Here is a 70,451-nt window from a genome sequence, read left to right on the forward strand (position 1 = left end):
CATAGGCCTTGTGTTGATGTTGCCTCGTTAAAAACTTTGAATGAGAAACCCAAATAGGTGAAAACTCATGCAAAGAAAAGAGTGCAACATGATGTACATACAAGTTCTTCCGATCAAAAAGGGAAACTCCCCCTGATCTTTACAAAACACTAAGTCATCCCATACATACTCTCAAACACATTTAAAATGTGGAGTAAGGTAGAGACTTAGTTCGTAACTTGTTTTTATCTAAACAACACAAAGTAATATTATCTTCATAGATAATAAGGTCACTGATATAAAATCATGACCACCACATACCCTCTGTATGTAGTATATCATTCTGTACAATCCCATGAAGTGTACTGTAGAATGATTAGTGTAAGTGACCATTAATCTCTGTTGATCAACATTTATCAAACAGTGGGTCCAACTTACCAGAAGTATGTCATTGATCTTGTACCTGGGGATCTTCTATAGATATCCAAGATCAGTATATCCAAACATAAGGAGAGCATGAGTACATCTAGAGATCATAACTCGATCTCATGTGCTGTTAGCTAGCAAATCTTTGCAAAGCAATATCCGGCCGGATGCTCTTGCAAGATACAATAGCACATCTCATGATCGGAAAGAATCAAATAACAATGATTCTCTCATATTGAATTTCTTCAATATATGTTGGATATAGACAACTTTGTATCTAAGATACTCAAGATAGTTTACTTTGAATTGAAAACTCTTTCAATTCATATCATCTATCTCGAACTCCGTCGATAAGTAATGTATGTTTATAAATATGCTGCACATATTTATACTAAACATATCATTCTTCGTGTATCCCTTCAGAAGGAAGGATTCACTAGGTCAAATGTACCATATTTGACCTGGATGCTCTAAGTCACAAAGACTTTCGAAGCATCGCAAATTTGTGATTAATGATTATGTATTTGGAATCCTTCAAGACTCCACAGATACCATAATCTAGTGACCACATATGCATATGTTGTCACTACATCTATCAACTGCACAGATAGATGATTTACTGCCCATATTATTGTATCGGAATTTAACTACTCACAGTAGAGGAGAATTTATAGCATTAAAATAATGCTTGAGTTTGCGTATAAACCCAGTTGCTACTAGCCATGCTTTCTCACCACCTCATTGTTTCCAAGTCCATGAAAACAAACTTGTATCCACAGTAAGATACCTTGAAGTGAAAATAAGTTAACACTTCTTTCCGGTGAGCAAGGCTATCTCTGCAACATTGTATCACTCAACAATATCCAATTTGAGCATACTCGTGCTCTGCTATGGCCATAGTCTTTTGGATCACTTGGAGTGCATATACAATTGCTGAGATGTATGTGTCGACACTTGTAGCTTTTAAATAACACAATTCTCCAGTTGACATAAAGTCATTTTTATGTACCCTTATGATTCCTCGTGAAATCCCAAAACGAGAATCAAGGGCTTCCGATAACCTAGCCTCATCAGTGCGCACTGAGCTAGGTTGTGAATGCCTTCCATTCACAGGATAATCCATATCCTCTAGGTGTCTACCAACACTAGGTTGGTTACCAACGAATAGTTGGTCTGCATTTACTATCTCAGAAGGCCTAGCCTTCAGTTGCTTGCAAGCATCTTAATCCCAATTTGTGACCATACTTCTCCCCCTCTTATTTACAACAACGTTGCAATAGGGAGTTTAGTGATGTTCTATTTAACCACTCTTTCTGGCACTTCCACATAGGATTAATTTGAGTGACACCTCATAGTAAATGCATATGGCAGTTAATTTGCAACTTCTTGCAAATCATTCGAACCCAAAGGTTCAGTTTTAGTACGTGATCCTGAGCCTGAATGCTTACTGCATTCATTATAATTCCTGGCATTCATATTTGGTACTTGAAATCTCCCCCTAATGCCTGGAAAAGCTCATGATTCAAGCAAGCGTACGGGCCATAAATAGATTCTCATGAAGAGATTCTAAAACTTAATGATCGACGAAGAATAAATTCTCACATAGATCCCCAGCTTTCTGTGTGCCCATACATGTACGCTGCGGTGGTGAGATTGGGAACATACCCAATGTACGCATGGGAAATCTTTCATGGATTCCCACGTACTAAAACCATAGGGGAACTTGTACATGCAGTACATGCAGTTAATCACAAGTCAGGAGCGTGCAAAACTTCCTGACTCCAACCATAACCAGTTGGAAATGACAATTCATTACTGATGGTCATTAATGATCTGAAATTTTCGAATCTATCATAGATTCATCATATCCTTTATGGATATCATTCTGAATACCAAGACAAACAATCGTGTCGGTGTTTTGGGTCCGACCGCACACCCGGGGTTGCCCCTCAAGGTGCTTTTAGGAGTAGGACGGTGTCGACGACTGTAGCAAAATGGTTCGTGCCGATCGCACGAGGGACAATGGACAAGATTTGCAGGTTCGGGCCGCTTAGAAGTGCGTAACACCCTACGTCCTGGTGAGTATATGAGCGTGGTTACAAGAGGATTCTCTGGATAGAGGGCGCAGAGAGTTTTTGTGAGTGGCTCCGTAGAATAGGGTCGATCGATCTGAAGGGGTGCCCCCTAGGCCTTATATACTCGGCCGTGGAGCAGTACATGTGATACGATAACAACAAGTAGCTAAAAGATAGTGAACCTCCTGAGTTTATCCCTACGTAACCTTCGCCGACTTATCCTCGCATGGCTCTGTTGCATGAGGGCTTCAGCGCGGGAAAGTCGGGTCTCTGTTGTGATCCATTCGTTCGACGTTGTGGGCCGCCTTTGTTTGCACTAATCAGTCTCACGTCTCCTTTGTTGGCTGTCTCTCCCTAGGCCCACGAAAGAATGACCTTACGAATTATTGGGCCCTTGGGCCGTTCGTGAGGCCTTTTACTTCTTTAGTGGACCCAGGGGATATCTATCCCCCACAAGCCCCCGATCTTTGGGTTGATTTAGAGGTAATCAACTCAAAGATCCAAGGTCCAAAAAATGATTCCTTGATGTCTTCTCTGGTTTTGATCACTCGTCCGACCAAAGTTTGGCTTTGTGCTTGTGCCTTAGAGGTCGGCATTTTGGATTGTAAGACTCCGGAATTCATTGGGTGCACCGGAGGTGCACCCAATGGGTGTAGCCCCCGACCTTTGAGTAGATTTTAGAAGATAATCTACTCGAAGGTCTTCTTCCAAAGGTTATCTCCATTCGCGCTCCTGCATCTCGATTGAGGATTAGTCTTTTCAATCTTGCTCTACGCCTTAGAAGTCGGCGCTGTACCGGTTTAGAATAATATTCCATGGGGTGCACCTCCGGTGCACCCAATGGGTGTAGCCCCCGACCTTCAAATGGATTTTTTAAGGATAATCCATTCGAAGGTTTTCCTTTCTCTTGTGGAAACTGGCATGAGGCTATTTATGCTTTGGAGGTCAGCATTATGTCATCAATATTTTGCTACCCAGGTCAGCGTATATTTTGTCTTTAGCAGCCGAGTTTGCAATCCATCCATATCTTGCTAGGTAGTGCAATTTATTTGCTTCTGCGATTGATTGGACGTTTGACGGACGTTCTCTGTCTAGTCTTCACGTCGCTTCTGTCGGCCATATCTTGTACTTTGCTGGTTATATTTGGCTTTCCTCTGATCCTTACTGATATCTCATTTTTGTCTTGAGGTTTTCACTGCATGCTCTGCACAGATGTGACCGTTTGAAAAATATACCGATAATTCCTGGGCGTCCCCCCCCAATGGGTGTGGGCAAGGGACGGCTTGGTACGCTGAGTGTTTTAGCCAGTTGCCTCTGAGTAGTAATGCGATGGGACGGCTAGTGTAATCATATCCTTCGCGCTGTTGACTGGAGTCCCAATGGGTGTAGTGTTGCATGAAACGGCGTCCGCCGTCTGACGTGTCTTCGGGTGGGTGGAAGTGCTTATTGAATGTCTTGCGACTGTTCAGTGACCACGGTTAGAAGTGAGCGGTTGCCTTTCCCTTCTATAAATAACCCCTTTGCTTCTCTGGTTTCTTCACATCTCTTCGCTGCTCCTTACTGCCTCTTCCCTTTCTTCTCTCCCAAAGCTTTAACCATGGGCAAGAACAACAAGCGCAAGCGTGAGCCGACTCCTCCATCGGAGGAGTTTGGTGATTCAGAGTACTCGGAGGAGGAGTTCTCTTCCGAGCCCGAGGGGTCTCCGGCTCCCGTCTCTCCCCCGGCGTCGTCCGATGACTCGGACGACTCCCAGGGGATAGCCGCGGAGGTCTGGACATACATCCGGGCCGTCGAGCGCGCCGGGCTCGAAGGCTCGGATGAGTCGGAGTACTCCTCGGATGAGGAGGACTCGGACGGCGGCGACGAGGGTGAAGACGACGACGACGACGACGACGATGATGATGACGACGGCGACGGCAGCGGCATAGGCGGCGGCGACGGCAGGGACAGCACCAAGGGCAGCAGCAGGGGCAGCACCAAGGGCAGCAGCGGCGGCAGCGGGGACAGCCCCAGGGGCAGCATCAGGGGCAGCACCAAGGGCGGCGGCGGCGGCAGGGGCAGGGCCAGTGGCTAGGTGCCACTGGTCTTCTTAGATATTAGTATAGTTTAGTATAGCTAGAATAATGTAGTAGTAATTAGTATAATTTAGTAGTAGTAGTAGTGTAGAGTAGTATAATGTAGCTTAGTAGTAGTAGTAATGTAGAGTAGAATTAGGGAAGTACCAACTCATAAAGAGTTGGTTTGTAAGCTCGTCAACTTCCCTTTAATGAAGATTGTCGTTTATCCCCTCTTTTTGATGACTTGTCACTGCTTTTGCTGAATGTTGAAACGATTCTTTTGATATAGTAGAAACAGCGCCGAGCGATAGTGAAGATTGACATCAGCGTTTTAGAAGTAACACTGAGCAATCGAACACAAGACCAGCGTTTTAGAGGCAATGCCGAATGATAGAAGGTCGGCATCGGCATTTTAGAAGTAATGCCAAGTGACAAAATACGGGGCTGGTATTTTAGAAATAACGCCGAGTGATTGAAGGTTGGCGTCGGCATTTTAGAAGTAATGCCGAGCGATTGAACACGTGGTCGGCGTTTTAGAGGCAGCGCCGAGTGATTGAAGGTCGGCGTCGGCATTTTAGAAGTAATGCCGAGCGATTGAACGTGTGGTCGGCGCTTTAGATGTAGCGCCGAGTGATTGAAGGTCGGCGTCGGCATTTTAGAAGTAATGCCGAGCAATCGAACACGTGGTCGGCGCTTTAGAGGCAGCGCCGAGTGATTGAAGGTCGGCGTCGGCATTTTAGAAGTAATGCCGAGCGATTGAACACGTGGTCGGCGCTTTAGATGCAGCGCCGAGTGATTGAAGGTCGGCGTCGGCATTTTAGAAGTAATGCCGAGCGATCGAACACGTGGTCGGCGTTTTAGAGGCAGCGCCGAGTGATTGAAGGTCGGCGTCGGCATTTTAGAAGTAATGCCGAGCGATTGAACACGTGGTCGGCGCTTTAGATGCAGCGCCGAGTGATTGAAGGTCGGCGTCGGCATTTTAGAAGTAATGCCGAGCGATCGAACACGTGGTCGGCGTTTTAGAGGCAGCGCCGAGTGATAGCCAGCTTCTCGAGTTAATTTGAGGAAAACGGCCGAGTGATGAGGTGGCACATCGGCTTTCTTGGAAATAACTGTTAGATATCCACGTGGCATGCTGGGATTTCGGAGATGACCGCCGGGTGATGACTGGGCACTTTTGAAAAGGTATCTGGCTCAAGAATATCCCTTAAGAGTCGCGCTTTTAGCCGCCTTTGCTTTCCGTGCCCTAGTTCTTGCATTTCCGCATCTGAGTCTTCTCTGCCGCTCGCCTCCTGCTCTGTTTCGCCAGCGAGAAACAAGATGGCGCCCAAGAGGAAGACCGCGAACTCGTCTGCTGCAGTGATCCCCGCCATCGACCCCAACAGTCAGTTACCCTTCGCAGGTAACCATATGTCTGTGATTTCTGAAGTTGAGCTTCTCCGCCTTGTTTCCATCGGGGTTCTCCCTCCACGGGAACTCTGTTCTTGGCGTTCTTGCCACGGGACCACTGTCCCAACCGAAGATACCCACGAGTCAGTGGTTTACACTCCTTTTCTTCTTCGCGGCCTCGGCCTTCCCATATCTCCTTTTTTCCGTGGTATCCTTGATTTTTATCACATCAACCTGACTCACTTGAACCCTAACTCCATTCTCCAAATCTCTATTTTCGTTCACCTTTGTGAAGCTTATCTTGGCGTGCTGCCGCATTTTGGCTTGTGGAAGTATCTGTATCACTGCCGTCCTGGAATGGCCGGGGGGCAGCATCAATTGGTCGGAGGTGCCAGTTTAGAGATGCGCCGGGGGCGGAAGACCGAGTATCTCGAGATACCCCTCAAGGACAGCATTAAAGGTTGGCGTCTGGAGTGGTTTATAATGGATAATTATGGAAATTCTCTCCCTCCTCGCTCGGGGAGACAGGCAGATGTTCGTACTCCGAGTTGGACTGAGTCTCCCACGGACCAAGAAGTAGCCGAGGCGGGCGTGTTGCTTACTGAGGTTGGATTACTGAAAGAGAGAGGTCTGACTGCCGAAGCCGTGGTCACAGATTTTGTTTTCAAAAACATTCAGCCGCTGAAGGACAGGGCCTATCCGGCATATCTTTACCGAGGGCTGGCCGACTCAACTCGAGTTACTAATAGGAGAATTCCTTCTGTTGATTTGGTGAGCCGACTCGAGATGATCCTCAGGGGTAAGGTTTCAAACGTTGGAGCTCCAGTGGCATACTCGGCTTGGAACCTGCCTTCTCCCAAAGATTTCACTCTTTTTGTGTCCAATCCGCCCGTGACAGATAGCAATTTGGGTCTTAGAGTTCGACCTTCTGCTGAAGAGGTCCGCTCCTTAGTTGCTTCGCTCGGGGAGATACCTGATGATGAACGGCAGATTTATTTTGAAGTGCCCCTGAACCCTAGTGACGCAGACATAAATGACATGCTCGATCTGCTAGCTGAGGATTCATCTGATACTGCTCCTGATGGTACATTGGTAGTGGTGCCGCTTCTAGAGGTTGATGCGACCTTGGATGTCTCGAAACCTGCCAATACTCGCCCGAGGCGTCCCAGCCGAACCAGTCAGCCCGAGCCTTCTGCTGATGAGCAGAAAAGGAAAAGAAGACGCCTCCGGCGAGTGTCTAGCTTTGATGAGGATGCCAGCACCTTAGCTCCTACTGCCGAAGAAATGACTGCAACTGGTCTTGCTGACATTGATCCCAATGGGTGCGCTCCGCCTGCTGCTGACCCCAATGAGGATGCTGTTTGTGCTGTTGCCGTGGAAGATGAGGAGGAAGAGAATGAAACTCCATTAACTCGGAAGAACAGTCGGCAGTTCGTCGCTAGCGGTGGTAGTAGTGGGGTTCCTTCTCCTGCCTTGTCTGCTCTTATTGGTCTGCAAGAACTGTCCATGGCCAATTTTGATCAAGCTCTAGAGGATATGGTCCCTGAGAACTTGTTGTTGGAACCTGCAGACGTTGATGCAACAGAAGCTTGTGCCGCCGTGCCAGATGCTGGGTTGAGGTCGTCCCGTGCCTCGTCGACCTTAGAGCACGATCTCGAGGGTCGGGATAATGACTTGGACCGTCCTGATCCTGTGGAAACAGCTGAAGGCCCGTCGACCTTAGAGGTGGTCACGGCAGAGAGCTTGGATCCTTTGAATAGTGCTGACATGTGCCCAGCCCCCGAGGGTGTCGCCGGGGAGGACTCAACTCAGGCGAGGAGTGTAGGCCACTACCCAACCCCCGAGGGTGTTGCCGGGGGTGACCCGGCTCAAGTGGGCAGTGCCAACCTTGACCCAGCCCCCGAGGGTGTCCGAGCGGGGTCTCCCTCCTGCACTTCCATGGATGTTCATGTGGGTTCACCTCCACACTCTGGCGGCATGATGGTGGCTCGGACTCCGGATCAGGGGGTCGCTTTGGAGGGCAGCATCCCCACTGGTCTGGAGTTAAACTCTGCTGAATGTACTGAGCTTGTTCCTGCTGGTCTGCTGCAAACTGCTTCGAGTGGTGGTCTGGCACCTGGTCATCAGCCGATTTCGAATGACTTGGGGATCCCTTCGCTTTTCTCCAACCTCCAGGTGCTGTGCTGTGCTTTGGTTGGATCTTTATGTTGCGTGAATTGTTGCCATTATGATCATCCGCTCTTCTTATCAGGCTTTGGTGGATGGAATGGTCGGCCAGCTGAAGTCGCAGGGTGCTTCCATCCCGGAGGTGGCTTCATCTCTTGAGCGTTGGAATCCGGTGTTGCTTCGGAGTCGTGTATCTGAGTTGGAAGCCGCTAATGCTGGTTAGTGTCCTTTCTTCTTCTTCTTTGTTCTTGCCCGTGGATTGTTTTACCTTCCGACCTCATTTTGTTTGAATACTTCTTGATAGGGATGACTCGGCAGATCACAGTTCTTGAAGAAAAACACTCTCAAGATCAAGCCGAAATGGCTCGACGATGCGCTGACTTCGAGGAGAAGTATTCTCAAAGTCAGATCGAGTTGAGTCAGGTCTCTGCGGCTTTGGATGATGCCAACGCTCTGAGTTCCTCCCTTCATGTCCAGCTTGACTCTGAGAAGGTAGCTTACGAATCTGTGCTTCGCCTTATGATGCTCTTGGATTCTGAATGAGTTGATTTTTGCTTGTAGGAGGAAAAACGCATCCTTGCCGCTTCTCGCGATAACTTGGACAGATTGTACCGAGATTCCAGCAACTCGCTGACCATCTTGGAGAGGAGCCACTGTTTTACGATGGAGGAGCTTGACAATCAGCGCCGTCAACTGCAAGAATCCTCGGATGAAGTAGCCCGCCTTACACAGTTGCTATCGGCAAAGGACGCCACCATCAAGGGACTCCGAGCTTCTAAGAAATCCATTGCTCAGGAGTTAGAAACTGCTCAGCAGGCTGTTAAAGTTGCTGAAGAAGCTGCTGTCACTTTTAAAACTCAGCGCGATAAGGCCCTGGACAAGGCCATTCGAGCAGGACGAATCTTGATGAGAAGACCCGGCGTGGCTGTCCCTGAAGATATAAAAGCCGACGTGAATGCTGCCCCTGATTCCTCGAATCGCCCTTCTTCGTCAGTCGTTCCTGAGAAAGACATTAGAAAATAAAGAAACAGTTCGCGTGCTCTGAGCGCGCAGTTAGCATGATCAAGTATCGGCCTATCATTCGAATGACGTGATTACTCCCTTATTGTATCAGAATTTATTAGTTTGCAAGTTTGTGGTAACGCTGCATGATGATTATGAAGTTTGTTTGTGGGATATGGAGATCATCCCTTGAACTGCATAAGCGTGAGTACGCTATACTGATTCAAGCCATCAATTACTTTTAGCCGGTAACTTCCGTTAGTAGGGCATAGTGGTCACCCCCGGTAGAGTAAGCGTGAGCATGTTGCACCGCCTCAAGTCGTTGCCGACTTAAGTCGATTGCTCCGTTCGTAGGGCATAGTGGTCACCCCGAGTTAAGTAAGCGTGAGCATGTTGCACCGCCTTAAGTCGTTGCCGACTTAAGCCGATTGCTCCGTTCGTAGGGCATAGTGGTCACCCCGAGTTAAGTAAGCGTGAGCATGTTGCACCGCCTTAAGTCGTTGCTGACTTAAGCCGATTGCTCCGTTCGTAGGGCATAGTGGTCACCCCGAGTTAAGTAAGCGTGAGCATGTTGCACCGCCTTAAGTCGTTGCCGACTTAAGCCGATTGCTCCGTTCGTAGGGCATAGTGGTCACCCCGAGTTAAGTAAGCGTGAGCATGTTGCACCGCCTTAAGTCGTTGCCAACTTAAGCCGATTGCTCCGTTCGTAGGGCATAGTGGTCACCCCGAGTTAAGTAAGCGTGAGCATGTTGCACCGCCTTAAGTCGTTGCCGACTTAAGCCGATTGCTCCGTTCGTAGGGCATAGTGGTCACCCCGAGTTAAGTAAGCGTGAGCATGTTGCACCGCCTTAAGTCGTTGCCGACTTAAGCCGATTGCTCCGTTCGTAGGGCATAGTGGTCACCCCGAGTTAAGTAAGAATGCAAGTCAATCATAAATGAGTCAAGTATCTTTGAAATCTCTCTTTATTGATGACGTATTTCCTTTATACAGAATACATGGTCACCCTGGCTGTTTTGAGATACAGCTATGGGTAAAACTTTCGGAGGTGCTCTATGTTCCAGGAGTTCCCGACTTCTGTACCATCCATTTGGGTGAGGCGATATGATCCGGGACGAGTGACTTCTGCTACTATGAAAGGTCCCTCCCATAAGGGTGATAACTTGTGCCGTCCCTCCCCCGTTAGAATTCGGCGGAGGACGAGGTCTCCCATCGAAAAGAAACGTTGCCGCACAGCTTTGTCGTGGTAGCGCCTTAGAGTCTGCTGGTATCGTGCTGATTGAATCACCGCATTCAGTCGCTCTTCCTCGAGTACGTCGATATCCTCCAGCCTAGTGGCTTCGGCTTCTGCTATGCTTTCGAAGATCAATCTTGGCGCCCCAAACTTGAGATCAGCAGGTAGCACTGCCTCCGACCCATAGACCATAAAGAAAGGAGTGTTTCCATGCAGGGCCCGGCTAGGTTGAGTTCTCAAGCTCCAAACAACATAAGGCAATTCTCTTATCCATTTTCCTGCGAATTTTTCATTTTTATCAAAGACCCTTTTTCTAAGTGCTTCCAATATCATTCCGTTGGCTCGCTCAACCTGCCCGTTGGCTCTCGGATGGGCTACAGATGCATACTTGATCTGAATGCTTTTTTGCTCGCATAAGTCAAAGAATTCTGAACTGGTGAAGTTGGATCCCAAGTCAGTGATGATGCTGTTCGGTATCCCAAATCTGAATATTATGTTTTGTATGAATTCCACGGCTTTAGCAGAGGTTAAGGAGGCAATGGGCTGAAACTCTATCCATTTAGTGAACTTGTCAATTGCCACCAATACATGGGTGTATCCTCCTTGAGCTTTCTTGAAAGGTCCAATCATATCCAATCCCCAGCATGCAAAAGGCCAAGTTACTGGTATGGTTTGTAGCTACTGTGCTGGCATGTGCTGTTGTTTTGACAGGTACTGGCAAGCTTCACATCTCTGAACTAGCTCGGCTGCATCATTCTTTGCCGTCGGCCAATAGAATCCTGACCTGAAAACCTTCCCGACTAATGTTCTGGATGCTGCATGTACTCCGCACTGCCCTGCATGGACTTCCTCCAGAAGTTGCTTCCCGGTGGACGGGAGAACGCACTTCATGAGGACGCCTGACGCGCCCCTCCTGTATAATACCTCCCCAATGAGTGTATAGTGAGCTGATTGTCTGGCAATGCGCTCTGCCGAGTTCTTGTCATCTGGCTCTTCTTCATTCTTTATATACTTAATAATCGGTTGCCTCCAGTCATTAGAGTCTGACTCGGGTTGATCTATGATAATGCACTCTTCTATTTGATCCGTCGAGATGCTCGGCTGATTGATTTCTTGCATGAAGACCCCGGGCGGGACTTGAGTCCGACCGGATCCGAGCTTGGACAGTACATCAGCCGCCGTGTTCCGATCTCTTTCTATATGATGGAACTCCAGGCCTTCGAATTTATCTTCTAGCTTTCGGACGGTGGCGCAGTATCTTCCCATTGAATCACTTGAACAATCCCATTCCTTGTTTATCTGACTGATGACTACCAGAGAATCCCCGTACACCATCAGTCTCTTGACACCCAGCGATATGGCGATGTTTAATCCGTGTATCAAAGCTTCATACTCGGCTGCGTTGTTAGAGGCCGGGAATAGCAATTGGAGAGCGTACTTGAGGTGTTCGCCTCCAGGTGCAGTGAAGAGAATTCCTGCTCCTGCTCCCTGCAGCTTCAGCGAGCCATCAAAATACATTCGCCATACTTCTGCGGTTTCTGGATTATCCGGCACTTGCTGTTCTGTCCACTCTGATACGAAGTCGACCAGTGCTTGAGTTTTGATGGCAGTGCGAGGTCGGAACTCGATATCATGGGACCCCAACTCGCAAGCCCACTTGGCTATTCGGCCAATGGCTTCCTTGTTGTGAAGAATGTCCCCTATTGGAAAACCAGTAACTACTATGACTTTGTGGTCGTCAAAGTAGTGGCGCAGCTTGCGGGCAGTTAGAAGTACTGCATATAATAGCTTCTGAACTTGAGGATACTTTTTCTTCGATGGGCCTAGAACCTCACTGATGAAATAGACGGGATGTTGTACCGGGTAGGCATGCCCTTCTTCCACTCGCTCGACTACCAACGCAGTGCTTACCACGTGAGTCGTGCAAGAGATATATAACAGCAGATCTTCAGCCGGCTGAGTCGGCGTAGCTCGCCGGGGCGGTTTCAATACTGGCGGCGTTGTCAGGAATTTCTTCAGTGCGTCTAGAGCTTCCTGCGCCTCTGAAGTCCATTGAAACTTATCCACCTTCTTCAGCAGTTTATAAAATGGCAGACCTTTTTCTCCCAGCCTGGATATGAATCTGCTCAGGGCTGCCATACATCCAGTGAGTCGCTGAACCTTCTTTTGCGATCGAGGAGCTTCCATCTTCATGATAGCTTCAATCTTATCTGTGTTAGCTTCAATTCCCCGGTGGCTGACAATAAATCCGAGTAACTTTCCTGCTGGTACCCCGAAGACGCATTTCTCAGGATTGAGCTTCCATCTATATCTTCTCAAGCTGTTGAAAACCAGCTGTAAGTCTTCGATGAAATTTTCCGGATTCTCCGTTTTGATCACCACATCGTCTACGTAAGCTTCCACACGCTTGCCCCAGTGATCGGCTAAGCATGTTTGAATAGCTCTCTGATAAGTCGCTCCAGCGTTTTTGAGGCCAAACGGCATGGAGGTATAACAGAAAGCACCAAACGGGGTGATGAATGCCGTTTTTTCTTCGTCTTCTTTTGCCAAACTAATCTGATGATACCCGGAATAGCAATCTAAGAAAGACAGCATCGAACATCCAGCGGTGGAATCCACCACCTGATCTATCCTTGGGAGCCCGAAGGGATCCTTCGGACAGTGTTTGTTGAGATCAGTATAGTCGACGCACATGCGCCAATCCACTTTATTCTTTTTGAGTACAAGAACAGGGTTGGCTAACCACTCGGGGTGTAATACTTCTCTAATAAATCCGGCCGCGACCAAGCGGGCTAACTCGACACGAATGGCTTCTCTCTTGTCGGGCGTGAAACGACGCAGCTTTTGCCGGATCGGCCTCGCCTGGGGATAGACCTTCAATTTGTGCTCGGCCAGTTCTCTTGGGACTCCCGGCATATCCGCAGGTTGCCATGCGAATACGTCTCGGTTATCTTGCAGGAACTGGACGAGCGCGCTTTCCTATTTGTCACTCAAACTGGAGCTGATGATGGCCGTCTTGCGCTCATCAGCGAACCCCAGGTTGATCCGCTTGGTGTCCTCAGTCGGCCGCATAGAGGTCGCGGCCTGAGCTTCGTTTGCCGGCACGGCGAGGTCTTCATCAGGCTTAGAGTTCGCCGGTGTAGAAGGAACCGTTGACGGCTTGGTGGTGAGGGCTGCTTGGATGGCCACTCGGAAACATTCTGCGACGCCTTGGAAGTCAGCGCGCACGGTTATGATTCCTTGTGGTCCGGGCATCTTCAGTATCATGTACGTATAGTGTGGGATGGCCATGAACTTGGCCAGCCCTGGCCTCCCGATGATGGCGTTGTACCCGCAGTCGAAGTTCGCCACCTCGAACCTCAGGAACTCGGTTCTGTAGTTATCCGGAGTCCCGAAGGTGACCGGCATGTAGATGTGGCCCAGCGGGTATTCCCCTTCCGTCGGCACGATGCCGAAGAAAGGAGTGTCTAACTCATGGAGCTCTTTGAGGTGAACTCCCAAGCCTTGAAGCGTACGGGGGAAGGTGACATTGATGCTGCTCCCCCCGTCCACTAGCACCTTCTTCACCCGGCTCTCTCGGATCACCGGATCGACGAGGAGCGGGTATTTGCCCGGGTGGTCGAAGTTGAGCCATTGATCATCCCGAGTGAACGTGATTGGGTGCTCCGACCACCGGTACGGGGCGGGAGGGCCGGTGGTCGCCACCAGTATCTGGCGGTCGTTGAGCTTTTGTTGTCTCTTGTTCTCCTGCGACCCATGTCCGCCGAAGATGACGTTGACCTCCCTGTCAACGCGCGGGAAAGCTCCTCCTCCCCCCTCCTCCGGCTGATGGGGCTGTCGTGGTTCATCTGGTCCTCCCCTCGGCGGAGGAGGTGGTAGAGGTTGGAAGGGTCGGCCATGCCCGACGGAGTGCTTGAAGTCCCGGCAGTTGCGGAGAGTGTGGCGCATATCCTTGTGGTACGGGCACTGGGCGTCGAGGATGTCGTCCAGCGTGCGTTCGCCTCCACGAGGTCCTCCTCGGGCGCGAGAGGCGGGTGGTCCGGCGGCGTGTACCTCTTCGCGTGGCCTCTTCTCCCAGCGCTTGTCGGGCGGCTGGTTCGCGTCGCGTCGTGGTGCCGCCGGTGTGGGCTTTGCTCCTCCGATGAGGTCCTGGGCCCGCTCGTCAGCGGTGATGTAGAGGTCGGCTTCCCGGAATAGCTCCTCGGAGGTGGTTGGCGCCTTTTGCAGTATGGCTCGGACGAAAGCCGAGTCATTAGATCCTCTGTAGAAGTCCTCGATCACGGCCGCCTCCGTGACCTCGGGGATGCGGTTTCTCATGGTATGGAACCTTTTAAGGTATGACCGGAGAGTCTCATCCCCCCGGCGCTTGATGGATTTGAGGTCCCATGGTTGCGCTGGCTTGTCGGAGAGAGACTGGAAGTTGGCGGTGAAACGTCGGCTGAAGTCTCCCCAGTCGTCGATGCAGTGTCGGGGTAGATGTCGTAGCCACTGCAGCGCGTCTTGCCCGAGGACGATGGGCAGATACGCAGTCATGACGTCCTCGGATGCCCCGGCAGCCCGAGCAGCGGTGGTGTAGACGGCTAACCAGCCCCCTGGATCCTGCTTAGGTTCATATTTGTCGACATTGGATACCTTGAAGTTGGGAGGCCATTGGATGGCCCTAAGGCGCGGAGTAAGGGCAGATACTCCGCACGTGTCCTCCTGTCGTCGAGGATGTCGTCTGTCCCGGGGAGGGGAGTGGCGGTGGTGGTTCCTCGACCGTCCCCGGTTGGTTCCACCAGTTGAAGCTGTTGCCGACTCAGTTTGGGTGGCCTGGCTTTGAGTCGGGAAGCCATGATCTCGGTCATACTCCTCCCGACGGCGAATTTCGTTCTCGTGCCGCCGTTCGCGCGAAGCATTGATAGAGCTTCGCGCGTCTCGGCGACTGTTGATGGCGTGTCGCAGATCGTTCGGCGGGTGGGCGAGCGGTAGAAGATGGTTGGCTGCCTGAGTGAACAGGCGCCGGTATCCCTCGGCGTCGGGGGTCCGAGGAAGTCCGTCAGCTATCCGGGCCAGAACGCCTCCGACCTCGCTCGGCGTATTCATAGCTCGGGCGAAGTCGGGGTTCAGGTTGCGCCCGAAGAGCGGGTTCTCGCGTCGTTGCCTTGCATCTTGCTCGGCTTGCTCCTGAGTCCGACGGCGATCTCGTCGTCGGGAGTTCCTTCGTTCCCTGAAGACGCGTTCTTCCGGAGTTTCTCCTATCTCTGAGACCTCGTCTCGCGAGACAGGCTGCTCCGGATCCCGTTCTCCAGCTGCGTGATGCCGTCGAACATTCCTGCGTCGATTCCTTCGTCGGCGGGATTCTCGCTGAGGTGGTTCTTCTCCAGGCGCGGTCGGTTCATCGTCGGAGACGGCGGGCGACTCTGCTCTCCCGATGAAGAGGACGTCGGGGTAGAGCGGTATTGCTGCCGCGGCGACTTTCTTTCCGTTCTCCTTTGAGGTCGGAGGAACAGGAAGAACGACTGGCCTCTCCTTGATCTCCTTCCTTCTCATGATCTGTGTCCATTCTTTCGTCGGGGAAGTAGACAGCGGAGTCTTCCGGGTCAGCGAGCTTCTAGCTCCAGCCTCCCCGGAGACGATCTTGTTCCGAAGAGCCGGAGGTAGCGTTTTCCAGCATTTTCGGAGTTTGTTGGAGGAGACTTCTGTTCCGGTAGATCCGCGAGGCGGTGTAGAATTCCCTCTCCGTCCGCCACGGATGAGATCGTCCCGAAGCAGAATGTGGATCCGGGACGCATGGTAATCTTGCTGTGGAAGGTGACGGCCATTGAGCTAGCTTGGATCGTCGACACACCCCCTACCTGGCGCGCCAGCTGTCGGTGTTTTGGGTCCGACCGCACACCCGGGGTTGCCCCTCAAGGTGCTTTTAGGAGTAGGACGGTGTCGACGACTGTAGCAAAATGGTTCGTGCCGATCGCACGAGGGACAATGGACAAGATTTGCAGGTTCGGGCCGCTTAGAAGTGCGTAACACCCTACGTCCTGGTGAGTATATGAGCGTGGTTACAAGAGGATTCTCTGGATAGAGGGCGCAGAGAGTTTTTGTGAGTGGCTCCGTAGAATAGGGTCGATCGATCTGAAGGGGTGCCCCCTAGGCCTTATATACTCGGCCGTGGAGCAGTACATGTGATACGATAACAACAAGTAGCTAAAAGATAGTGAACCTCCTGAGTTTATCCCTACGTAACCTTCGCCGACTTATCCTCGCATGGCTCTGTTGCATGAGGGCTTCAGCGCGGGAAAGTCGGGTCTCTGTTGTGATCCATTCGTTCGACGTTGTGGGCCGCCTTTGTTTGCACTAATCAGTCTCACGTCTCCTTTGTTGGCTGTCTCTCCCTAGGCCCACGAAAGAATGACCTTACGAATTATTGGGCCCTTGGGCCGTTCGTGAGGCCTTTTACTTCTTTAGTGGACCCAGGGGATATCTATCCCCCACAAATCGTCATTGTAAACACATTTGGTAAATTCAGTAGTGTGGAGGCTAATGTGCTCAAGCTTGAGACATTATTACTTAATGGTCATGTGTTGTCCGAAGGACACACTTCAGGTCATCATATAGATGCACCAAATAACCATATAAAGCCTTCAATGTTCATACCATCTATGTAATGGACCACACTCGTTCCTTTGAAACAATTCAAAGAACTTAACCAATTCAGATTAGATTTTAAGATAAGAGGGACTTAAAATCTCATCTCCAATGATACTCATCAAGTATCCATCTTATGGGAAAAACATGACCAACAGAATTGTCCATAACTTTTTATTTCATCCCAATAATGGAATTACCAATTCAGTCTTACCCAGCATGGTAAGAATCATCACATGAAAAGTTATAACAAATGCAACACTTTGTATGGGAGGATGTATGTAGAATACAGTCCATAAGAAATGTTTCTGAGAAACATATGCAATAACCATCACTATCACCTTGTGTTTCCACATGATAGTAATTTTATGGATATCTCTATAATTTGGTAAGATAAATTAGGATATATCAACACATCCTTGATACTTCCAATACCAAAAGGGGATATGATAATAACATATCATGATATCGCGCGAAGCGATTGTTAAAATATTCTTTCCTCTTTCCAAAGGAATATGAGAATATTTTGTTTCCCCACTTATAGAGTTTGTGGCTCAATTCTCCACATTGCATGTTTCTTCCTCAATTGGAAGAATCCCTGTACAAGTTTGCACAACTCAAATCAATGAGTCTTCAACTCCCTTGATGAGTTGGTTCAACTCTAATCGATGAGTTTGTTCAACTAAAATCACATGAGTGATCAACTCCAATCGATGAGTTTGTTTAACTCAAATTCATATGAGTTTTTACACTCAAATCACATGAGTGTGTTCAACTCACATCGCATGAGTTGAATCTATCACAACATCAATTATGAGATTATACCAAATCTCATGCATCATTTAAATAGTACTCAAAAGCAAATCATCTAACAAAGTGGTCTTCTCTTAGAAAAAGAAGTGTTGTTACATGATTAGTCTAAATCATGATTTACACAACTAACCACTGTTGTTATGTCAGATGGTAGATTGAAGTACACTTCATATCTTAGCTTTCATGAGTAGTATGCATCTATTGGGATTTCATATACAAGATTAGATGCTTAGGCATACAACACTATACCGCGTATAGTGTAATGACAAAAGAGTTTGTCATACTCATTGCCCTTCCCTTTTTAATGTGCTTATATATTTGCTTTCAAGCAAAATATATGAATACAAAGTGTTAGTCTACAACATAATGTAGACACATACTCATAAGTCCACATGTCTTATGATTTTCTTTGCTATTCATTTTGGGCTTGCACATAAAGCCACAAAAGCACATTAGTTCTTTTCACAAGAACCATAAGAGAATGAGAGCATCACACTTCCTCCAAAGTGAAGAAGTGAATCCCCATATTATGCAAAAATGATCTTTACATCCAATGAACATATCCAATGAACATTGAGGATAATTAAGCCCAGCAGGCGAGTTATCAAACTCTATTAAATAATTATCCTCCAAATGGCTTAACCATTTTCTGATGTTGTAATATGCCGCAAAATATATCATATCTTTATATGCTGGAGAACTCTAGGTATCACATAAAGTGTACCAAAGGATTTTTGAAAATTGGTGTACACAACGTAGATAATCTCCATGTAATGAAACAATGGAGTAGATCTCTCAGTAGTGGGCAAAACTTTTGCTGCCTGAAAGCATGGTCTCTGGGCTGATATATTCAAGGAACATACTGCAGCCAATGCTTAGGACTCCACTACCCTGTGCTTGACCAAAATTTCAAAAATAAAATGGTAATCACCATAAAGGTGAATAACCAACATCACATCTCCAACATATCTACTTGGAAGAACACATAGGTAATCATCATAGCCATATGATGTAGACCTCTTACTGATGGGCAAATAACATTTTGCTGTTTAAAAGCTTGGTCTCTGGGCAAATAAATTCCAAGAACTTATTGCAGCCAAAGCCTAGATCTCCATCATGTGTTGAATAATCCCAAGTTCAAGATGTGTGTCATATTTTACAAGAATTCATCGTTTAATTAAGTAGAACTTAATTAAAAGAATTCTTTTATCAGTCAACATGACTGCAGGGTCCAGCCTGGCTCCATAGCCTACGACTCCTGCGCGGTACGTGATCTTTTTGGGTTAGCACATATAGGTAATCATCTCGAAAGATGTAGACCTCATAGTGATAGGCATTTCAAATGCGGCCTAAAGCACGGTCTCTGGGCTACTAAACTCTATAAAGAATTTAGCGCAGCCAGTGCTTAGGACTCCATCACTCTATGCTTTTCCAAAAAAAATGCAGCCTTATTTTGCATGAGGACCAATAAGTGTTGACTTAATTATGTGCTATGTGTTTTTTTATGCAAAATAAAAGCACATAGAGGTATATGAATTATAAATGTAAAACAACTATAATTCATAAACAAGTCTGCAATTTTCATTTTAAAAACAGACAAGTATGTACAATACATAGTACAATTTGCAGTCTAAATATTGAATTTAGACACACTAACACATGTTAGAACTGAATTGTTATATAAAACATAGTCTTATACTTAAAATTCAGAATTTAAAATAGAAAAATAGGTCATTTTAGGACCAATTTGGTCCCATGAGGGCGGCCCAGGCGCCACCAGGCCGAGGCGGCCCACGCGGCCAGCCTCTAGGCCGGGGCGGCCCCGGCGTGCATCCAACATGCAGGGGCGGCCCATGCGCTCGGCAGGCCCATTATAAGTGGGGCGGTTAGGGTTTTGAAACCCTAACCGCCCAGCAACTGTAGCCGCCGCCGCCAGGGCGGTTTTGTGGCCGCCGCCATGGCGCGTAGGCGCTCTCCGGCGCGCGAGCGCTCTTCGGCGGCGCGGCCCCAGTCAGTCAGGTGCGGACCCAATGGCTTGCGGGCCCCGTCGGCTCGGCAGCCCCTGTCCCCGGCCTCCCCCGGCGGCTGTACGGGCGCGGCCCTGGCCGCCCGGCGCGCGGGCGCGCGGTCCTCCGCGGTGGCGGGCGAGCGCGGCCCCCCGGCGAGCACGGGCGCGGCCTCCCCGGCTGCTCGTGGGTGGGGGCCCTGGCGGCGCGGGCGCAACCCCCCGGCGCACGCGGGTGCGCGGCCCGTCGGCACGGGCAGGCGTGCCCCCGCCGGCCCGGGCGAGCAGGCCCCTAGCGGCCTCATCCGGCAGCAGCGCGCGCGGGCGTGGTCCCGGCTGCGCGGAGGCCCCTGGCCATTGCTTGCGCGGCACGACGCCAGCGTAGAGCGCGGCCCCGGCGCACGACATCGGCGGCGCGCGGCCCTGACGAGGGCGTAGCCCCGACATGGGGACCATCGGCAGCAAGAGCGGTGCCGGCGTGGCACTCCGGCCGCGGGCGCGGCCCCGCCGCTCTGTGCGGGCTCTGATGAGGCCCCCCGGCGGTGCAGCCCGCAGCGACCATGGCCTTATCGCGGGTGTCTCAGGCGCGGTCCCGCCAGGCCACCATACAGCGCGTCGCGCGGGTGCGGCCCGACGATAAGCAGCCCCGACGCTGATGCCTGCAGCGTGGGTCCCGATGGTGCGTAGCCCCAGCAATTCTATTGTTTGCATCTGAAATGATTGACACATGATAAATGCTTACAGAATTGCTGTAGACCCTGTATGCTTCTCCTTTGCTTTTTGGCGTGCACAACCGCATCGTTTGTTCCTGCCCGGGGCCATCCCGCCGAGTCTGGTGTTGACGGTTACTGCTTGCACCATGGCCTTCTCTTCTTGCTCGGTGGAGAGTACGAGCACTGAGCATCAAGTCGCCAGAAAATTCTTCTGCCAATAGTTACTTCTTTTCGAAAAACGGCGAGCGATTTGTTCTCGTCTCTGGTCCGCGAGCAAAGTGCTGATAACGTGTTGAAGTATACTCAGTGGTAACGAGATGGAGAGAGAAACAAAATGACAGAACTGTTGTCTTTATTGCAGGGAAGACATGTTTATATACATATGACAGGGGTCATTCCCAAGGGGTGTGTACCTTGGGGATGTGTTCGTCGAGCCCCTTGGATTGGTCACAAAATATTGTAACACGCGGGGTGTCGATGCGGGGCCTCGCCAGCTGGCAGCTCGGTCCATCCAGTTCTTCTGTCCATACATACGGTGGGCGGGGTAGCACAGCCGCCAAATGAAACCAGAGGCGGAGCTTATCGGTCCAGGTCGCGGCCTTCAATGGCGGGGCCCCGCCGCCCCGAGCGACAAAACACAGGCAGGCGATTGGGAAAGCCAAAGCCACGGGGTCCCAGCGCCCGCCCGCCCGCGGAGCGCAAATTTTGGTCGCCCCGGATTCGTCAGCGCGTTGTGTCGCTTCCCTCTTCCCTGCCATGGCGGCCAGGCACCTAGTAGCTAGAAAACTTTAACGGCTGCTCCACTGTGGCACCGCACCACCTCCACCGTTGGCTCGTCGCGCCGCCTAGCCCAGTAGCCCTTGTCCTCCGCTTCTCGCGGCTCCAGTTCTCCAATCCTCCGTTCTCCACGGCCACCGCGTGCCGGGTTGTTACTCTGGGCGATAGTCCGGTCTAGGTACTGCCGTACTGCTACCGCCAGAGAACGGGTCAGCCCTTTTTCTGTGTTAGTACTTAGTAGGGTACAGCTACTAGAGGTACATGCATGCACGTCAAGCCGTCTCCTCCGATTGTTTTGTTTTGCTCTACATAAAAAGTGTATCACCCTGGAGAAGATTGACACGGCGGATGCATGGCTACCAACCATAAGCGTCGCCGTCGTGCAAGCTTTTGTGTACTGCCTTACTCCACAAAGAATGTAATTATATTTTTACTATCTTAAAATTTTCAATATCAACTATGTTCAGCTGGCAGCTGCAGAGATAGTTGTTGCGTGTTTGGCTTTTCAGCAAGGGTTCTAGGTTAGCAATCTCGCTGGATGCCTCTTCTTTTTTTGGAGGATGGATGCTAGAGACCAACCTTTATTCGGTGGTGTGTCTAATTGATGACAGCAGTGTCAGTGTGCACGTACTGTTTATAAGTATTGATAGGAGAAAAACGTACACTGGTATAGGTATTGATGGCATCTTAAATTAAGATCAAGAAATGCATGCAAGCTCTCCCGCTATCATGATTACGTGCCTCATTGGCTCCACTAATAAAATAGCAATGATGGATTAGGCGGTGTAAACATAAGGGTATCACTATACTACACATTTATACACCATAAAATATAGTGCAATCAGTCGTGGGCGAATAAAACGTACAATTTGACTAACAGGATACAATATCCGCCTATCGTAACGTAGGAACCACCGCGCAAAAGAAAGGGAAGAAAAATATATAGGCGCAAAAGAAACAAGGGAATATCTGATAATTAAATCGGTAGACGTGCACAATATTACTCCCTCTGTTTCTTTTTATTAGTCGCTGGATAGTGCAATTTTGCACTATCCAGCGACTAATAAAAAGAAACGGAGGGAGGAGGGAGTATATGGCAAGCACTATTTAAATAACTCGACCGACGCTCACTTTTGTGTCCCTGTTCAGCGTACGTACTAGTATCATAAAATACAGTCCGAAGTCCGAATCCTCTCTTCAATCCACAAACGTGAAACCCAAACACCAAAACATACTTGGTTTTTTTTTTTTTGAAAAAAGAGTAAAAACGATGGACAGCCGTAGGATGGAAGATAAACACACTCGATTCTTAATTCCTCGCTAAAAAAAGATAAACGTTGTGGGAGGATGGAAGAGAGAGTTTAACAAAGACTATTGGAGCCCAATACCACTGTTATGGAATTAGGTGCAAAGCTAATCGCCAATCATATACTGCCGCCTTCAGCTATCGTTCCATGCATGCCCGCGCTCTTTAAATTGACCATCCACGAATTCCAGGTCAAACAAAGGGACTGTCTATGTCTTATGTTAATGCAAAGTATTAAGCCATGGCGTCCTGCCGGTTGCCGCGGCACTAGTACGTGCACTACTGCTGCGTCCACCGGCCGTCTGGTCACCAGCCCCCACTCACTACCCCTGCCCCAGCACCAACCAAACGTCGTTGTGCCCCTGACATGGTTGACACGCCGGCGAAAAGCCTCGCGCAGCACCGCGGCGCACGGGTCACTTCCGTGGCGCAGCCAGCCCAGCGCGCGCTTACTACGATCCAGCCTCCAGGAGACCGGAGAAAAGCGGTCAGCCTCGCTCCCACGCAGCTTGTTAACGGAAAAAAAGAACGCGCACGTGAAGTGAATTGCGGAAATCGAACACGTTCCCTGCACCAAGCGCGAACCTTAATCTAATCAGTCACCGCCGCGTCACTCGGCGGCGCGCTTAATGCGTGGTGATCCGATCGGCGTGCTAGTTGCGGGTGGCCTAACCGCGGCTGCCGGGCCGGACAGGTGAAAAGGTAGCCAGCCCTGGCCCCCGGGTCGTGCGTGCCGGCCGACCGGCCGGCGGCGAGGGCCTGTTTCAAATGGCCTCGCGTGCGCTTGGAATTCCGATCGAGTCAAACGATGATTGCTTGTTCCACATGGCATCGCCGCTGGACGTTTCCAAATTCCAATGCTGCTGCTCTGTACTATCACTCCCTGTCCGGAAAACCTTGCTCCGCACAAGTCTCTATTTGTACAACTACTAGTCGCTCCGTTCTGGAAGAAAAAGAAGAAGAAAACAACAAGAATCGCAGGTAAAATCTCCGGTGTCGATGGATCCAATCATGCAATTGTCAGCTGTTGAACGCGGAAGGGCGTTGCCTGTCACGAAGGCACATCACATTGGACCGACCAGTCGCCTGCACTGACAAGAGAAAATGCTATTTTTTTTAATGTCCCGGCAGAGTTCCGTGGAACATGGATTTTTTTTCACGCATGCCGCTCAACTGCAAAGATTTACAGCAGCGGAGCAGCCAAATGAATGGACCCGGCGGAAGATGTTCTAAAATACTAGATGGTACGGTTAAAGTCCCAGTAATACGAAAGAGAGAAAACGATAGTAGTTTAAGAACTGAAGCATCCTTGGATTCTCGGGAGCCCATGCTGGCCGTGGCCTGGCCATGGTCCTCCACTCTACTGCCGCGACTATACTAGGCCACTAGGGGGATCTCATTCTCGTGCACTCACACCCCTGGCTGTCGGCCGTCAACGCGTTCGCATGTTTATCCTTGCCCTCTCGCCGCTCGCCGCTCACCCAGCCGCCGCCGTGATCCAATCCAATCAAGCCGGGGCTGAGTCATCCGCGACCCACCCGGGAAACACTCATCATCCCATTCATCCATCTCGTCTCCATCCGACGGCGGTGGCCCTTTATCACACGAATCAAGCCCCTTGCCCCCTTCCAATCATCTTCCGGAAATATTAAACCCCGAGCATCACCATTAAACTAAGCACATGAAGCGCAACCATCACAGTAGATAAGCAAGCAACCTCATGCGGGATTCCACCCGGCTCTCAACTAACAATAACACGCCTACCGCCCTTATTAAGCCCCCTCTCTTCTTCGCCGCTCCGCCATCGTACGCCATCCCCACTAAAAACCAGCCGTTTCTGTAGGTGTTAGTTTACTACCGTTTACTATACTGCGCTGTTCCAATGGCCATGCCCAATCCAAGATCGGTGTTGACCTCCGCGCCGTCACCGCCCGGCTGCTCCTCCTCCTCGTGGTCGGCGGCGGAGTCCATGGCACCGGCGCCTGCGTCGCCGTCCGACGGGGAGCTGCTGCGCTCGCTGCACCGCCTCGCGCGGGACCTGTCCGCGGCCGCCGAGACGCCGGCCCCGTTCCTGCGCGGCGCGCTCGCGTCCATCACCAGGCGTTCCAAGCTCCTGGCCGCCGCGTTCGACGACCTGGTCCTGTGCGCCGCCACCGGCGATCTGCCGCGGTCCGCGTCGCTGTGCCTGCGCGAGGTGCTCTTCGTGCTGCAGCGCTTCAATGCCCTGGCCACCGACTGCGCCGCGCGGAGCCGGATGCGGCTGCTGCTTCACTCGGACGAGATCGAGGAGGAGGTGCGGGAGCTTCACCAGGACCTGGCAACCCTGCTCGACCTCCTCCCCGTCGTCGAGCTGGGCCTTGCCGAGGACGTCATGGACCTGCTGGACCTCGCGTCGCGCCAGTGCAGGCGGTTCGCGCCGTCTGCCCAGGCGGAGCAGGCCCTCAAGGCCAGAGTGCTCTCGCTGATACAGGAAATTGAGCGCGAGATCGTGCCGGATCGGGAGAGGCTGCAGGAGATCCTGGAGGAGGCGGGCATCAACGACCCGCCCAGCTGCAGCAAAGAGATCGAGAGCCTCGAGCGGGAGATCGGTGACCGCGCCTCGGAGAGGTGGACGGACGCCATGATCGCGCTCGTCGGTCTGCTACGGTACGCCAAGTGCGTCCTGTTCAGCGCCACGCCCCGGCCTTCGGATTCCAGGCCGGACCCCGAGGTCGACGAAGAAGGGGAGCCCCCGGCGCCGCCGCCGGACTTCCGCTGCCCCATCACCCTCGACATCATGCGCGACCCCGTTGTCGTCGCCAGCGGCCAGACATACGACCGGGACTCCATCTCCCGGTGGTTCGACTCCGGCAAGTCAACGTGCCCCAAGACAGGGCAGGTCCTTACCGTTTTGGAGCTTGTGCCCAACAAGGCGCTCAAGAACCTCATCGCTAAGTGGTGCCGGGAGAACGGCGTCGCCATGGAAAGCAGCGCGGCGAGCAGGAGCGAGCCGGCCCAGGCGGTGGCCGCGAACAAGGCGGCGTTGGAGGCGGCGCGCATGACGGCGTCGTTCCTCGTGAAGAAGCTCTCCATCTCTTTCTCCCCTGACGCGGCCAACCGCGTCGTGCACGACATCAGGCTGCTGTCCAAGTCCGGCGCCGACAGCCGCGCGTTCGTCGGGGAGGCCGGAGCCGTTCCGCTGCTGGTGCCCCTGCTCTACTCCGAGGACGCCGGGCTCCAGCTGAACGCCGTCACAGCGCTGCTCAACCTCTCCATCCTCGAGGCCAACAAGAAGCGCATCATGCACGCCGAGGGCGCCGTGGAGGCGGTCGCCCACATTATGAGCGCCGGCGCGACGTGGCGCGCAAAGGAGAATGCGGCGGCCGCCGTTCTCAGCCTGGCGTCCGTCCATACCTACCGCCGCCGTCTCGGCCGGAACCTATCCATCGTGGAGAAGCTGGTGCATCTGGTCCGCACCGGCCCGACAAGCACCAAGAAAGACGCGCTGGCCGCGCTGCTGTCGCTGGCCGGCGAGAGGGAGAACGTCGGAAAGCTCGTGAGCGCCGGCGTCGCGCAGGTAGCCCTGTCTGCGATCAGCGAAGAGGAGACCGCCGCGGCAGTGCTGGCCGCATTGGCGAAGCGCGGCGGCGCGGAGGCGATCGTGGGCATCGATGGCGCCGTGGCGCGTCTGGTGGCCGAGATGCGGCGCGGCACGGAGTGGGCCAGGGAGAACGCGACGGCGGCGCTGGTGCTCCTGTGCCGGCGGCTGGGCGCGCGGGTGGTAATGCAGGTGATGGCCGTGCCCGGCGTGGAGTGGGCCATCTGGGAGCTGATGGGCACCGGAACGGAGCGGGCGCGTCGCAAGGCCGCGTCGCTCGGCAGGATATGCCGCCGGTGGGCCGCCGCCTCGGCCGCTGACGGTGAGCGGGGCAGCGTGTGCCCGGCCGCCAGCGTCGTGCCTCCGGCTATGATGGCGTCATAATCAAGTCCAGCCATGGGCAATGCCAGATAGGATAAAAGCTCAGATTAAACGATTTTCCCCCTCTTCTCCTCATGTACAAACTTTGCTTAGGCTGTCACGATTCTTTGATCAGAGAGTGATAATGGTGAGCGGTTGATCAACTGTACCATCGTAGTTTCATCTGGCTCCTTATTCTTCATCTGCGGCTCTAAATATACAATGAAAGTGGGCTTTAGTATTTGACTCCACTAGTTTATCAACCCGTGCGCTCGCATGGGTGATGGGTTTAAGTTTAGGAGACACTAAAATTTGATGAACCAATTTAACAATGGCTGAAGTAGATAATTTTTAGACATATATAGGCTATTGGACTTTCTGTTATTTGTACATTGTAATAACATCTATCGTTTATGTATCTTTAGTAAGATAAATGTGGATAATTTGGATTTAAATTTAATATGTCATTTTAGATTATCTATCATAATAAGAAATATGTGAAGATGTGTAATTTAGACATAATTTAAGGGATTAATTTTAGATTACCTATCATAACATAAAATGTAAGTAATTTAATATTGTAACAGTTTTTAGGTTTTACATTTTTTTAACACGTCTCACGGGATCAAAATGGATAAACCGATGAAAAATATGTATTTGGTCTGTCTTGTTTATTTATATTCTAATACAAATCTTTATAAAGGTTAGAGGGCTATTTGATGTTTTTAGTGACATATGTGAGGATTAGTGGGCTAACTTAGATTATTTGTTAATAAAATAGAGGTGGATAGTTTAGTCTTAAATATATTGTATTACTTTAAATTATTTTTGTAGTGCCAACATGCAGAGGAGCAAAATACGTGGGATTAGTTAATGTTATTTTTAATAATGGCTAAGGTTACTAATTTAGATTATTTGTTTATCAAATAGAGGTGAATAGTTTAGTCTTAGATGTATTGTGTTACTCAGTATATTATGTAGTGTTGTAAGGGTTGCATTATATTTTAGAGATTCTTGAGCATATTGGCACGATCGATTGCAAACCTTGTAGCATTATGGTTGACACATATTCAAAGCTCTCGACAACCGATGAACTTGTTTCTAATGCTACCGGCTATCAGAGCCCTTATGGACCTCATATTTACTCGTCCCGACATCGTTTATGTGGTTCCGGTCTGCTTGTACATATATGACCGTCCCCTCAAGTTTCTCATCTTGCCCTAGTATGAAGCACGTTCTTCCTAGTATGAAGCACATTCTCCGGACATCTCCTGCTTCTTTGGATGTTGATTGGGGTATGATGCCTTGATACTCAGAGGTATACAACTAGTTATGGTGTATTTCTAGACAACAATCTCATCTCTTCGGCCGACCCTTTTCCCGCTCGAGTGCTAAGACCGAATATCGTGCTGTTGTTAATGGAATCGTAGAAGCATGGTGTATTTCTTGACGACATTCTCATCTCTTCTGCCATCTGTTGCTTGAACTTCGCTCTTCTATTGTTCATACGATCTTGGTCTACTACGACAACATCAGCATGGTGTATCTCTCCATCAACTCAGGTTAGTGTTCGGACGGGCCCAAACACTCGAAAGCAGGTGAGACGAACGAAGCACAACAAAGGGTCTGTTTGGTTCAGCTTTTTTCTGACCAGCTTTTCTGAAAATCTGGCTGTAGGGAGAATCTGACTGTGGGGAGAATCTGAGTATCATTACGATTACGTGTGGAGGAAGATAAAGTTGTTCATAGGACTCAGGATCTAGAAAGTGACGGATTCCTACTATTACAACGACTCAACCGATTATGTGTTTATGTTGATTTTGGATGGTTTTTGCCCCCAACGAATTTTATAGAAGTTGGTTGAAAAGTTGAGCGTTTGACAGTCATCTACAGCTTTTGGTGGCAAGAAGCTGCCAGAAAGCCGAAACAAACAGGGCCTGAAAGCTAGGAAGCCGGGTTGTCTTGTCAAGCGTTCGTAGCGTGTGAACATCTATCTCATCTAGTCAGAAAGGAAAGAGAGCGATGAAGAATATCTTCATGCTGTTAAGTATCTGTTTTTATTTTATAAAGAAAACCTGATTTACGAATGGCTATTTGGTCAGTATCACTATCACTGCGAGGTCGAGTAATGACACTCGCATCTTGGTCTTCTCTTTTAGACTGGTCGCAGCCTCTCGGTCTCGGGCTCGCCAAAATCCGATCAGAAACATGTCCATTTTTCAGCCGCAAAGCGGGAGGCGACGCGACGTAGCGGGATGCAGCGCGGCGCGGCCAGCGGCCACTCAAACCCGTGTGCCTGGTGCGCCCACAGAAATGACAACAGGAGTTAAGTCCCATTGAAATTCGGCTCGATTCATCCGTTGCCCACACATTTCAGTCGTTTTCCTGTCGCCTGATGGTGATCTCGGCGTCGTTCGTCGAATCGAAACGAGCCGCTGATCTGGAGCCACGCCATTTGCTACAGCTTCCTGTGCGTGCAAGGCATGGGAGATTGGACTCGCCATACGCACCGTCGCACCCAGCACATCGAGCAAGCATGTGATCTGCTGCTGTTCATTGTTGCTGACAACGCTGCAACGTAGACCACGAGAAGTTTGTGACGCTTTTGCTTCGTTTAGGCGCCCCAGATTTCAAGAGAGGAGCTTGCTGGTTACTCCCTGCGGTCGACCGGTTTAGGCTGGTACGCTGTTGACGACGAGCAGCACAGCTGCACAGGGACGAGTTCCAGTTTCAGTGAGCTACCTTGTCCTCCTGATACATCACTCAGCTACGTGCCTGTAAGGCTGTAACTCAGTTATTACGCAGTTGGAAGCACTCTTGACATAATCTAAACCATTCTCTCCGTCATAGAATAGTTGTATTTTAGATTTGCACACGAGAATTTAGAAGAAGAAAAAATGAAAGCAGGTGATTCACAGAAAACAACGAAAAGAGAAATAAAAAAGTGCATATGAAGGGCGTATCCAGTGCCGTAGGCTTCCCGCATTGTGCGGGGTCTGGAGAAGGGTATCTTTAATCGTAAGCCTTACCCGCATAATATGCAGAGGCTGGAGCTCGAACCCGGTACCTTCCAGTTGTTGAGTTTGTGATCCAAATTCTGAAGAAGGCGGCCAAGTTGGCTCGCTGCGCTCCGGCCCGCCTGGGGGGGTGCGGGGGGCAGAGCCCCCCCCGGTACGGATCGTTTTAGGGTTTCACCTCTATAAATATCTTTGTAAGCCGCAGGAGATATCTATCTCTCTATTGTAAATCTCCTGCGATCTGTAACCACCCAAAAATAGTGAGAAGTTGCCGGCCGGCGCCCGTGGTTTTTTCCCCTTCACTTTGGAGGGGTTTTCCACGTTAAATCCGTGTCTTCTCTGTGATTGATCCTATTTGTGTCGCATTTATTTATAACAAGTTATAGACGGTAGGCTCTACCGCTGAAAAAAGTAGAATTGTAAGTAAGAATGACAACTAATTTAGGATACAATTCAAATCCTATAACATCAACTATTTTGAGACCGAAGGAGCAGAGATTTCAGGAATGAAGAGTATGTTCAGGACATCACATCTAAAGTAAAGCTCACGTCAGACATAACGGAAGAACAAGCGTGAACCGTGAAGAACTGAAGATAGATATGGAAGGGGCCCAGAGGTCGAATGCCATTTTGGCGTGCCGAGACAAATACTCTTTTACGATGCTCCTTTGGCCCCGCTCAACCCAAGCCTTATCTTTTTATCGACTTGTTTCGATTTTGTGATTATACATCCAAACGACAGTGCTATTACAATGAATGAGGTCCGTAAAATTGCTATTAGACCTATATTTTATAGACGTAGATAGGTCCACAGTTTATAAACACAGTGACAATTATAATGAATAGACAACATTTCAACTGGCAAACCCCCCCCCCCCCCCCCCCCCCCCCCCAATATTCCATATCCAGATGGTATTGTTTAAGCAGCTTCCAGTGCTCAGAGTGGTCTACATGTTTATTTACTTATTGCTAATAATCTCGGATTTGTCAACTTGCGTCCCTTTCACTGCAAACTCAAGGTGAACGTCATCGTCTTATCTTCCGAGGGATAAATACGAGCTTCTGTCGCCATTCAGAAAAGTGCATCTGCTGCTGCGGTATTATCAGTCCGTAGAATGCTGCTGCAATTATAATTCCAAGATGCTTGAGCATTGAAATAATGTTTGACTTTAAGTACATTCTGCTTATTCAGGGTAGCGCATCATCGTTTCTGAAGTTGCTTATATCACGTAGGCTTCACGCTTAATACAATGTTGAGTTTGTGATCCAAATTTTAAATAAGGCGCCGAGTTACCAAGCGAAGCGGAGGCTCACCTGAAACTAGCGAGATTGTTGCTAGCCGATGTTCTTAGTTTTTTCTCCTCGTCTTGGAAGGGTTTTCCACGTTAAATCTGTGTCTTCTCTGTGTTTGATCTATTTTATGTCGTATTGATTCATAACATACATAAGCAACAATTCTATTGCTAAAGTTAATATATCACATTCAAGAGAAAAAATCTAACATGTCGATCATCGACACCCATCACTTGATTGACATTTGACAACAAACCAAGGAGAATTGAGATAAAATACTAGACGGCAAAAGAATTGTCGAAAAAAATGGCAGCTGGAGCACTGGAGCAGGGGATAGGGTAAGACCAAATGACTATAGATTACGTAAGCTGGGACAGCCTTTGTAATGGCAATCATTTTAAGGGTTATCTCGAGCCATCCGTCTTGTCTTATATTCTATCCTTTCTAAATTATAAAATGGTTTAGTTTTTTTTCTAAATTAATGTTATTATAAGAGATAGTTCTACTCTACTCTTTCTAAATTATAGGACATTTTATTTTTTTTAAATACATTGTATTTAATGTTACAAGACATTATATAGTCTGGGAAGTTATAATAAGAAGATGATAGATGTTCTAGTTATAAGGTAGACTAAAATCTAATTTAAATATTTATTATATTTATTTTGAACTCACAGAATCACCTCCTATATATGTACGCCACCGTAAGAGGATGTTTTTTATTCAACAAATATGCAGACCCGAGTTTAGGTTGTCGGACTATACTTTTACATGGCAATTAGAGTCATGGCGAGTTTATCGTCATCTGGCTCTACAAATCCTCACATCAGCCTACCTGTTTAACTGTCTCCGAGAAGCCGATGAAATCCAATCATGCGTAGAATAGGGCTGCTATCTGCGGCGCAAAGTTGCTTGGCTTCGTGACTGGTGGCACCAAGGCGTTGTCAGAAAAGGGGTTGAGGTGGACAATCTAGGAAGCTAGAGATCAATAAGTCCCGGGCTATCTCATCTCATTGCTACGTCATCCATAGATAAAACCTAAATAAAGATTTAAGGTGCCTTTGTCTCGCAAATAAAAGCAAGAATACTGTTGGCCCTGGCAAACCATGGAGAGTTGGAGACTACCACCTTCGCATAATTATTCTTGTATCGAGTGTCATGGAATGCTTGAGTGCAATAAAATGGATGAGGGAAATTGCAGGACGCCGGTTGTGAGACAACTGAGTAGAACATATCGTGGAGACGATATCGGTCCAAACACAAGGCCTTGTGACCAGACTCTACTAGCCAAGCCTGTTTTGAGAAAGATGCCTTGTTCGTGAATTGTCCTTACAGAATTGTTCATCGCTTTGCTACTGTAAACAAGAAGGGACAGGGAAAGATGCGCGCGTTGCAAGACCTGGTACTGCAGCAAACACACCGGCTAATTACATACTACCAACATCGCGTCCAAGCTGCTACCTAATCATTTGGCACCACATTTACCATGGCCAGTGTCTTAGAGCTAGAGTGCCTTCATCAAAGGGCGTAGCATCCTAGATAATTTTCAGTCCATACAGGGAGTAGTGTGAACCACTTTCGCAAGAGCAAAACACCAATGTTGTTCATAATATTGGACATTATTGCCAAAGCTTTTCAGTCCATACATGAGCTTGGCTTCAGACAAAGATGGCATGATTTGGTTTCGATCACCTGGGCAAAAACAACATATCTGGTGCTGTAAAATGGACAACCTAGGAAACCAATACAACACCGATGGAGGTCTATGTCAAGGTGATCCTCTGTCGCTCATGCATGCTATTCATATTGGCAATGGCAATGGCAATGGATCCCCTACAGCAGACAGTGTACAAGGCAACAGAGAGAAGAGAGAGGACTGCTAACTCCAATTGGGGCCAATCCTATTCGCATGCGGACTAGGCTTTATGCTAATGGCGCAACATTGCATATTCGACCTTGTGCCCATGATCTGATGAACCTACAACAAATATTGCACACGTACTTTTGGTGAAACTAAAATGACTGCAAACAAACGTATTGCAATCTGAAATGTATGGCATTAACTGTAATGTCGATGGGAAAAACATTGCTGATTCATTCAGAAGAAAGACTAGTGGATATACCTCAACACAGCGCAGGGACATACACAATTGCAGATAAAAACATGCACAGATCATAGTATACACATCAGGCCTTGTTTGGGTAGTCTAGTAATCGCTCCAATCCACACGTAAACCCCAATCCACCACAATACATGTAGATTGGGTCGAATACTAAAGTACTCAAACAAAACCTCATAAAATTTATGGAAGGAGCGATTATGCAGTCGAGTATTCGACGACAACACTAGGGATGTCTAGCGTCTGCTAGATTCAATCCGAGATGACATTCACTCGCTTCGTATCACAAGGGAGGATTCTGAATACCTCCTCATTGTTATTACACACGTCGTGGATGGATGGCTGTTGTTTGCGTTTCTTCTACTTGTTTTTGTAGTTCTCTTTTCTACACCGAAGAAGAAGCTCCGTATCTCTAAAGCGAAATTTGTGATCCCGTGTATTTTGGCAACCGACGCGAGACCCGTATTAATCAGCACTGCTATAGTATTCAATACGGATCGGAGGCGCCGTGACAGGCAAAGCATGGGCTAAATGGATGATATTAGTGGCGACCTAACCTAACTAATGGTGCCGTCTCAAGCACGAGAGCGTTTGTTAATTGTTACTACTCTCATTAAGAAAACGAGACACCACGAGCTTTGCGAGATTTACAGTTGGACGTTGCGTGGATGCCATTACTACTTGCCATCTCAAATGCCTTACGATCCGCAAATTAGCAGGGGCTTTTGCGCTTTAAAGCGCGAAATCATATATAGATTTTTTTTGCTTTGAGTTTTTAAATTCGCGAGGAAAGAGGGAAACAGCTTTGTCCGGGTTGCTTTGGTAGGGCGACTCTGGGCTGTCCATTTCTGAAATGTACTACACCTGACCTGAGCCTAGTGTAGGTGTGTGCCTTCGCCCAGTTCAGATCGTGATTCGTGTGAGCTTGTTTATTCCCATACTACTACTACTGCAGGGTGCAGGGCCATGAGCCATGAGCCATGACCAGCGTTGTCCGGGTGAGCAGGGCAGATTCAGGCATTCATGATTCGAGATTTAATTACAATAATACTGAGGTGAGGGCGCTCTGAATGGCACTGAATACCTACCATAGGAATGGAATTCTTTATAAACTACCATGATGGCGTGAAGAGTGAAGACCGAACTTATTCAACCGCCAAAGCCGGGTCAAGATCAGTTTTCACCTTTCACTGGCCCTTTCTTTGAAGGCCTGGATATTCCCCTTCTATCCTATTGCATGATCTGGAATAGAAGCTGAGAAGTCAGATCTGCAGTTACAGAGCCTGAAATAAAAAGATGAGCGGTTAGCGCCTTTAATTTACGCCTCCAGGCAGCAGAGAACCCGGTCAGAGGCGACGAACAAGGCGGCAGCGCGGCTGCTAGGGTTTCCAAGGTCTGCTTCCTTCGGTCGGCAGCATCCCTCAGCCCTTGGGATTACAAAAGAAAACCCCCACGTCTCTCCCGAGAGGCACTGATGACAATAAAAGAAGGAACTGAACTCCACCACCTGTCTGTTTGGCTACCACTCCCCATTTCTACGTACTCCACAGTACTATTTCTCTGTTCGAATCCACTGGCCCCCACGAGGTCGTTGCCTCCCTCCCCCCTCCCTCCCCCACCCCCACAAAACCCTCTACCTCTGTCCTCTGCCACTAAATAAGCGAGAGCCCCATCACGTCGAGTCTTGGATCCTTGAAGATTCTGCGCCATCTCATCATCTCTCTCGCTGGGTCCTATTCTTGGCAGGCTTTTGCGCTTCCTGGGTCCGTCCAGATGCGCAATACCAGCAGTTCCTGAAGTTTCAGGACCCGCCGGCTAAAAGGTATATTACTCAGAGTCTGCAAGGCAGATTGGCCTGTTCTTCTATTCTGGGATTGTTTTTGTACTATTTTGTTTCCTTCTCCTGGACGCCAACCAGTCGGCTAGAGTAGACGCAATCTTAAATCCACATTCCGTGTTCATGGCGTTGATTCGATCGAAATAGACATCTTCAAAAGCCGCGATCTTCCTTTCTTGGAAGTTGGAACCTATGCTCGTTTGACTTGCTGTCTCACGCACGCAGACTGAAGATCACAGACGCTCGGAGTCGGACGCCGCGGCTGACTACGGAATCTTAAGAGATGGAGCCGGCGAAGGGGAAGCCGAGGAGGGCGTCATCCAGCCTGCTTCTGCGAATCACGGACATCTGCAAGGTGCATTCCGTCGCTGTGGCGGAGAACGTCGGCGAGAAGCCCAACGCCGGCAGCACAACCGGCGGGGGCAGCAGCGAAGACGGCGCGCACCTGAAAGTATATCCACACCAAGTCTCTGACCACGAGAGCTGTTCCGGAACTTCCACCGCCCGCTACGAGGAAGCGGTTGTCGAGAGGCTTCTTGGCGCGGTCTCTGGTCTGAAGCTGGCCTATGTGAAGGTTCAGCAGGCACATGTGCCGTATGATCCTGAAAGGGTTGCGGTCGCCGGTGAGCGTTTTGCGTCGGAGCTTGAAGAGACGGCTGGGCTTAAAGATCTCTACTTCGGTGCCGATAAGTGGAGCAATCCAATGCACCAGTCTCGTGTCAGCTCACGGATCCATGAGCGTCAAAGGCTCGCCCTGGAGCTGCAGGCCGACATATGCAAGAAAGACTCTGAGCTTGTTCTGCTGCGAGCAGAGCTCGAAGAACTGGAAAGGAGAAATCTGGAGCTGAAGGAGGAGGCTGACCAGAGAGCGTCGCAGATGAATAAAGAAATAAGTTTCGGCATTGGCAAAGTGGGATCGGTTGATACGTTCATCGAGTTGTTTGAGAACTCGTCGAAGTGTATACATGATTTCACAAAGCTCGTCGTCAGCTGGATGAAGGTTTCAGCTGGATGGGACCTCGACTGCTCAAAGTTTCCAGCCGATAGATCCCTTGTGTTTGAGAAAAGGGCTCACAGGAAGTATTGCGTTGAGGCCTACTTTGCTCGGGCGATGCTGGCGGCGACCAAAGAGGAGTATTTCTCCATGGATTCCTTCTACCGTGTTATGAGTTCAAAGGACCCATTCGACGCTCTTGTGGAGTCACCAAATTCCGCCTTTGGGAGATTCTGCCGGGAGAAGTATCTGGTTGCTGTGCCAAGTACTATGGAGGTATCCTTCCTGGGAACTCTGGACCACAGAGCATTTGTCGAGGCGGGCGGCCATCCAAGGACGCAGTTTTACCAGACATTTGCGAGGATGGCTAGATCTGTCTGGGCATTGCTCACGGTTGCTCGCCTCTTGAAACCAAGGGCCGAGATGTTCTTCGTCAAGAGCGGCGTTCGGTTCCAAAGGAAGCACATGGAAAGCGTACCAGCTAGGCTGACCGCGGAGGAAGCAAAGATCGGTGTTGGGTTTACAGTGATGCCGGGCTTTAAGATCGGATGCACTATCGTCAGGTGCAGGGTGTACCTGTCTATGCTCAACGCAAGAGGCATCTAGACACATTATTATATAAATAACTACATAATTAGGTAAGCAAAACGCAATAGCTTTGTAAGTGCTCCACAGTTCTATAAATAAGCCTGCAGTTGGAAGCTCCTCTTGTATTATGACAAGGAACACGAGCTAATAATAGATGACCTCCAGAGCAGTGTTCTAAATAGTGGGAAAACGAGTTTATCCCCAAACTTCTAAAAAGTGCAAATATCGGGATATATCGCGATATAGCTGGATATATCGGGATATATTGGGCTAAACGGCGTAACTTTTCGCTGCTAAAATGGATATATCTGGATATATCGACCGCTATAGCCGGTTATTTAAAACCTTGCTCCAGAGTACTACTAATTTGCTTGTCGTGAAGGAGTCGAACTATCTAAATATTTTCAGTAGTTTGTTCTTGATCTTTGTGGGTCGTGGGTTCATGGTCGACTTGAATACACTGAAGAGGGAGTCGGAACTATGGAACGCGCTGATGCTCATCAGTACATACCAATCCATTTGGAAAATTGTGCACAATCTTGTCCCCTTTGAAGCCACAACAACACTACCTATATATTGTACTCTCTAACCACGAGCGAGCGAGACAACGCTTTCGACGGACGCAGCATAGTTCATCTGGCGAAGATTTTGGCGAAAAAGTTCGTCGGTTTGGGGTTCTCCAGGCACGCAACGTGAGCGTATCTTCCTAGCTTGTCAACCTGCCTCGGCTCCCCCCTTGTGTCCTTCTTGCAGATCTTGCAGGTCTTGTCGACCCAACCCTCCTCCACGTATTGCCCGTCGACTGAAATTCGAAACCAATTTGGTTGGTCGTCAATCGTCGATAACTTGATATTCTCTCTTGTTAGGAATAAAAAAGGATGTGTGCGATAATATATTTTCAGTGGACACTACTTTCAATCTTTCATCATACTACACTTGTTTCCAAAAAAAACTACACGGATTATTCAGTGATGCAGTGCTAATCTGAATACCAGTAGGCAATATACGGGCCTGTTCACTTGGCGTTTAAATATTCTCACGGGAAAGGTGTAGATAAGATACCTTCAACATATGACTTGAAGAAATCCTGGTAGGTGCCACCAATCTTCCGCCTAAGTGCTCCGTACTTCATTGCAAATCAAACAACAAATAAATCAGATTACGGATGATAACATAACATTATCGAGCCGCAGTTGCTTTGCATGATACACACCTGCTCCCTCGTCATCCTCCCTCCACCTCTGGTGGACTCCCTGGCCTCGTACAGCAGCTCGGCGTCCTTCTCCGACCGGACCTGCGAGAAGTCCAGCGCCTCGGTGATGCTTCCGAAGAGGGACTGCTTGTCGCCCTCCTCGTCTCCCTTCGCATAAGCTCTCACTGATCTGGGGCCGCCGCCGCTCGGCCTGGTTTGGTGAGCTCCAAACGAGGAGCTCCTGGAAGGGGTCAGCGGAAGCGCTCTCATGGCCATTGCTTTTGCTTCAGGAGTTCAGGTGAAAGTGGTTCTTACAGGTTCGCCCAGCGATCCGGCCTTTCTATATGGAGGACCAGCAAGCAGCGGCGGCGCGTCAGCTGTTGTGTGGTGGCAACAAGGCTACGTGGTGCAAAGCAGGCCTGCTGAAACGAGAGGGAGATTCTGGCCCAGTGCGACGTGGGCGTGCTCAGGCTTCAGAGTTCAGACGTGACGAGGGCGCTGCGTCTGCCTCCCTGTAATAACCGCTGCGTGTGGCCCAGGAAGTAGAAGGAAGCTGGTTGCATGCCCGATCTGGTGACTCACGACTGGGCGCTGCGTGGCTGGTTTACCTGAACTGTACAGAAAGGGATATTTGTGGATCACAGAAACACTCTGCATGATAACGCATAAACGAGGGGAAAAAGAAGGTACTTGAGCTGTGTTGGGCTTAGGGTTTCTCTATTGTGATTGAGAGGGTATTAGATGAAAATGCAGTTTGTTACGTCTATTTCTATATTAGAGAGAGCTCTGTCTCCCTACTGTGATTTATGGTGGGTTAGTTGTGAATTACGATCTTATCCATGTATATCCATATTTTCTCTCTTCTCTATAACTGCATATATCAGCAATATATAAACATCGGTTGTTGCCCCTAGAGAGCATTGAGCCAAGCCAATTAACAGGGCACATGATTCTCTGGAAGGGGACATTAGTGCATAGCGCCTTGCATTAGCTAGCTTGAAAGTAACCATGTGCACCGTGCGCGGTACCATCAATGCCTCAATCGTAGACATGGTTTGTTTATCTACTTTGCTTGGCCTGGCTGTCTCCCGATCAGTACAAGGTGCAACACTGACAATCTGACATAGAGCCCCGAGAAGTCCTGGCTTTGCTTTTAACCTGGATGAGTTCAGCTCTAGAAAGCATCAAGCTCTCTAGGTGGTTTATTCTAATCTAGGATCTCCAATTACTCGTGCGTACGTAGTGTCTGGATGCCGGACACTGATTGCTAATACCTCTGACCTTCCGGATCAAAAGAACACGGGCTGCGTGCAGCCTTTTTCAATGTATTGATTAATGAACAGTTGTGCATATATGCTAAGCTTGCTGATGAGTGAGCGAGGGGGGTCACACGGAAAACATTTGGGCAGGTGGGCCTCAGTTGCCACAATCTCCATGATGGCCTGCCTCGTAGCAATGTCTCCGCTTGATTGACTCCATCCCCCATCAGAGATCGTCGTAGCATTCAGCAGCATCGATGCTGAAACAATCATGGCCTTTCGTTGGTCTCCCGCAGGGCCCTTGTGATCGAATCAACGTCACACAACGCCCCGCCGGCGAACAGTTGCCGGTCCTTTTTCTGTCTTATCGTGAACTGCTGTGTGGGGAGTGGGGGCTGAGAAGAGATGGCAGGGGAAAAAAACAGCTGGAGGTTCGCTCGAGCTCACCTGGGCCAGACTAATCATACAGTGCTATGTTTTTTTTATTTTTATGGACCCAATGCTATATACGTAGTTTAAAATATGTTGATAAATTTTTGGTACATATATTTTTTATTTTATATACAATAAAAATATACAATTTATGTTCTAAATGAGACTTAGTTTGATGGCTCGCGATCGGATAGCGAGCCTGAACGAGTCTAAGCCAAACCTAATTTCTCAGCTCGCTATATGACCGAGCTACACCGACCCGAGCTCGGTTCATTTTTGGCCCTACCCTTTGCTTCAATGTGCACACTGTTTTTGTAATTCTTAAAACAAATGCTAATTAAACTCATGTATAAGTAGACCTTTTTAAAAATTCTGTTTTATGGGTTATTAGGAGAAACACGAGGCAAAGCCCATATAATTTCGACACAAGAAAGGACGGACACCGTACCGTCAGGGCTCAGAGGATACTGTGAAGCAATGCATACTGTTTTTGTGAAGTTGTGGTGTTTCTTAGAGATTAATGGCGAGAGGCTAAGAATATTTTGTTGCTAATTAAACAGCCTCCGATCCGATGGAGCACTGTTACACTGGAATGGCAGTTGGCAACGACCAAGAAGAAATTAAATGAACTATATGTATCGCACAACACTGGTAAAGTGGTAAGAGCATGTACAACATCATTTAATTTGTGGTTTCTTGAGTGGGTATCTAAACGGTTATCTGAAGAAAAAAAATACAAGAGATAAGCTCTTCGCGAAGTGTCCGTCTTTTCCTGACTTTCTATATATTGTCTCTTAGCTTTATTTATGATACAGTGTCTCAGGTTTGTATTATACAGACTCTTAACTGTCTTTTATACTTAGAAAACTCAACAAGTCTCGGGGTTGCACATACCCTAATGTCCGCATTGGGGAACTCTAAACAACACGCTATGAGGATATAACTACATATGGAGTAAGAAACTACTGCAGGAGTACCTCGACGGACACCCTAAACGCATGGAAGACAGCAAGAACGTCATATATAGAGTCTTTACAGTTGTACTCTAAATCTCTCTCCGATGTGGCATTTTGGTCTATGATTGGCTAAGAGTGGTCCGGAGACCGCGATGCTAGTTAAGGTACAGAGTAATAAGTATGATTGTAAAGAATTGTGGTATATGATAAGGATAGAATATCTATTTAGGGTTAGTTCGGGAACCCTATTTTCTAAAGAAATTTTTATTTTCTCTAGAAAAATTAGTTCATTTTCTATTTAAAAAATATGACTTTTTTAGAAAAATATTGTTCCCAAACCAATCCTTAAAATAAAAATTTAGAATAATACGACCGCGAAATAACATATAGAACCGGAGCACAGGCACCGAGGCACGCATGGTGAGCTGGACGGCAAAGGGAGGCAAAAGATGAAGGCAGCGTATCTTATGCACATGCCTACGGCTGTGCACATATGCACATCTCCCATCCTGTCCCTCCAACCACGATCCGATGGTCACCGTTACTTTAACACTTAACCCCCCGCAGCCTGTCATGTGATGTGGATTATTTCTTGCAAAAACCCCCCGCTCTCCTTCTTCCCCAAACGGCAAACAGACCAGACTCATTGGCTTCTCGTAGAAGGACCACGAAGCCACCATTGGAGTCGACGCCGACATCGTTCCAGTCTGCAGCTGCCCTCGCCGAACGCCGTTCTCGTCGCCGCTAGAGCCTACACCTGTCGCCGCCACCTGCTCATCGCCGGGCCCGAGGACACTGCAACATGGCGCCGCCGCCACCGGCATGCCCTAACCGTGGTGGCTTGATGGAGCTTCTTAACGTCATGGACGCGCGACGGGTAGACGACCCTACTAGCAGCGTGGACGCCATGGACCCTGCTCCCTTTCAACTCACCGCTCTTGTTGAAGCCGGTGCATCCGTGGAGCCCAACCGTTCTGTCCATGGTATTGTTCAAGCTTCGTGTCATGCTGACTCTTGTGAGGGATTCAGTACACCTAAAAAAGATCCAATTAGTTCAACATCGGTGAGCAATTTTTGTCCCTCATCCAATTTGTTCAACATTCATGAATGTCAGGAGCTCGCACTTTGACTTGAATACTTGATAAATCATTAATATATCTCATTGCAGTCATCGTGGTTTGTACCTCATTGCAAGGAAGAGAGACTCAAGCCCGTCGTTGGAATGTCATTTGACACTCTTGATGAAGTGGAAGAATTCTACAAAACATATGCACATGAAAGCGGGTTTTCTGTTCGTATAGGAGCTCAAGCTAAGAAAAGTGATGTGGTTGAGAATAAGAGATTTGTGTGTTCAAGGGAAGGATTCACAAAGAGATGTGCTCAACTAAACAAGCAAAAGAAGCACTCAGAGACAAGATGTGGATGCAATGCGCGTATATATGTGAGGTTGAATCAGGACAGTAAGTACTATATCGCTTCTTTTGTTGAGGAGCATAACCATGGTCTAGTGTCACCTAATAAAATTCCTTTTCTCCGATCCAACCGTACAATCAGTCAAAGAGCCAAGACTACCTTATTCACATGCCACAAAGCAAGTATTGGTACCTCGCAAGCATATAGACTTTTACAAGTCAGTGATGGATTTGATAATATTGGATGTATGAAGAGGGACCTACAGAACTACTATCGGGGACTTAGGGAAAAAATAAAGAATGCGGATGCTCAATTATTTGTGGCACAAATGGAGAGAAAAAAAGAGGCAAATGCTGCCTTCTTTTATGATTTTGTTGTGGATGATAATGAAAAGTTACTCTATATATTCTGGGCTGATGCTACAAGTAGAAAGAACTATAGTCATTTTGGTGATTTAGTGTCATTCGATGCAACATATAGCACAAACCAATACAATATGATATTTGCACCCTTTACCGGCGTGAACCATCATATGCAAAGTGTTTTATTTGGAGCTGCTTTCCTAGCAAATGAGAAGATTGAGTCATATGAGTGGTTGTTTCGTACTTTTCTATTGGCAATGGGAGAAAAAGCACCAAGGCTTATCATAACAGATGAAGATGCTAGCATGAAATCAGCAATTAGAACTATTCTTCCAGATACAATTCATAGGTTTTGCATGTGGCACATTATGGAGAAGGTTCCTGAGAAGGTTGGTCCTCCCATAAATCATGACAAGGAGTTTTGGGCTGCATTGAACACTTGTGTATGGGGTTCAGAAACTAGAGAAGAGTTTGAGATGCGATGGAATGTTATCATTGCTGCTTATGATCTTTATAGCAATGAATGGTTGGCTAATAGATATCAAATTCGAGAGTCATGGATTCCAGCATTTTTTATGGATATACCTCTTGCAGGAGTCCTCAGAACTACTTCAAGGTCTGAAAGCTCAAATTCATTCTTCAATCGCTTTATCCACCGAAAGTTATGTTTCGTTGAGTTTTGGCTTAGATTTGATACGGCCTTGGAATGCCAACGACATGAGGAGTTAAAGGCCGATCATATTAGTATACATACTACACCCATCTTACATACCCCATGGGCTGTGGAGAAACAAGCAAGCATATTGTACACGCATAATGTGTTCAACATATTTCAAAAAGAAGTGATTGCTGCTAGAGACCATTGCTCTGTTCTAGGTACTACACAACAAGAGGCTATTAAGTTAGTTTTAATTAATGATGGGTCGATAAGGGATAGAGTGGTTGAGTGGTGCGCATCAAATAATTTTGGTCGTTGCTCGTGCAAATTATTCGAAAAGATGGGAATTCCATGTCGCCATATTATATTAACATTAAGAGGTGAAAAGCTATATGAGCTACCTACATCTTATATTTTGAAGAGATGGGAAACAAGATGCAAGAGGTAACCATGCTTTGTATTACTTTTCTCATCCTATCTGTACATCTTACCTTACCATCTTTTTCTACATGTTACTTTAGAGAGATTGTGTATGACTGAACGGGAAATGTGCCCTTGGGCCATTTCTAAGTATTTTGGTGATTGAGTGCAAACACAAGTGCTTAAATGTGAATCTATGCCCATGGATGAACAAAGTGCAAATCACAAGTAAAGGTATGTTTCTAAGCCTTAGTACATTGATTTTGTGTACTAATATACTTGTCTAAATGTTAGAAACAGAGAGAAGAAGAAAAGAAAAGAAAAGAGATGGAAAAAGACTTGGCTGTGTACAGCCAAGACTCAGCTCGGTCTGGCACACCGGACTGTCCGGTGGTGCACCGGACAGTGTCCGGTGCGCCAGGCTGACTCGGCCTGAGGACGCCACTCTCGGGAATTTGCCGACGGCGTACGACTAAAATTCACCGGACTGTCCGGTGTGCACCGGACTGTCCGGTGAGCCAACGGTCGGCCGGGCCAACGGTCGGCCGCGCGATCTGCGCGAGACACGTGGCCGAGCCAACGGTCGGAAGGGGGCACCGGACATGTCCGGTGCGCCAACGGCTCCCAAATCTGCAACGGTCGGCAGCGCTGTTTAAGGAAAGAAATCGGGCACCGGACAGTGTCCGGTGTGCACCGGACTGTCCGGTGTGCACCGGACTGTCCGGTGCACCCGACGACAGAAGGCAAAGATGGCCTTCCAGATTTGCTCTCAACGGCTCCTAGCTGTCTTGGGGCTATAAATGGGACCCCTAGGCGCATGGAGGAGCACACCAAGCATTCCTACAACATTCCTAAGCACCAAGACATCGATCTCGCGCATTCGTTTCATTGTGATAGCATATAGAGCTCTTGTGGAGTTGTGAACTCTTTGAGTTGTGTTGCGAGCTCTTGTTGCTACTTGTGTGCGTGTTGTTGCTCTGATCTTTTGAAGTCTTGTGTGTGTTGTTCATTCCACCCTTGCTCTGTGTTTCTTTGTGAACTTCAATTGTAAGGGCGAGAGGCTCCAAGTTGTGGAGATTCCTCGCGAACGGGATTGAGAAAAAGCAAGCAAAACACCGTGGTATTCAAGTGGGTCTTTGGACCGCTTGAGAAGGGTTGATTGCAACCCTCGACCGTTGGGACGCCACAACGTGGAGTAGGCAAGCGTTGGTCTTGGCCGAACCACGGGATAATCCACTGTGTCATCTCTGTGATTGATCTCTTGTGGTATTGCGTTGTTGAGACTCCTTTATAGTCACTTGGCAATTATTGTGCTAACACTTAACAAGTTTTTGTGGCTATAAGTTTAAGTTTCACAGGATCACCTATTCACCCCCCCCCTCTAGGTGCTCTCAATTGGTATCAGAGCCGTTCTCTTCAAGAAAGGGACTAACCGCCCGAAGAGATGGATCCTAAGGGGAAGGGAATCGTGATCAACGATAAGGAGAAGGAGTCCTTCGTCAACGAGTCCAAAGATGACAAGCCTACCGACTCCGGCTCGGGCCATAGACGGAAGGAAGGGAAGAAGAAGAAGACAAGGCGCATCAAGGAGATCGTCTACTACGACGACAGCGACGAATCTTCCTCTTCCCAAAAGGACAACGACGACAACGACTATGACAAACAAAAGACGGTTAACTCAAACTTTTCTTTTGATTATTCGCGCATTCCGCATAGCTCAAATGCTCATTTGCTCCCCATTCCACTTGGCAAGCCTCCTCACTTTGATGGAGAGGACTACGGATTTTGGAGTCACAAAATGCGTACTCACCTATTTTCTCTCCATCCAAGCATTTGGGAGATTGTGGAAAGTGGAATGAAATTTGATAGCTCGGATAGTCCTTCGTTTATTAATGAACAGATCCATAAAAATGCACAAGCTACTTCTGTGTTGCTAGCCTCTTTGTGCAGGGACGAGTATCACAAGGTGAGCGGCTTGGACAATGCCAAGCAGATTTGGGACACCCTCAAGATCTCTCATGAGGGGAATGATGTCACCTTACTCACCAAGATGGAGTTGGTGGAGGGCGAGCTCGGACGATTCGCGATGATAAGGGGCGAGGAGCCGACACAAACATACAATCGGCTCAAGATCCTTATCAACAAAATAAGGAGCTACGGAAGCACGCGATGGACGGATCACGACGTCGTCCGCCTAATGCTAAGGTCATTTACCGTTCTTGATCCTCACTTGGTGAACAATATTCGTGAAAATCCTAGGTACATCAAGATGTCGCCCGAAGAAATTCTTGGAAAATTTGTAAGCAGGCGAATGATGATCAAGGAGGCGAGGTACGTGGACGACGCGTTGAATGGCCCAATCCATGAGCCTCAACCCATTGCTCTCAAGGCAACAAGGAGCAAGGAGGCGCTACCCAGCAAGGTGGCGCAAATTGAGGCGGCCGGTCTTAATGATGAAGAGATGGCCCTCATCATCAAAAGATTCAAGACGGCACTAAAGGGTCGCAAGGGACAGCCAAGCAACACTAAGACCAAGGGAAAGCGATCATGCTTCAAATGCGGTAAGCTTGGTCATTTTATTGCTAACTGTCCTGTCGGCGTTTCGAGACAGGGGGGTCCCTAAGCCGACGAGTGAGTGTGCTGCGTGCCCCAGCCCAGATGGGTCGAGCGCGTGGGCGAGCGTGAAGGGGGGAGAGGCGAGGTGGCCGGAGTCGAGCGTGAGAGAGGTGGAAGTCCCGCGGCCTTCGTGTTCGTCCCGCGCCCAGGTCAGGTGCGCTTGCAGTAGGGGGGTTACAAGCGTCCACGCGGGTGAGGGAAGCGAGCGGCCCCAAGAGAGCGCATGTCCCGTCCTCGGTCCCGCGCGGCCAACCTTCTCTAAGAAGGCCCTGGTCCTCCCTTTTATAGTCGTAAGGAGAGGATCCAGGTGTACAATGGGGGGTGTAGCAGAGTGCTACGTGTCTAGCGGAGGGAGAGCTAGCGCCCTAGGTACATGCCAATGTGGCAGCCGGAGAGATCTGGGCACCCTGCTGGCGTGATGTCGTGGCTGTCGGAGGTGCGGCGGAGCCTGGCGGAGGGACAGCTGTTGGAGCGGTCGAGTCCCTGCTGACGTCGTCCTGCTTCCGTAAGAGAGCTGGGGGCCGTCGTCGTCATAGAGCTTGTGGAGCGCCATCATTGCCCCTCCGGCGGAGCTGGCCGGATGGGACGCCGGTCTTGTTCTCCGTGTCCCGAGTCGATTCGGGGTAGGATGATGATGGCGCTTCCTGTTGACGTGGCGGTCTGTGCTCTAGGCAGGGCGACGTGGGGGTTCCTCCGAAGCCGAGGTTGAGTCTGCCTTCCGTTGCCGTGGCCGAGCCCGAGCCATGGGGTCGGGCGAGGCGGAAGTCGTTCGGCCGAGGCCAAGGCGGAGTCCGAGCCCTGGGGTCGGGCGAGGCGGAGTTTCGTCGTCTTCCGGGTCTTAGCCCGAGCCCGAGCCCTGGGGTCGGGCGGAGCGGAGTTCGCCGTCTTCCGGGTCTTAGCCCGAGTCCGAGCCCTGGGGTCGGGCGGAGCGGAGTTCGCCGTCTTTCGGGTCTTAGCCCGAGTCCGAGCCCTGGGGTCGGGCGGAGCGGAGTTCGCCATCTTCCGAGTCTTAGCCCGAGTCCGAGCCCTGGGGTCGGGCGGAGCGGAGTTCGCCGTCTTCCGGGTCTTAGCCCGAGTCCGAGCCCTGGGGTCGGGCGGAGCGGAGTTCGCCGTCTTCCGGGTCTTAGCCCGAGTCCGAGCCCTGGGGTCGGGCGGAGCGGAGTTCGCCGTCTTCCGGGTCTTAGCCCGAGTCCGAGCCCTGGGGTCGGGCGGAGCGGAGTTCGCCGTGGCGCCTTTGGCAAGGCCTGGCTGCCTGTCAGACTCACTCTGTCGAGTGGCACTGCAGTCGGAGTGGCGCAGGCGGCGCTGTCCTTCTGTCAGACTGGCCAGTGGAGCGGTGGAGTGACGGCGGTCACTTCGGCTCTGCCGGGGGCGCGTGTCAGGATAAAGGTGTCAGGCCACCTTTGCGTTAAATGCCCCTGCAATTTGGTCAGTCGGTGCGGCGATTTAGTCAAGGTTGCTTCTGAGCGAAGCCAAGGCCTCGGGCGAGCCGGTGATGTGTCCGCCATAAAAAGGGGGCCTCGGGCGAGACGGAAGTCTCTCGAGGTCGGCTGCCCTTGGCCGAGGCTAGGCTCGGGTGAAGCGTGATCGAGTCACTCGTGTGGACTGATCCCTGACTTAATCGTACCCATCAGGCCTTTGCAGCTTTATGCTGATGGGGGTTACCAGCTGAGAATTAGGCGTCTTGAGGGTACCCCTAATTATGGTCCCCGACAGTAGCCCCCGAGCCTCGAAGGGAGTGTTAGCACTCGCTTGGAGGCTTTCGTCGCACTTTTTTGCAAGGGGACCAGCCTTTCTCGGTTGCATTTCGTTCCGGTGGGTGCGCGCGAGCGCACCCGCCGGGTGTAGCCCCCGAGGCCTCGGAGGAGTGGTTACACTCCTTCGAGGTCTTAATACCTCGCGCAATGCTTCGGCTGGTCTGGTCGTTCCCTCATGCGAACTGGCCATAGCCCGGGTGCACGGTCGGGGTCCAAGCTCTCGGGCTGGTATGTTGACGCTGTCAACGATTTGGCCGGAGCCGGTTTTTGCGAGAGCAGCCCCCGAGCCTCTGCACAGGGCGAGAGGGCGATCAGGGACAGACTCGACTTTTTACATATGCCCCTACGTCGCCTTTCCGCAAGGAGGAGGGGGGAGTGCGCCATGTCACCCTCGATGGGCACCGAACATGGTGTCTCTGGTGAGCTGCAAGCGGGTAATCCGAGTGGACGTCCGTGCCCCGTTCGTTGGGGGTCGGCTAGGGGCCCAGAGGCACGCCCAAAAGTACCTGCGGGTGATTTGCCGGACCCGGTCCCCTGGCGACGGGGTCCGAGGGCTCGATGCCTCCCTCCGATGGGATTCCGTTACAAGATCGTTCCCGCTGGTCTCGGAAATGTCCTAGGGTACCTCGGGAGCGCAGCCCGAGCCTCGGTTATGTATCGAACGTACCCCTGGTCATCCCTTGCTCGGTGTCTGAGGCGACTGTGAACCCTTCGGGGGCCAGCCTTCGAACCCCTGATCAGTAATGGGCGCGGAGCCCGAGTAGCCTGAGGCGGCCATGGAACCCTTCGGGGGGCTGGCCTTCGAACCCCTGACCAGTAGTGGGTGTCGGGCCCACGCGATCTGAGGCGGCTGTTGAACCCTTCGGAGGGCCAGCCTTCGAACCCCTGATCAGTAGTGGGGGGCTCGGAGCCCGGTTCCTTCGCGGAGAAGGATCCCTTTCGGGGTATCCCCCTTCCCCGGTCCCTGTTGCAAGAGATAGAGAAAGAGGAAAACGGAAAAGGATACGAAATCGGACGACGTGGCGTACCTTTTCTGACGCGGTTATTACGGCGAAGGTGAAGCGCCGCGCGCTCCTCCTGCCAGAGGCGCCGCGTGTCCCGCCGCGGAGTTAATGCGACGGGGCGAGTGGTTGGCGGGGCGGCCGTTGCGCGCGTGCGATCCGTTCGAGGAACGGGTCACGGGTGCACCGTCTCCACGCCGTGAGAGGAGGCTCTCTTGCTATCCCAGGATGGGACGTGAGCCTGGCTGACGACGTGACCGCTGCGCCCGCCCGCCTGCCACCGCTATTACTGCCGGCCCACTTTCGGTTGCTTTGACCGACGCGCCAGGCTGGCGCTGTTGGGTCGCCTCGAGTCGCGGCATTGGCTCCGCAACCGAAGAGGCGCGATGGTGGCACAAGTGGCGGTGCGGTTGCTTGCATGCAGCAACTGGCGCGCCGGTTGCTCGACGCGTGGGCCTGGGTTCCCAAGCTGGCGTGTCAGAAGTCGGAGAAGCGCGCCCATCTGGCGCGGTTGCATGCCGCCTGCATGGCTGCCCGCCCCTTCTGCCCGTTGGTCTGGGCGAAAATGGGGGGTCGCTTGTAACCGCTGGACGGTCGTGCGCACCACGCGCGACGGTTTGGCTTCTTTTGCCCTGAGCCGGCTTGCATGACATGCGGGACCCAGCCCCCGAGTCGTAGGGGAGGGCCTTGGAGCGTGTTGGAGAAGACTCAGCCCGTGGCGCCTGGGGGCGCACGTAGGGAGAGTTGCCTTTAAAAGGAGGGAGACTCCTTTCGGAAGGCAACCATGTCTTCTTCCTCCCTTAAGCGTCGTGTCTTCCCATCTTCCAAGCCCCCGGATGGGGGGTATCCGCCGCCTTTCCGCCTCCTCGTTGGAGGAACGCAACTCCATGGGAGTTGGTACCTTTCAGCCATCGTTCGGCTTCAAGGATTTTCATCACGCAGCCTGGCCGCACCCCGCCACCGGCGGTCACCCAAGATAGTGACCTCTAGTTCGACGGTGGGGAAAGCGGGCCAGGCCGCGGCCTCTACTCCTCCCTCGGCCTCAAGGATTTTCGTCATCCAGGCCAAGATGGAAGATGAGGCGAGTCGGGGGGCCGCCCCCGCGTGGGTCGGCTGCCCTTTTCTTCCCCCCGCGCCCGGGGATGAAGGGCGTCCTTGAGCCCCACGGAGACTTCCTCCAGCCATGCAGGGATAGGTAGGGCGCTAGTGGCCCTGGGTCTCCGTCTCCCTGCCTGAATGGCCGGTTCCCGTCCTCAGCGGGGGAGAGCCCTCCTGCCGTGACACCTGCCCCAGAGCTGCTGCCTAAGCCGCTTCGCTGTCTAGGGCAGGGGTGGTTGTCGTCGCGGTTGGAACGGGCGGCAGCGGGCCGCTCATCGTTCTTCTGTTACTCCGCAGGCCTTCCCCTTCGGAGTGGGGTTGTTCGTTCTTGCGGAGGGGGGAACCGGAGTTCCGTTGGTAGTGGCATCTCGAATGTCAGTGTTTTTTGTTCATTGCGGCTGTCGGGGCCTGAACATGTATGTAATTTCGGCACGGAGCCGTGTTTTTTCCTCATTTTCGAGCATTAAGTCTCGCCTGTTGATTATCTGAACCGCTTTACCAAGCATGAGTCGCCCCGTGTCAAGGTGACGGGTGAGGTATCCGTATCCCGGAGGCGTAGGAATCCCTCGGCCCGTTCGGCCTTGTTGTCTGGGGTTCCTCTAGCTTAGTTAAAGAGACCCCTCGGCCGCCCTTCGGTGGACCGAGGCCAGGGGTAGCGATATCAGTATGAACAGAGGCGGAGTTGGTTCGAGAATGGGAACCTGGTTGGCCGGAGCCTAGTCGTGTTGTCCGTCAGCGGAGCCGACGCCGAAGTCGATCAGTCGAGGCCTCGGGTCGGGCTGGCGCCCTTGGAAGCCGGTTGACCGAGGCCCCAGGGGTAACCGGTCGAGCCGCCTGCTCGGGCCGGATTCCCGGAGGAGTCCCTGGGCCGCGTCGCCGCCCGAGGCTGGGTCGGGCTTTGCTGAAGACGTCGTCGATGCCGAGGGTGCTACGGCTCCCTTCAGCGTGAAGACCCGAGCCTGCAGGATCAGATCATCTTGTAGCGTGTGCTTTCTGCGGCCGCCGAGGCCAGAAAAAACACACCCTCGCCACGCTTGCAAAGTTGCGCCTTTTTTCCTCTTGTTTTGAGCATCTGGACTCTGTCGGTAACAGGGATGTTTGTGTGAGCGAGAGTTGCTTTTCGCGGAAGGGACGAGTGAGGTATCCGTATCCCAGAGGCGTGGGAATCCCTCGGCTCGGTCGGCCTTGCCGCTTACGCGTACTTTCACCCGTCCATGAGGCCCTGTCCCCGACTTAGTCGAGAAAGCTTGAAGGACTGCTTCGGCAGGAGAGCTTCCGAACATGAAGACTTGTTCGGTCCACGGAGTCGCTTTATCCGAGCGCAAGTTACTTATCGTAGAAGGTGATGAGTGAGGTATCCGTATCCCGGAGGCGTAGGAGTCCCTCGGCTCGGTCAGCCTTGGCTGCTTACGTGTACTCCGTCGTTTCCAGGATCCGCTTTCCGAAGTAGTCAAGAAGCACGAAAGAAATCCTGCTAAAAAGAGATCCTTTTTCGAGGAAAAATTCGACGCAGAGGGGGTCTCCCCCCTTTTAGCCCCCGAGGGAGGGTCGGGCTTTGCCGAGGCTAGGCCGACCCTTCCTTGACGACTAAACTTTGCGTAGGCGCGAGGTATATGAACAACTTGAAAACATCTTAAGGGTAGAAGCGACGTAGTTGTTTGATGTTCCAAGCGTTGCCGTAGATCTCGCCTTGATGGTTGGCCAGCTTGTATGTTCCGGGCTTCAGAACTTTGGCGATGACGAATGGCCCTTCCCAGGGGGGCGTGAGCTTGTGCCTCCCTCGGGCGTCTTGCCGCAGCCGAAGCACCAGATCGCCCACCTGGAGTTCTCGGGACCGGACCCCTCGGGCGTGGTAGCGTCGCAGGGACTGTTGGTACCGCGCCGAGTGTAGTAAGGCCCTGTCCCGAGCTTCCTCCAGCTGGTCCAGCGATTCCTCTCGGCTAGCTTGGTTGCTTTGTTCGGTGTAGGCCCTCGCCCTCGGGGAGCCGTATTCCAGGTCAGTGGGCAAGATAGCTTCAGCCCCGTAGACCAGGAAAAACGGCGTGAAGCCCGTGGCACGACTCGGCGTCGTCCTTAGGCTCCAGACCACCGAGGGGAGTTCCTTCATCCATCGCTTGCCGAATTTGTTGAGGTCGTTGTAGATCCGAGGCTTGAGCCCTTGTAGAATCATGCCGTTGGCACGCTCTACTTGCCCATTCGACATGGGATGAGCCACGGCGGCCCAGTCCACCCGGATATGGTGATCCTCGCAAAAATCCAAGAATTTTTTGCCGGTGAACTGGGTGCCGTTGTCGGTGATGATGGAGTTCGGGACCCCGAAGCGATGGATGATGTTGGTGAAGAACGCCACCGCCTGCTCGGACCTGATGTTGTTCAGAGGTCGGACCTCGATCCACTTGGAGAATTTGTCGATGGCGACCAGCAGGTGCGTGTAGCCCCCGGGCGCCTTCTGCAAGGGACCGACGAGGTCCAGGCCCCATACAGCGAAGGGCCAAGTGACGGGTATTGTCTGTAGAGCCTGAGCGGGCAGGTGCGTCCGCTTCGCGTAGAATTGGCACCCTTCGCAGGTGCGGACAATTCTAGTGGCGTCAGCCACCGCCGTTGGCCAGTAGAAGCCTTGCCGGAAAGCATTTCCGTCAAGGGCTCGGGGCGCTGCGTGGTGGCCGCAAGCCCCCGAGTGTATTTCTTGCAGCAGTTCCCGACCTTCGGCGATGGAGAGGCATCGCTGGAGGATGCCCGAGGGGCTGCGATGGTAGAGCTCCTCTTCGTCGCCCAGCAAGACGAATGACTTGGCGCGTCGCGCTACCCGCCGAGCCTCGACTTGGTCGAGGGGTAGCTCTCCTCGACGGAGATATTGCAGGTACGGGGCCTGCCAATCTTGATCTGGCGTGGCCCCGCTCTGCCCTTCCTCGACGTTCAGTGCCTCACCCTCGGAGGCCGAGGGTACCTTGGGCTGTGCCGAGGGTACCTCGGGCTGTGCCGAGGGTACCTCGGGCTGAGCCGAGGGTACCTCGGGCTCGGGCGCGTCGTCGAGCTTGACGGAGGGTTGATGCAGATCCCGGGAGAAGACGTCCGGGGGGACTGTCGTTCGCCCCGAGGCTATCTTAGCCAGCTCGTCTGCGGTTTCGTTGTAGCGCCGAGCGATGTGGTTGAGCTCGAGCCCGAAGAACTTGTCTTCCAGGCGCCGAACCTCGTCGCAGTAGGCCTCCATCTTTGGGTCGCGGCAGTGGGAGTTCTTCATGACTTGGTCGATGACGAGCTGCGAATCACCGCGGGCGTCGAGGCGTCTGACCCCTAGCTCGATGGCGATCCGCAATCCGTTGACCAGAGCTTCGTACTCGGCCACATCGTTGGACGCCGGGAAATGGAGGCGCAGCACGTAGCGCAAGTGCTTTCCGAGGGGCGAGATGAAGAGCAGGCCTGCGCCGGCCCCCGTCTTCATCAGCGACCCGTCGAAAAACATGGTCCAGAGCTCCGGTTGGATCGGAGTCGTTGGCAGCTGGGTGTCGACCCATTCGGCCACGAAATCCGCCAACACCTGGGACTTGATGGCCTTCCGAGGGGCGAACGAGATCGTTTCGCCCATGATTTCCACCGCCCACTTTGCGATCCTGCCCGAGGCCTCTCGGCACTGGATGATCTCCCCCAGGGGGAAGGATGACACCACAGTTACCGGATGAGACTCGAAGTAGTGTCACAGCTTCCGCCTTGTCAGGATCACAGCATACAGCAGCTTTTGAACTTGCGGGTAGCGGATCTTAGTCTCGGACAGCACTTCGCTGATGAAGTAGACCGGCCTCTGAACGGGCAATGCATGCCCTTCCTCTTGCCTTTCGACCACAATCGCGGCGCTAACCACCTGAGTGGTCGCGGCGACGTAGACCAAGAGGGCTTCTCCGTCCGCCGGGGGCACCAAGACAGGCGTCTTTGTAAGGAGCGCCTTCAGGTTGCCGAGGGCTTCCTCGGCCTCAGGGGTCCAAGCGAAACACTCGGCCTTCCTTAAGAGGCGGTACAGAGGCAGACCTCTTTCGCCGAGGCGTGAGATGAAGCGGCTCAGGGCCGCGAGGCATCCCATGACCCTCTGTACCCCTTTTAAGTCCTTGATGGGTCCCATGCCGGTGATGGCCGCGATCTTCTCCGGGTTGGCTTCGATGCCTCGCTCGGAGACGATGAACCCTAGGAGCATGCCTCGGGGCACCCCGAAGACACACTTCTCAGGATTAAGCTTGACTCCTTTCGCCTTGAGACACCGGAATGTCACTTCAAGGTCGGAGAGGAGGTCGGAAGCCTTCCTTGTCTTGACTACGATGTCATCGACGTAGGCCTCGACTGTGCGACCGATGTGTTCGCCGAACACATGGTTCATGCACCGCTGGTACGTCGCGCCCGCATTCCTCAAACCGAACGGCATGGTGACATAGCAGTACATGCCGAATGGCGTGATGAAAGAAGTCGCGAGCTGGTCGGACTCTTTCATCCGGATCTGGTGATACCCTGAGTAGGCATCGAGGAAGGACAGGGTTTCGCACCCAGCGGTGGAATCCACGATTTGGTCGATGCGAGGCAGAGGGTAGGGAACCTTCGGACATGCTTTGTTGAGACCAGTGTAGTCTACACACATCCGCCATTTCCCCCCTTTCTTCCTCACAAGCACAGGGTTGGCAAGCCATTCGGGATGGAATACCTCTTTGATGAACCCTGCTGCCATTAGCTTGTGGATCTCTTCGCCAATCACTCTGCGCTTCTCCTCGTCGAATCAGCGCAGAGGCTGCCTGACGGGTCGGGCTCCGGCCCGAATATCCAGCGAGTGCTCGGCGACATCCCTCGGTATGCCGGGCCGAGGGACTCCACGCAAAGACGTCGGCGTTCGTGCGGAGAAAGTCGACGAGCACTGCTTCCTATTTGGGGTCGAGCCCGGAACCGATCCGGACCTGCTTGGTGGTGTCGCCACTGGGGTCGAGAGGGGCGGCCTTGACCGTCTCCGCTGGCTCGAAGTTGCCGGCGTGGCGCTTCACGTCTGGCACCTCCTTGGAGAGGTTCTCCAGGTCGGCGATGAGGGCCTCGGACTCGGCGAGGGCCTCGGCGTACTCCACGCACTCCACGTCGCATTTGAACGCGTGTTTGTACGTGGGGCCGACGGTGATGACCCCGTTGGGGCCCGGCATCTTGAGCTTCAGGTAGGTGTAGTTGGGGACGGCCATGAACTTCGCGTAGCATGGCCTCCCTAGCACGGCGTGGTAGGTTCCTCGGAACCCGACCACCTCGAACGTCAGGGTCTCCCTTCGGAAGTTGGAGGGTGTCCCGAAGCAGACGGGGAGGTCGAGTCGCCCGAGGGGCTGGACGCGCTTCCCAGGGATGATCCCGTGGAAGGGCGCAGCGCCTGCTCGGACGGAGGACAGATCGACGCGCAGGAGCTTGAGGGTCTCGGCGTAGATGATGTTGAGGCAGCTGCCCCCATCCATCAGGACCTTGGTGAGCCTGACATCGCCGACAACGGGGTCGACGACGAGCAGGTATTTCCCCGGGCTCGGCACATGATCGGGGTGGTCGGCCTGGTCGAAAGTGATGGGCTTGTCGGACCAGTCTAGGTAGACTGGCGCCGCCACCTTCACCGAGCAGACCTCCCGGCGCTCTTGCTTGCGGTGCCGAGCCGAGGTATTCGCCGCATGCCCTCCATAGATCATGAAGCAGTCGCGGACCTCGGGGAATTCTCCTGCTAGGTGATCTTCGTTCTTGTCGTCGTCGCGGGTCCTGCCACCCTCGGCGGGTGGCCCGGCCCTATGGAAGTGACGCCGAAGCATAACGCACTCCTCGAGGGTGTGCTTGACGGGCCCCTGATGGTAGGGGCACGGCTCCTTGAGCATCTTGTCGAAGAGGTTTGCACCTCCGGGGGGCTTCCGAGGGTTCCTATACTCGGCGGCGGCGACAAGGTCCGCGTCAGCGGCGTCGCGTTTCGATTGCGACTTCTTCTTGCCTTTCTTCTTGGCGCCGCGCGGAGCAGACGCCTCGGGAGCTTCCTCCGATGGGCGGCCCTGGGGCTGCTTGTCCTTTCGGAAGATAGCCTCGACCGCCTCCTGGCCAGAGGCGAACTTGGTGGCGATGTCCATCAACTCGCTCGCCCTGGTGGGGGTTTTGCGACCCAGCTTGCTCACCAGGTCGCGGCAAGTGGTGCCGACGAGGAACGCGCCGATGACATCCGAGTCGGTGATGTTGGGCAGCTCGGTGCGCTACTTCGAGAATCGCCGGATGTAGTCCCGAAGCGGCTCCCCCGGTTGTTGCCGGCAGCTTCGAAGGTCCCAAGAATTCCCGGGGCGCACGTATGTGCCCTGGAAATTGCCAGCGAAGGCTTGGACCAAGTCATCCCAGTTGGAGATCTGCCCCGGAGGCAGGTGCTCCAACCAGGCGCGAGCAGTGTCGGAGAGGAACAGGGGGAGGTTATGGATGATGAGGTTGTCGTCGTCCGTTCCACCCAGTTGGCAGGCAAGGCGGTAGTCCGCGAGCCACAGTTCCGGTCTCGTTTCCCCCGAGTACTTTGTGATAGTAGTCGGGGGTCGGAACCGGGTCGGGAATGGCGCCCGTCGGATGGCCCGACTGAAGGCCTGCGGACCGGGTGGTTCGGGCGAGGGACTCCGATCCTCCCCGCTGTCGTAGCGCCCCCCACGCCTGGGGTGGTAGCCTCGGCGCACCCTTTCGTCGAGGTGAGCCCGACGGTCGCGTCGATGGTGCTCGTTGCCGAGGTGGCCCGGGGCCGCAGGCGCGGTGTTGCGCGTGCGCCCGGTGTAGACCGAGGCTTCCCGCATGAATCGGGAAGTCGCGGCATGAGGTTCCGAGGGATAACCTTGCCTTCGGGAGGCAGTGCTCTCGGCCCGCCGGGCCGCAGCGCCTTCCAGGAGATTCTTGAGTTCTCCCTGGATTCGCCGACCCTCGGTGGTTGACGGCTCCGGCATCGCGCGGATGAGCATTGCTGCGGTTGCCAGGTTCTGACCAACCCCGCTGGATGCGGGCGGCGGCCTGATCCTAACATCGTTGGCGACGCGGTGCTGGAGACCTTGGGGCAAGTGACGTATTTCTCCGGCCAGGGGTTGGCCTGCCCACGCCTGTCCGACGTCCCGACGGATCGGCTCAAGCGCTCCTGTTCCCTCGTTGAGCCTGGCCTGCGCCTCGCGGACTTGCTCGAGTTGTGGGTCGTAACCCCCCGCCGGAGCGGGGACCACAACTAGCTCCCGTGGGATGTCGGCGCGAGGCACCGGCCTAGGGAGATCACCGTCCTCCGGCATGCCAAGATGGTTGCCTTCGGAGGGATTCCCTAGCTCGATGTGGAAACATTCGCGGCTTGGGCCGCAGCTCTCGTCGCCAAGGCTGCGGCTTCCATCGGAACAGTCGGATAGGCAGTAGTCACATGCGGTCATGAAGTCCCGCACGGCACTGGGGTTGCCAAGTCCGGAGAAATCCCAAGCGATGCTGGGATCGTCATCTTCCTCGGACCCGGAGGGCCCGTAGGTCGAGACGTCCGTCAGTCGGTCCCAAGGCGACCGCATACGGAACCTCAGTGGGGTTGCACTCGCCTCAATGAGAGCGCCCGCCAAAACGAGGTCGTTTGGCGGGTTGAGGCCGAGTCGAAATGACGCAAGATGGGAGTTAGTCGGTACCTTTTGTCGACGAGGAGCGACGTAGTCACATCGGGGACTGGTTGCACCGTCAACTCTGGTTCGAGGGCGACGTCCTGCAGGCTTTCCGCGAGCGCGCCGGCGTCGTCTTCTTGCTCGGGGTCAGCGTGCCGCGGGGGGACGGCGTTTGCCTCCGTCTTGAACGCGAGGTCGACGTCCGGCGTGCCTTCCGTCGGGGCGTCGGAGGCGTCGATTCGCTCGACGGCCGACGAAGCGCGGCCTCCCACCTGGCCTTGACGGCCCCGCCTCCTCCTCCGTTGGCGGGGGAGAGAACGGAGCGAGCCCGAATGTTGCCCTTCCACCACGCGGGGAAGACGTCGTCGATTCTGCCGCCGGCGGGCGGGTTGTCGGCCGCCATTGTCGTAGTCGCGCGGTGGTGGAAGAAGTATCATGTCGTAGATGCCGTCGAAGGACACGAACTCAAGAGTCCCGAAACGAAGCACCGTCCCGGGCCGGAGAGGTTGCTGGAGACTGCCCATCTGGAGCTTGACGGGGAGCTGTTCGTCAGCACGCAGCAGGCCCCTACCTGGCGCGCCAATTGTCGGCGTTTCGAGACAGGGGGGTCCCTAAGCCGACGAGTGAGTGTGCTGCGTGCCCCAGCCCAGATGGGTCGAGCGCGTGGGCGAGCGCGAAGGGGGGAGAGGCGAGGTGGCCGGAGTCGAGCGTGAGAGAGGTGGAAGTCCCGCGGCCTTCGTGTTCGTCCCGCGCCCAGGTCAGGTGCGCTTGCAGTAGGGGGGTTACAAGCGTCCACGCGGGTGAGGGAAGCGAGCGGCCCCAAGAGAGCGCCTGTCCCGTCCTCGGTCCCGCGCGGCCAACCTTCTCTAAGAAGGCCCTGGTCCTCCCTTTTATAGTCGTAAGGAGAGGATCCAGGTGTACAATGGGGGGTGTAGCAGAGTGCTACGTGTCTAGCGGAGGGAGAGCTAGCGCCCTAGGTACATGCCAATGTGGCAGCCGGAGAGATCTGGGCACCCTGCTGGCGTGATGTCGTGGCTGTCGGAGGTGCGGCGGAGCCTGGCGGAGGGACAGCTGTTGGAGCGGTCGAGTCCCTGCTGACGTCGTCCTGCTTCCGTAAGAGAGCTGGGGGCCGCCGTCGTCATAGAGCTTGTGGAGCGCCATCATTGCCCCTCTGGCGGAGCTGGCCGGATGGGACGCCGGTCTTGTTCTCCGTGTCCCGAGTCGATTCGGGGTAGGATGATGATGGCGCTTCCTGTTGACGTGGCGGTCTGTGCTCTAGGCAGGGCGACGTGGGGGTTCCTCCGAAGCCGAGGTTGAGTCTGCCTTCCGTTGCCGTGGCCGAGCCCGAGCCATGGGGTCGGGCGAGGCGGAAGTCGTTCGGCCGAGGCCAGGGCGGAGTCCGAGCCCTGGGGTCGGGCGAGGCGGAGTTTCGTCGTCTTCCGGGTCTTAGCCCGAGCCCGAGCCCTGGGGTCGGGCGGAGCGGAGTTCGCCGTCTTTCGGGTCTTAGCCCGAGTCCGAGCCCTAGGGTCGGGCGGAGCGGAGTTCGCCGTCTTCCGGGTCTTAGCCCGAGTCCGAGCCCTGGGGTCGGGCGGAGCGGAGTTCGCCGTCTTCCGGGTCTTAGCCCGAGTCCGAGCCCTGGGGTCGGGCGGAGCGGAGTTCGCCGTCTTCCGGGTCTTAGCCCGAGTCCGAGCCCTGGGGTCGGGCGGAGCGGAGTTCGCCGTCTTCCGGGTCTTAGCCCGAGTCCGAGCCCTAGGGTCGGGCGGAGCGGAGTTCGCTGTCTTCCGGGTCTTAGCCCGAGTCCGAGCCCTGGGGTCGGGCGGAGCGGAGTTCGCCGTGGCGCCTTTGGCAAGGCCTGGCTGCCTGTCAGACTCACTCTGTCGAGTGGCACTGCAGTCGGAGTGGCGCAGGTGGCGCTGTCCTTCTGTCAGACTGGCCAGTGGAGCGGTGGAGTGACGGCGGTCACTTCGGCTCTGCCGGGGGCGCGTGTCAGGATAAAGGTGTCAGGCCACCTTTGCGTTAAATGCCCCTGCAATTTGGTCAGTCGGTGCGGCGATTTAGTCAAGATTGCTTCTGAGCGAAGCCAAGGCCTCGGGCGAGCCGGTGATGTGTCCGCCATAAAAAGGGGGCCTCGGGCGAGACGGAAGTCTCTCGAGGTCGGCTGCCCTTGGCCGAGGCTAGGCTCGGGTGAAGCGTGATCGAGTCACTCGTGTGGACTGATCCCTGACTTAATCGTACCCATCAGGCCTTTGCAGCTTTATGCTGATGGGGGTTACCAGCTGAGAATTAGGCGTCTTGAGGGTACCCCTAATTATGGTCCCCGACATGTCCCGACAATGATAGTGACCAGGAACACGGGAGCAAGAGGGAAAAGAAGAAGCATTACAAGAAGGCCAAGGGCGAGGCACATATCGGAAAGGAGTGGGATTCGGATTGCTCCTCCTCCGACTCCGACAATGAAGGACTCGCCGCCACTGCCTTCAACAAGTCATCCCTCTTCCCCAACGAGCGTCACACATGTCTTATGGCAAGGGAGAAGAAGGTTTATGCATCCGGGGGTTCAAGCTGGATTATTGATAGCGGATGCACAAACCATATGACGGGAGAGAAGAAGATGTTCACCTCCTACGTCAAGAATAAGGATTCCCAAGATTCAATTATATTCGGTGATGGGAATCAAGGCAAGGTAAAAGGGTTAGGCAAAATTGCAATTTCTAATGAGCACTCTATCTCTAATGTGTTTTTAGTAGAGTCTCTTGGATATAATTTGCTATCTGTTAGTCAATTATGCAACATGGGGTATAACTGTCTATTTACAAATGTAGATGTGTCTGTCTTTAGAAGAAGTGATGGTTCACTAGCTTTTAAGGGTGTACTAGACGGCAAACTTTATTTAGTTGATTTTGCAAAAGAAGAGGCCAGTCTAGATGCATGCTTAATAGCTAAGACTAGCATGGGCTGGCTGTGGCATCGCCGCTTAGCACATGTGGGGATGAAGAACCTTCACAAGCTTCTAAAGGGAGAACATGTGATAGGGTTGACTAACGTGCAATTCGAAAAAGATAGACCTTGTGCAGCTTGTCAAGCAGGTAAACAAGTGGGAGGAGCGCATCACAGCAAGAATGTGATGACCACTTCAAGACCCCTGGAGCTACTGCATATGGACCTCTTCGGACCTGTCGCCTATCTGAGCATAGGAGGGAGTAAGTATGGTCTAGTTATTGTTGATGACTTTTCCCGCTTCACTTGGGTGTTCTTTTTGCAGGATAAGTCTGAAACCCAAGGGACCCTCAAGCGCTTCCTCAGGAGAGCTCAAAATGAGTTTGAGCTCAAGGTGAAGAAGATAAGGAGCGACAACGGGTCCGAGTTCAAGAACCTTCAAGTGGAGGAGTTCCTTGAAGAGGAAGGGATCAAGCACGAGTTCTCCGCTCCCTACACACCATAGCAAAATGGTGTGGTAGAGAGGAAGAACAGGACACTCATCGATATGGCGAGGACGATGCTAGAAGAGTTCAAGACCTCCGAGTGCTTTTGGACGGAAGCCGTGAACACGGCTTGCCACGCCATCAACAGGGTCTACCTTCATCGCCTCCTCAAGAAGACGTCGTATGAGCTACTAACCGGTAACAAACCCAATGTATCTTACTTTCGTGTATTTGGGAGTAAGTGCTACATTCTAGTGAAGAAGGGTAGAAATTCTAAGTTTGCTCCCAAAGCTGTAGAAGGGTTTTTGTTAGGTTATGACTCAAATACAAAGGCGTATAGAGTCTTCAACAAATCATCGGGTTTGGTTGAAGTCTCTAGCGACGTTGTATTTGATGAGACTAATGGCTCTCCAAGAGAGCAAGTTGTTGATCTTGATGATGTAGATGAAGAAGGTGTTCCAACGGCCGCTATGCGCACCATGGCGATTGGTGATGTGCGACCACAGGAACACTTGGAGCAAGATCAACCTTCTTCCTCACCCATGGTGCATCCCCCAACCCAAGATGACGAACAGGTACCTCAAGTGGAGGCGCATGATCAAGGGGGAGCACAAGATGATCAAGTAATGGAGGAAGAAGCGCAACCAGCACCTCCAACCCAAGTTCGAGCGATGATTCAAAGGGATCATCCCATCGACCAAATTCTGGGTGACATTAGCAAGGGAGTAACTACTCGGTCTCGATTAGTTAATTTTTGTGAAAATTACTCTTTTGTCTCTTCTATTGAGCCTTTCAGGGTAGAAGAGGCCTTGCTAGATCCGGACTGGGTGTTGGCCATGCAGGAGGAACTCAACAACTTCAAGCGCAATGAAGTTTGGACACTGGTGCCTCGTCCCAAGCAAAATGTTGTGGGAACCAAGTGGGTGTTCCGCAACAAACAGGACGAGCACGGGGTGGTGACAAGGAACAAGGCTCGAGGCAAAAGGTTATGCCCAAGTCGCAGGTTTGGACTTTGAGGAGACATTTGCTCCTGTGGCTAGGCTAGAATCAATTCGTATCTTGCTAGCATATGCCGCTCACCATTCTTTCAGGTTGTACCAAATGGATGTGAAGAGCGCTTTCCTCAACGGGCCAATCAAGGAGGAGGTGTACGTGGAGCAACCCCCTGGCTTCGAGGATGAACGGTACCCCGACCATGTGTGTAAGCTCTCTAAGGCGCTCTATGGACTTAAGCAAGCCCCAAGAGCATGGTATGAATGCCTCAGAGACTTTCTAATTGTTAATGCTTTCAAGGTTGGGAAAGCCGATCCAACTCTTTTTACAAAGACATGTGATGATGATTTGTTTGTGTGCCAAATTTATGTCGATGACATAATATTTGGTTCTACTAACCAAAAGTCTTGTGAAGAGTTTAGCAGGGTGATGACGCAGAAATTCGAGATGTCGATGATGGGCGAGTTGAACTACTTCCTTGGGTTCCAAGTGAAGCAACTCAAGGACGGCACCTTCATCTCCCAAACAAAGTACACGCAAGATCTGCTAAAGCGGTTTGGGATGAAGGACGCCAAGCCCGCAAAGACTCCGATGGGAACCGACGGACACACCGACCTCAACAAAGGAGGTAAGTCCGTTGATCAAAAAGCATACCGGTCCATGATAGGTTCTTTGCTTTATTTATGTGCTAGTAGACCGGATATTATGCTTAGTGTATGCATGTGTGCTAGATTTCAATCTGATCCTAAGGAGTGTCACTTAGTGGCGGTGAAGCGAATTCTGAGATATTTAGTTGCTACGCCTTGCTTCGGGCTCTGGTATCCAAAGGGGTCTACCTTTGACTTGATTGGATACTCAGACTCCGACTATGCTGGATGTAAGGTCGATAGGAAGAGCACATCGGGGACGTGCCAATTCTTAGGAAGGTCCCTGGTGTCATGGAACTCTAAGAAACAAACTTCTGTTGCCCTATCCACCGCTGAGGCCGAGTATGTTGCCGCAGGACAGTGTTGCGCGCAACTACTTTGGATGAGGCAAACCCTGAGGGACTTTGGCTACAATCTGAGCAAAGTCCCACTCCTATGTGATAATGAGAGTGCTATCCGCATGGCGGAAAATCCTGTTGAGCACAGCCGCACAAAGCACATAGACATCCGGCATCACTTTCTGAGAGACCACCAGCAAAAGGGAGATATCGAAGTGTTTCATGTTAGCACCGAGAACCAGCTAGCCGATATCTTTACCAAGCCTCTAGATGAGAAGACCTTTTGCAGGCTGCGTAGTGAGCTAAATGTCTTAGATTCGCGGAACTTGGATTGAATTGTAGCATACATGTGTTTATGCCTTTGATCATGTTCATTCTGCATTTTGTTGCTTGTTGTGGTGCTCAAGTTGTACAAACCCTCCCCGGACCTCACAAGTCCGTTGCAAAGTGATGCACATGTTTAGGGGGAGATGCGTTACAACTTGACCCTTTGAGACTAACCATATGCTTGAGTTTGCTTGATTTAGTCTCAAAGGAGAATTGAAAAGGAAAAGGTGGACTTGGACCATGAAAGACTTCCACTGCACTCCGATGAGAGGGTAACTAATTCCAAGTTCATCTCATGAACTCTTATTGCCATTTGCTCTTAATTGAAGATTTTGGTGAGGCAATGGGATTAAAGGGCCAAAGTTGATTCCGTTTTGGTGCTTGATGCCAAAGGGGGAGAAAATAAAGGCCAAAGCAATAAATGGATCAGCTACCACTTGAGAGATTTTGAAAATAGTAGAATAGAGCTTTCGGTTTGTTCAAAACTCTTGCATTGTCTCTTTCGTCAAAAGTTGGCTTCTTGTGGGGAGAAGTAGTGATTATGGGAAAAAGGGGGAGTTTTTGAAATCTTTGATCAATCTCTTTTGGAATAACTCTCTTTATACTTCAACATGTGTGTTTGACTTAGAGATAGAGATTTAAGTTTGACTTGCAAAAACAAACCAAGTGGTGGCAAAGGATGATCCATATATGCCAAAATTAAATCAAAATGAATCTGAGTTTTATTTGAAATGATTTTGCACTTGTTCTAGTTGCTTTATGTTGTGTTGGCATAAATCACCAAAAAGGGGGAGATTGAAAGGGAAATGTGCCCTTGGGCCATTTCTAAGTATTTTGGTGATTGAGTGCAAACACAAGTGCTTAAATGTGAATCTATGCCCATGGATGAACAAAGTGCAAATCACAAGTAAAGGTATGTTTCTAAGCCTTAGTACATTGATTTTGTGTACTAATATACTTGTCTAAATGTTAGAAACAGAGAGAAGAAGAAAAGAAAAGAGATGGAAAAAGACTTGGCTGTGTACAGCCAAGACTCAGCTCGGTCTGGCACACCGGACTGTCCGGTGGTGCACCGGACAGTGTCCGGTGCGCCAGGCTGACTCGGCCTGAGGACGCCGCTCTCGGGAATTTGCCGACGGCGTACGGCTAAAATTCACCGGACTGTCCGGTGTGCACCGGACTGTCCGGTGGGCCAACGGTCGGCCGCGCGATCTGCGCGAGACACGTGGCCGAGCCAACGGTCGGAAGGGGGCACCGGACATGTCCGGTGCGCCAACGGCTCCCAAATCTGCAACGGTCGGCAGCGCTGTTTAAGGAAAGAAATCGGGCACCGGACAGTGTCCGGTGTGCACCGGACTGTCCGGTGCACCCGACGACAGAAGGCAAAGATGGCCTTCCAGATTTGCTCTCAACGGCTCCTAGCTGTCTTGGGGCTATAAATGGGACCCCTAGGCGCATGGAGGAGCACACCAAGCATTCCTACAACATTCCTAAGCACCAAGACATCGATCTCGCGCATTCGTTTCATTGTCATAGCATATAGAGCTCTTGTGGAGTTGTGAACTCTTTGAGTTGTGTTGCGAGCTCTTGTTGCTACTTGTGTGCGTGTTGTTGCTCTGATCTTTTGAAGTCTTGTGTGCGTTGCTCATTCCACCCTTGCTCTGTGTTTCTTTGTGAACTTCAATTGTAAGGGCGAGAGGCTCCAAGTTGTGGAGATTCCTCGCGAACGGGATTGAGAAAAAGCAAGCAAAACACCGTGGTATTCAAGTGGGTCTTTGGACCGCTTGAGAAGGGTTGATTGCAACCCTCGTCCGTTGGGACGCCACAACGTGGAGTAGGCAAGCGTTGGTCTTGGCCGAACCACGGGATAATCCACTGTGTCATCTCTGTGATTGATCTCTTGTGGTATTGCGTTGTTGAGACTCCTTTATAGTCACTTGGCAATTATTGTGCTAACACTTAACAAGTTTTTGTGGCTATAAGTTTAAGTTTCACAGGATCACCTATTCACCCCCCCTCTAGGTGCTCTCAATGACGGGGAGGGCAACCTATTGGACGAGAAGCCCATAGATGCTATCGAAGTGGAAAAAAGAAAAAAGATAGCAGTGGTAAGAAACAAGGTAGAAGAATTGATTCAAAGAGCAAAGAGTTCAAATGATGCCATGGATTTATTAGTTTCAAGTGTGCTAAACATAGATGGTTCTTTGGGCAATATTGTACCTAGCACAGTGACACCTGCACAAGAAGAATATGAGAATTTTGTTGGATGCAAAATTCCAAAAGAAATACATATACATCCGCCAAATGATGTTCGATCGAAGGGAAGGAGTAAAAGAATCAAGAGGGCTAAAGAACTACCGAAGCCTCACAAAGGAAAGAATGCGAAGAATTTGATGAAAGAACCACTTCAATAGTTTAATTTGGTGCTGTTATGCTCTGCTAGTTTGTACTCTGTTCTGGATGTAAGCTGAATCATAGCTTCTAAATTTTAGCTGTACTCTGCTCTGAATTTTAGGTGAAAAATTTACGGTGGCATTTGGTTCACTGTTTCATTTGGTATATGCTGCCAGACTTGATGTGCTGAAATGGGGATGCATCTTTATTTTTTATTCTTTTAGTTTTCCTCAAGTTGGCTTAACGTATGAGCAACAGAGTATAGTGGAATATATCATCTCACTATTAGGGAATGTACAGATATCTACATTGATTCTTGAATGTCTGACCCTTTTGCTGCATGCTAGGCATTCAACGTTCTGCAAAGACATGGTGTTAATGTCCAGATGATCTGACAAAGGGGCGTCCAATGTGTGGACTCCCTCACACAAAACATAAAAACAAGTTTTTTATGCGATTTTCAGAGGGTGCAGTATACTGATTCTGTATTCATGCTGAATATTTCCTTGTAGCCAATGACAGTGAGGCAAAATAGCATGTACAAGCCCTCCATTCAGCGTTCTTTGAGAATGTCTTCTTGTCGGAGGTGATGCGCCTGGCTTCCTCTGGACGATGGTGACGGCTGTGGGGATTCGGCGTTCAGCGAGGGTGGTGGCAGAGGCTGACGAGGACGGAGGCGGCGGCTGGGCCGGCGTCCACGCTGCTAGTAGGGTCGTCTACCCGTCGCGCGTCCATGGCGTTAAGAAGCTCCATCAAGCCACCACGGTTAGGGCATGCCGGTGGCGGCGGCGCCATGTTGCAGTGTCCTCGGGCCCGGCGATGAGCAGGTGGCGGCGACAGGTGTAGGCTCTAGCGGCGACGAGAACAGCGTTCGGCGAGGGCAGCTGCAGACTGGAACGATGTCGGCGTCGACTCCAATGGTGGCTTCGTGGTCCTTCTACGAGAAGCCAATGAGTCTGGTCTGTTTGCCGTTTGGGGAAGAAGGAGAGCGTGGGGTTTTTGCAAGAAACAATCCACATCACATGACAGGCTGCGGGGGGTTAAGTGTTAAAGTAGCGGTGACCATCGGATCGTGGTTGGAGGGACAGGATGGGAGATGTGCATATGTGCACAGCCGTAGGCATGTGCATAAGATACGCTGCCAAAGATGAAGGGTCCCAAAGATGAACGGGAGATGAATCGGAGGCGGAGGCCGAGGCCTCGCTGCTGTGGCGCCGTTGTCAATTGTCATTGAATAGCTGTCCCGGAGTCTGCGCCTGCACGTTCCGCTCGTTCGACGTCGTCGTCACCGGCTCTACCGCGTCGGCGCGGCGCCCCCCCAAAGTTTCCCGCTCGGCTTTATAGGCCTCGCACGTGTGAGGTCAATGCCTACTTACTCGGCCAGGAATTGTCCTCTCGCCGTCTACGAGTCTACTAGTAGCTAGTACCAGTACATATTGGTATACACGAGTACGGCCGGGTGCTATCTCAATAGCACGTAGTACGCGTGCCATCAGGTGTTCCTTCGTTCACTTCGACAAGGACTAGTCAGTCGTGTCTTTGCTGGCGCTGGCTAGCTTAACTTTTCCATCGGTTTGTTTCTGGTGCCAGGGCGAGACGTAGCATGCATGGTTCCTAGTAGATCTTGTAACGGTACTTGGATGGATAAAATCTCGATCTCTACCCACCGTACCGTTGGTCCCGGCGGCACATTTCAAAGACCCAGGTTCGAGGCTCTGCGTCTCGTTACAAACGCACCACCTAGAAAACGATTGGAACGACACGTTTACGACATGTAATTATTGGACCGGTTTTCCAACTATACTCCGTAGGTGACACCTAATTAAGATTGGATGACAATACAACCTTGAGACACTAGCTAGATCGGATCATATATAAATACCGTTAAGAACGAGTGTGTCTCTTTATTTATTTATTTATTTATTTATTTTAATTATGACCTCTTATACATGCCTTTATTGTAATTCCCATGACACGGCCTCATATGCGTATATATATGTATCGCAGCAGCAGCAGCAGGTATTAGGTCCACATCACATCACCAGTCGGGACTAAAGGACAACGGCTCCGGCGGACGTACGCCATGCTCCAGGCGGCGCTGTCCTGTCCCCCCGGACATGCATGATCGCATGTACGTTCCTAATTGCTGGGTCAGGACACGCTAATCTCGTGACGAAAACAGGGCCAACAGCAACAAGTGGTGCGTATACATACTGTACCGTCGTGATGTCCCTGGCAGCCCTCATCGTCAACGGGCATGCCGAATCTTGAGGCCGCCTGCCGACCAGTGAGCGCGCGGCACCGTGCGCTTAGTTAGAAGCCCCGGGAAAGATGGCACGGGGGAGCTTAAACTAATGGCGTCTTTGCCGTCGCGTAATGCGATTAAATAAAAGCCCATCCATCGGCCGTGGGGACATCTTGGCAGCAGGAGTATATTGGACGTGCGGGAAGGTGCCGGGTGCGCGATGCTGCCGCGGCCGCTCACCGCAACGCCCGACAGACAGCCCCGGGTAAAAATAAAATAATCTCGCGCGGCCGCGTACGTGCTGCCCCCGGCCGGCGACGGCGGGCTGATGCTTGTGGTTTTCCTAGCCGACGCTTTTTTTCTCTCTCTCTCTCTCTCTCCCAGATCAAAGCACTATAAGCATGCAGTCGCGAATCGATCGCTTCTCGCTGACAGTGTGGTCCTGCCTGCCGAAACGTTACCCAGCACACGCGGGGACGGAAAGGCTGCGGATCACGTCAGGCGCCCGTGCTTACATGACAAGCCAAGGAACAGAGATTGCACTTGCACAGCAAGTTTTGACCAAGCGCCCGACAGACAGCAAGGCTTATAGATTTCGATTATCAACGTGAACCTTCTCCAGGGTACCTCATACAAAACGTACTAGTACACAAGTACTACCGATCGATCATTATATTGCACGAGCACAGCTGCGCGGCCGAACTGCCTACTGTTGCACTGCCGGTGGCATCGCAGGCGATGGGAAGCGACGACTCCCGGACAAGAGCATCCTGACTGAATGAAAGCCGGATGGGGAGGTCAAGGCACAGGAACAAGGCTGCCATTCCTACGATCTATAATATATCCTACGACGTCCGTGCAGGCCCATCTCCCTCCGCTCCGACCAACAATCTCTGCGCCCGCCATCCCCCTATCCCTGCAAAGCCTTTCACGTCGGCAGATCGATCGTTTTCACATAAAGAATAGTCGTGTAGTACATACAGATACACAGTACAATTGCGATTTCATCTCCGTAGCACGAGCGACGTCCAGGCGAAGGAGATGATGTGCCTGCGTCGCGGTTTCGGACGTGAGCCCCCCCCTTCTGAGTTCTGATGAAGAGATGAGCGATGACCCACCCCCCTTGTCTCCGGGACGAGGTCCGTCTCAGCCCTCCGGGTGGCTTTACCGCGCGTCGTCCGTTTCCGGTGTGGGGGCCCACGCCGCATAGAGGGAGGGATGGGGAGGAACGGGAGAGAGGCGACGCGCGAGCGCGAGGACAAAAGCCGCCTCGCGTCCCCTCCTCTCCTCACGCTCTCCCCCCCACCACACTAGTGCAGTGCGCGCCATTTTCCGCGTTCCTGCTCTGCCTCCTCGCCTCGTCCTCATCTCCCGCCCCGCGCCTCTGCTCTGCTCCTCGTACAGAGCAAGCTTAACTAAAGCTCGAGCCACCAAAGAGAAAGCACAGCAGCGCACGCATTCCTCCCGCAGGAGCCATGGGGCCGCGCCACAAGTTCCGGCTGTCAGACATGATCCCGAACGCGTGGTTCTTCAAGCTCCGGGACATGCGCGCGCGGGGCGGGGGCGGCGCCGCGGCCAGCCCCCGCGTGGCCGCGCACGCCGCGTCGCGCACGCCCCCGACCACGCCGAGGCACGGCCACGGAGCGCCCGCCGCCGCCGCCGCCGCTCCGTGGCTCCCGCACAGGGCGTCCCACTACTACACGCCGCGGGCGGGGGACCTCGTCCTGGGCTCGCCGCTGCGCCCCAAGGCCTCCGACACGCGCTTCCCGCCGCTGCAGCTGTCGCCGCCGCGCCGGTCCAGGCGCCGCCACCGGAGGCGGTCCGCCGTCAAGCTGCCGCCACCACCCTCGGCCAGCAGCAGCGGCGGCGTGGCGTCCTCGCCGGCCTCCACCGCCTGCCGCTGCGGCCGCCGGCCCGAGCTCGTGGTGGCCGAGGCGCCCGATACCCCGCCGTGCCGCCGTGACGTCTTTGTCGGTTACAGCAGCGACGACGACGAATACGTGAAGAAACCGACGGCTGCCGTCCGCGCCCACGACAAGCTCTACGCCCAAGTGATCACCTCCGCCACGGACATCGTCATCGACCTGCGGACCAAAAGGAGGCCCGAAAAGACGCTCCCGCCGATCATGACCAAGACCAGACCGGCGAAGCCCGACGTATTCCGGCTCGAGGACAAGCACGTCGACGTCCTCGCACACGCGGCCCGACGAGCCTCACCTGTCCCCGAACAGGGCAAGCTCAGACCGAGGCGGTCCGTGTCGTCGGCGCGCCGCCTGAAAACGCGCGCGAACACTCCGCGCTTAGCATCGTCCATGAAGTGCAAGTCGCCCACGACGGCCACGCCGCCGACCAAGCCGCCGCCTCTGGCTGAGAGCTTCGCGGTGGTCAAGTCGTCGCGGGACCCGAGGCGGGACTTCCGGGAGTCCATGGAGGAGATGATCGTCGAGAACGGGATCCGCACCGCCACCGACCTCGAGGACCTCCTCGCGTGCTACCTGGCCCTCAACGCCGCCGAGTACCACGACCTCATCGTCGAGGTGTTCGAGCATATCTGGGTCACACTCTCTGACGCCAAGCTGTAGCAGAGCTCATGCAAAATGCAACCGCACTCTTGCGTGGTCAAGTAAACGAAACCAAGCGTGGTGGTTGTAACTCGTAGTTACATTCCTGTTAATGGTCCAAAATTAGGTATGCAGATTAGCTGATATTTGCTAATCCTGCGAAACCAATCATATCTAAATCTTTGCTCGCAATAAGGTGAATATGAACAACACACGAAGCAAAGAACGCAAGAACACGTGATTTTATTCAAGGTTCGGTCATATCACCAACGTGCTCTACTTCTCTATTAAGCCTTAATCGCTTTGGGCCTGAACAGACAGGATCATAGACAAAACCACCCGAATCAGCCTGACTAGGAAAATAACTCGGCAAAAACATGTGTTCGGT

At 51.9% G+C, this 70,451-nt stretch overlaps 4 protein-coding genes across 4 annotated transcripts; 3 read left to right on the forward strand and 1 right to left on the reverse strand.

Moving 5' to 3' along the window:
* Window positions 1-24,046: 24,046 nt before the first annotated feature.
* LOC103651059 (U-box domain-containing protein 16) lies at window positions 24,047-26,747 on the forward strand. Its single transcript, XM_008676656.4, has one exon. It carries the CDS (start codon window positions 24,447-24,449, stop codon window positions 26,523-26,525), a length of 2,079 nt encoding a protein of 692 aa, XP_008674878.1. The 5' UTR covers window positions 24,047-24,446; the 3' UTR covers window positions 26,526-26,747.
* Window positions 26,748-33,889: 7,142 nt separating this feature from the next.
* On the forward strand, window positions 33,890-36,933 carry LOC103651060 (Sec1/munc18-like (SM) proteins superfamily). Its single transcript, XM_008676657.3, has 2 exons — window positions 33,890-34,753; window positions 34,994-36,933. Exon 2 carries the CDS (start codon window positions 35,052-35,054, stop codon window positions 36,366-36,368), a length of 1,317 nt encoding a protein of 438 aa, XP_008674879.1. The 5' UTR covers window positions 33,890-34,753; window positions 34,994-35,051; the 3' UTR covers window positions 36,369-36,933.
* LOC100275213 (uncharacterized) lies at window positions 36,821-37,857 on the reverse strand. The gene is made up of 3 exons (NM_001371646.1): window positions 37,564-37,857; window positions 37,413-37,476; window positions 36,821-37,152 (listed from the first exon to the last, which is right to left on the reverse strand). Exons 1-3 carry the CDS (start codon window positions 37,816-37,818, stop codon window positions 36,983-36,985), a joined length of 489 nt encoding a protein of 162 aa, NP_001358575.1. The 5' UTR covers window positions 37,819-37,857; the 3' UTR covers window positions 36,821-36,982.
* A 30,939-nt stretch (window positions 37,858-68,796) lies between these two features.
* Window positions 68,797-70,314, forward strand: LOC103651061 (Transcription repressor OFP1). Its single transcript, XM_008676658.2, has one exon. The coding sequence runs from the start codon at window positions 68,978-68,980 to the stop codon at window positions 70,082-70,084; it is 1,107 nt and encodes a 368-aa protein (XP_008674880.1). The 5' UTR covers window positions 68,797-68,977; the 3' UTR covers window positions 70,085-70,314.
* The last annotated feature ends 137 nt before the right edge of the window (window positions 70,315-70,451 follow it).

This window comes from Zea mays, chromosome 3, assembly GCF_902167145.1.
Source record: "Zea mays cultivar B73 chromosome 3, Zm-B73-REFERENCE-NAM-5.0, whole genome shotgun sequence".
NCBI classification, from domain to species: Eukaryota; Viridiplantae; Streptophyta; class Magnoliopsida; order Poales; family Poaceae; genus Zea; species Zea mays.

Excerpts from the sequence above, each read along its gene's own strand:
- LOC103651059 (XM_008676656.4), top strand. The coding sequence starts at position 24,447 with ATGGCCATGCCCAATCCAAGATCGGTGTTGACCTCCGCGCCGTCACCG.
- LOC103651060 (XM_008676657.3), top strand. The coding sequence starts at position 35,052 with ATGGAGCCGGCGAAGGGGAAGCCGAGGAGGGCGTCATCCAGCCTGCTT.
- LOC100275213 (NM_001371646.1), bottom strand. The coding sequence starts at position 37,818 with ATGGCCATGAGAGCGCTTCCGCTGACCCCTTCCAGGAGCTCCTCGTTT. Across the intron at positions 37,477-37,563 it reads GGAGGATGACGAGGGAGCAG|TACGGAGCACTTAGGCGGAA; the intron begins GTGTGTATCATG and ends TTTGCAATGAAG. Across the intron at positions 37,153-37,412 it reads CTTCAAGTCATATGTTGAAG|TCGACGGGCAATACGTGGAG; the intron begins GTATCTTATCTA and ends TTCGAATTTCAG.
- LOC103651061 (XM_008676658.2), top strand. The coding sequence starts at position 68,978 with ATGGGGCCGCGCCACAAGTTCCGGCTGTCAGACATGATCCCGAACGCG.